This window comes from Triticum urartu, chromosome 7A, assembly GCF_056163025.1.
Source record: "Triticum urartu cultivar PI428250 chromosome 7A, HENAU_Tu73, whole genome shotgun sequence".
In the NCBI taxonomy this organism is placed as follows: domain Eukaryota; kingdom Viridiplantae; phylum Streptophyta; class Magnoliopsida; order Poales; family Poaceae; genus Triticum; species Triticum urartu.
This window is the reverse complement of record NC_141879.1, coordinates 442,166,292-442,238,380: the sequence shown is the minus strand read 5'-3', so window position 1 is coordinate 442,238,380 and position 72,089 is coordinate 442,166,292. Positions and strand designations below refer to the sequence as shown.

The 72,089-nt window shown below is 47.5% G+C and overlaps 1 pseudogene; it reads right to left on the bottom strand.

Moving 5' to 3' along the window:
* Positions 1-46,019: 46,019 nt before the first annotated feature.
* LOC147959878 (uncharacterized) lies at positions 46,020-48,671 on the bottom strand (annotated as a pseudogene).
* Positions 48,672-72,089: the final 23,418 nt, after the last annotated feature.

Here is a 72,089-nt window from a genome sequence, read left to right as displayed (position 1 = left end):
CACATCAATAACATGTATATCAAATATACCTTTGTTCACTTTGCCATCCTTCTTATCTGCCAAGTATTTGGGGCAGTTCCACTTCCAGTGACCATTTCCCTTGAAGTACAAGCACTCAGTTTCAGGCTTGGGTCCAGCTTTGGCTTCTTCACGGGAGCGGCAACTTGCTTGCCATTATTCTTAAAGTTCCCTTTCTTTCCCTTGCCCTTTTTCTTGAAACTAGTGGTCTTGTTACCATAAACACTTGATGCTCCTTCTTGATTTCTACCTCCACAGATTTTAGGATCGCGAAGATCTTGGGAATCATTTTCGTCATCCCTTGCATATTAAAGTTCATCATGAAGCCTTTACAGCTTGGTCGTAGTGACTGAAGAACTCTGCCAATAACACACAACTGGAAGATCAATTCCCAGCCGAGTCAAAGTGCTTATGATACCCAGACATTTTGAGTATGTGTTCACTAACAGAACTGATCTCCTCCATCTTATAGATAAAGAACTTGTTGGAGATTTCATATCTCTCAACCCAGGCATTTGCTTCAAATATTAACTTCAGCTCTTGGAATATCTCATATGCTCTGTGGCATTCAGAACGCTTTTGAAGTCCCGGTTCTAAGTCGTAAAGCATGGCACACTGAACTATTGAGTAGTCATTGCATCGAGTCTGCCAGACGTTCATAACATTTGCATGAGCTCCTCAAGCTACGGACCCAGTCTGGGTAGTTGCTACCATCATCTTTCAACTTAGCTTTCTCTAGGAACACATTAAAATTCAAGGGAACGGTTGCACGGGCCATTGATCTACAACATATATATGCAAAAACTATTAAGACTAAGTTCATAATAAATTTTAGTTCAAATAATCAAATTACTAATGAACTCCCATGTAAATCAACATCCCTCAAGTTGTCTAAGTGATACATGATCCAAATCAACTAACCCATGTCTGATCATCACGTGAGATGGGGTAGTCTTCAATGGTGAACAATCTCTATGTTAACATATCTACTATATGACTCACGTTCAACCGTTCGGTCTCCAATGTTCCGTGACCATGTCTGTACATGCTAGGTGTCGGTGTCAAAAGTGGCGGATCTCGGGTAGGGGGTCCCGAACTGTGCGTCTAAGGTCGATGGTAACAGGAGACAAGGGACACGATGTTTACCCAGGTTCGGGCCCTCTCTATGGAGGTAATACCCTACGTCCTGCTTGATTGATATTGATTAATATGAGTATTAAAAGAGTTGATCTACCTCGAGATCATAATGGCTAAACCCTAGAGGTCTAGCTTGTATGGATATGATAATGAATCTCCCTCTCTCCAGACTAAGTCCTCCGGTTTATATAGACACCAGGAGGATCTAGGGTTATACAAGGTTGGTTGCAAAGAAGGGAATCTACATATTCGGTCGCCAAGCTTGCCTTCCACGCCAAGGACAGTCCCATCTAGACACGGGTGCAGCCTTCGGTCTTCGTATCTTCATAGCCCATCAGTCCGGCCCATGGCCAATAGGCCGGACGCCCGAGGACCCTTTAGTCCAGGACTCCCTCAGTAGCCCCTGAACCTGGCTTCAATGACAAGGTATCCGACGCGTAGTGCTGTATTTGGCATTGCAAGGCAGGTTCCTCCTTCCGAACTCCAAAATAGTCTTCAGACGAATTGATCGTGTTCGTACCTGTAACACACACCACACACAACCGTAGAGAGAATATAATAATACACGTGTCCAATCCGCTGACAACTTTTACAACATGACATCACGTCCATCTGGTCATAATTTTGAACCGTTTTTTGCCTGCCGCTCCATGTTTCGAGCTACGGTTGTCATTGGCACGTCTTGTCAAAGCAGAGATCGTGTCCCCTTATTACGGAATTCTCATCAATACGGGCGTGGGTAACCCAACCGTGCCGTTTACACAGCCCTTGGGAGCAGGTGAATTTTGAGGCGAGTGGGGTGGCGTTCAATATTCACTGCCCTTATAAGGAGATAAGATTCCTCCTTCTTCCCCCACGCCTTCTTCCTGCCTTTCCACTCTTGAGCTCCATCGCCCAAGTTCTCATCTGTTTCCCACTCGAGAAAGCACTCAACCATGTCCGGATCCGGAGGTCAAGGCAAGTGGATGGCTTCCTCCATCAAGGAGGAGGACATCGCCGAGCTTCGGGCGGCCGGGTACCTGGCGAAGGAAATCACCCACCGTCTTCCAGCCCAAGGACAAATCATTCCCACACCGAAGACTGGCGAGAGGGTAGTGTTCCTCCCCCATTTCCTCTACGTACTAGGGTTTCCACTCCAACCCTTCGTCCGCGGGATAATATTCTACTACGGGATAGACTTCCACGATCTATCCCCGAACTCCTTCCTCAATATCTCTGTGTTCATCATCGTGTGCGAGGCCTTCCTCCGCATCCAACCCCACTTCAGTTTGTGGCTCAAAACCTTTAACGTGAAGCCCAAGGTGGTGGATGGACAACACGCAGAGTGCGAGGGCGCCATGGTGAGCAAGCTCACCAATGTCTCTTGGCCAAAAGGCACATTCATGGAGTCCGTCAAGGAATGGCAGAAACAATGGTTCTACATCACTGAACCCCGCGGTGCCACCTGGGCCACGGCTGCCGCGTTCAACTCCGGCGCTCCCATGCGACTCACCTCTTGGGTCGAGAAGAGCCCGACTGGTGTTCGTCAGACGAGCTGATTGCGCTGCAAACGCGCATTCAAAGCATGATCGATAGGGACATCAAGCTTGTCGACATAATCCAAGTGATGCTCGTGCGTCGGATCCTCCCCTGCCAGGACCGAAGCCGCCCTCTATGGGATTTCAACCCAAAAAAGCACCACACCTTGGAAAGGCTCTTCGAAACATCTCACGAAGATGCCTGGAAGTTGCTCTTCAAAGGCAACGAGATACCGCCGGCCACAGATTCAGACCGTGGTCACGACATAAATCACCTCCCCAATGAGGTATTTTATTTTCAACACATCCCCTACTTGCTTGTTTCAAGGGTGATGTCTAAGCTTTTATTATCATTGCTTTTTAGTACTGGTTGAAGAAGGCGAAGCAGATCCGGTGTCCGACTCCCCTGCTTGAAGAAAAAGTCATCCCACGTTTAGCGAAGATGCTGGAGCCGGCACCTTATAAGGCACCAGAGAAGAAGGCCACAAGAAAGGCCAAGGGAGTCCGGAGTGGCCCCCGCCGCAAGGGCACTTTGGACGTGACGTCCGAAGACAAGACTCGTTCCCCTGTCACCGAAGACGACGAGGATGAGGAGGAGGAGGAAAGCAACTCTCCCCCTGATGGGGGGAGGAAGAAGAGGGCGGCCTCCACAACTCTGGGGGAGGAGGCACCCAAGAAGGGGAAGGGCTCCCTCGCGGATAACTCCGCATGGGACGTCGACAACAGTCTGGAGAGACGCCCCCGCGCTAAGCCTTGGGCCGCATCGTAAGTACTAAGACTTGTATCCAACCATAAAGTTTCTCCTCCTCGCTGCATTGAGATGATTGGTTATGTTTATTGTAGTCCAGCCCACAATAGCTCCCCGCGATCCTCGTCAGGAGGCTCGCTGGATTCCAAGGCGATGGCCAGCGATTCATCGCCAGCCGCTCACTCCCCAAGGCCAAGGATGATGCGGAGGTGCTGTCCCGAAGGACTGTTCCAAGCGGGGAGAGGCTCAGGAGGCACCAGAAGGCGAAATCCCCGTCGCCGGGCACCAAGGGGTATCAATCCCCATGGAGACTGGTGGGGAGGACTGTACTCAGTTTGACCCTCAGCCGGACTCAATTCTGGAGACCGAGGCTGCTCCGGAATCCAGCATACGACCTCCTTCGGAAGAAGGGGGGGTGCCTGTTCCCCTGGTGACCCCTGTCCAACCAGGGGCATCGGATAATCTGCTGGAAGCGCTGCGAGGCGCTTCCATTGTGGATGAGCACCGTGTCCTTATGGGCATGGTAATTGAAAGGGTTCAGTCCGCCAAGAGCGGACTAACCGAAGCCTGCAGCAGCCTGATAACATGTTTTGAGGTAAGCAGCGCAAAAAAGGAGAAAATCCCAATATAGGCAGTAGCCCCTGAGACACTGTCCTGTGTTCGAAAAGAAAAAACCGGACAGAGGATCAATCTCCTATTGCAGGAAACTAACTGAATTTGTCTGAAATGTATGCGCAGGCGTCGCTATTGGCCGCGGCCTCGCATACTGCCGAAATCTCTAGACTGAAGCAGAAACTAGCGGAGGCCGAGGAGGAGCTGGGCCAAGTGAAGAGGCAGCTCCGAGAAAAACAAGGTAAGTAATAACCTGTTATGGATTCGAAAAAGGAGAAAGTGATATGCAATGACCGAAATACCATGATGTGAACAGAGGCGACGACCGAGGTCGAGGCCCTGAAAGCGGCCCTAGTCAAAGCCGAAGGGAAGGCTGTCAAGGAGCAGGCCGCCCGTAAGAGGCTCAAGGCCCGGGTCAACGAAGTCCAACAGGAGCTCCAGGACGCGGTGAGGAAGTGTGAGACCTTGGAGCACAATGTGTCGGCTCAAGAGGCCGAACTTGCCAAGGCTCGTAAGAGTGCGGAGGCGGCCCGGATTGAAGCCTAGGACGCCCTCCATGAGATCCAGGAGGCCAAGAAGATCGCGGCGGGTAAGGCATTCAATATGCAAAGCAGGAGTGTGAAGAGGAAATTTCTTTTACTAACCCGGATTCGGAGTTCTCCTGGGGCCTTTGCTGATCTGCCACGCAGTGTGACCGACGCTGCGGAGTTTTTCTGAGCTGAAGAAGGGGGCTCCACGGAGAAGCTATTCTGGTCGCAATATTGCGTGCCAGAACATCCGGTACCCTTTAGTGATCAGCTGAAACAGCTGGTAGAGCTGCACAGGGTGGCCGAACTGGCCATGAAGGATATGATAATCGGGCTGTGGCCAGCCGAAGCTATTCCCAGCAGCTACTTCAGCCTCGTGAAGAAGCTGGTGGATGTCTGTCCTCGGTTGGATGTCATCAAGCGGTCCGTCTGTATCAAGGGCGCGCGTCTGGCCTTCTCTTATTGCAAGGTCTGGTGGGCGAAGTTGGATGCTACCAAGCTAGCGACCGAGGGGCCGCCGGAGGGCAAGGAGCACCGCACACCTGAGAGGTACTTCGGCGATGTCTTAGAGGGGTCCCGCATTGTTGCGGGTCATTGTGCGAAGGACACCATCTTTGAATGAATGCATTCGAGCTCCCTCTGTCTTGTATGATAGAACAAAGTGTTTATGCAATATAATGCTTGTTATGTTTTTAAATTTTTACTTCATGTGCGGCCGTGTTGTATGAAATCTGAAGATTAACCAGTCGTCAGCTTTTTCCCCCACATAGGTAGTACGGGGGTGTTCAGGATGGAATCTAAACAATCTTGATCCAATTAGATGGTCCTTGAAGGAGTTGTTTAGTGCAACGAACTAGGCAACCAGACTATGTAGTTGTAACGCCCTCACTTAGCCATAGGAGTGCGACAATAAAAACATGGGCGCAGCCCCTAGTATCCGAACTAGAGTGCTATAAATGTCTGATCGGGAAGTACCAATCCTTCGCGTAATGCGGAAGAAATCTCCAACGATTTGCAGCCTCCGAACAGCTGACCAGCTCTCGCCGCATCATGACAGACAGTTTTCGGCTTTCTCTACTGAGGTGCTCCTTTGGATAAACCAAGGCACAATCGCAGTAGTTCTCCCTTTACTACCTTAGCCGATATAGTGGAACATAAGGTAGCAAGCACAGGACCCGGGCAACCCAACAATTGACCAAAGACATGATTCGGAGCCAATGCATATAATGCTAAATTCGGGGTGATGAACTATACTTATAAAAAGTGTTCGGACTTTTGTTGCCATAGTGTGGGGTGCTGTGCAGCCCCTGGCGAACATGAAATGTACCAAAGTGTACGGGTGCTACCTGATAGGGTTATCCACAGGGGAGCTGAAAAAGGAAAGAAAACAGAAAAGGTACGAAGGTAAAAAGCTGGAGTCCTACAGCTCCAGCCGTAGACTTTTCTCATTGTAATTTAATTAGTACGTCAAGGCGCATTGATACAGGTAGTGCGATAAGCAAAGGCTATTTGACATGCTGAAACCAAGGGAGAGCTGCATGCGGGTCCTGAAAAACATAGAGTTATCATTAACGGGATCACCTAAAAAGTCCCCCATATGTCTGCGTTTCTCGCCATCTTGGTGTGTTTATCCTTCAAGAGGACCGATGACCAGACCACCAAATGGTGCCTGTGGGATTGAGACCTGAAAAGGAAATAAGTAAAAGTGAAAGTATGTGTGTATCCGATGTCGGTTGAGCCGTACTACAGACCACAAGCTAGCTATGCCTCTGTCGATGCCGATGGGATTTTGAGTGCGTAGTTATGTACGCGCGGCATGAATGCCACCACTTGATCGGAACTGCGACGGAGGCCGGATTGCTAGTCGAGCTCCTAACGAGCCGAGCTCTCCTGCTGCAGAGTAGTTCGGACCCTCTTAACGGTGTTCGTGAGCTCGGTAGCCAAATTAAGGTTCTGCTTGAGAAGGCCGCTCTGTACTTCTTCTGCTAAGGCAGCTGTGTGCTCTTCTGTATAGATGGAGCGTTCCATATTTCCGTTAACTGTTATGACGTCACGTGGACCGGGCATCTTGAGCTTGAGATAAGCATAGTGTGGTACTGCGTTGAATCAAGCGAACGCAGTTCGTCCGAGCAGTGCGTGATAGCCGCTGCAGAAAGGAACAATATCGAAGATTAACTCCTCGCTTCGGAAGTTGTCTGGAGATCCGAAGACAACCTCTAGTGTGATTGAGCCCATACAGTGGGCCTCTACACCTGGTATGACTCCTTTGAAGGTAGTCCTGGTGGGCTTGATCCGAGATGGGTTAATGCCCATTTTTCACGCTGTATCCTGATAGAGCAGATTAACGCTGCTACCTCCGTCCATAAGGACACGAGTCAAGTGGAACCCATCAGATATTGGGTCTAGGACAAGTGCGGCTGAGCCACCGTGACGGATACTGGTCAGATGATCCCAGCGATCAAAGGTAATCGGGCATGAAGACCATGGATTAAATTTTGGGGCGACTGGCTCTATCGCGTAGACGTCCCTGAGCGCACGCTTGCGCTCCCTCTTGGGGATGTGGGTAGCGTATATCATGTTCACCGTTTTGACCAGAGGGAGAACTTCTTCTGTCCCCCAGTGTTCGGTTGCTGGGGCTCTTCGTCATCGTCCTCGCTTTGCGATCCCTTTTCCCTGTTCTCGGCGTTTAATTTGTCGTCCTGTTTAAAAACCTAGCAATCTCTATTTGTATGATTGGGTGGTTTGTCTGGGGTGCCATGAATCTGGCACGGACGATCAAGTATGCGGTCCAAGCTGGATGGGCCTGAATTGTTCTTTTGGAACGGCTTCTTCCGCTGACCGGACTTAGAGCCCCTGAATCCGGCATTGACTGTCGTGTCCTTGGTGTTATCACTGTTGTTTTGATGTTTGTATCTGTTGCGTCGAGACTTGTCTTTGCTAGTTTTAGCTTCAGGGGTGCCGGCATCGCTTGCATTGCTTTTTCTACAGGCCAACCAACTGTCCTCGCCTGCACAAAAGTGGGTCATGAGTGCCGTGAGGGCTGCCATGGATTTTGGCTTTTCTTGGCCGAGGTGGCGAGCGATCCATTCGTCGCGGATGATGTGTTTGAAGGCTACTAGGGCTTCGGCATCCAGACAATCGACGATTTGGTTCTTTTTAGTTACGAACCTAGTCCAGAATTTCCTGGCGGACTCTCCGGGCTATTGAACAATATGGCTTAAGTCATCAGCGTTCGGAGGTCGAACATATGTACCTTGCAAGTTATCGAGGAAGGCCTCTTCCAAGTCCTCCCAGATGCCAATAGAATTTGCAGGCAGACTCTTGAGCCAGTGCCGATCTGCCCCCTTGAGTTTTAAAGGGAGGTATTTGATGGCGTGGAGGTCATCACCGTGGGCCATATGAATGTGGAGAATGAAGTCTTCGATCCACACCGCGGGGTGCGGGGTTCCATCGTATGATTCTATATTCACGGGTTTGAACCCTTCTGAGAATTCATGATCCAGGACCTCATCGGTGAAGCAATGAGGGTGTGCGGCGCCTCTACATCGGGCTGTATCGCGACATAGCTCTGATGGAGTCCGTCTGCGGTTTTTAGCCCGCGCATGACTAAATTTGTCACGTCCGAATAGGTGGCCATCGTCGTATGTCGAGGCACGTCCTCGCGATCCGTAGTTTGATCTAGTATGTCCTGCTTTATTGTTCAGGTTTTGCCAGAGGTCATATGTGTGACCGTGGGCTAATTTACCTCTACATGTGCGCTGAGGCGGGGCTGGCTGGTGTTCGGCGTGAGTTGCCATTTTGTCTCGACCACGTGGTGGTCGGTCAGCCGTATTGTACGATGGAGGTATGTATTCCGGCGCCTCCTCGTCAAACTGAGGTAGCAATTTGCGCTTTGGGTAGCTTTTGGTTGGGCGCTTGAGGCCGCTTCGGCTGCTAGGACATCGGTCCATTTATCATTGGGCAGATCTTGGTCAGCTTGAAGCTGCTGCTTCTTGTTTTTCAGGCTCCTTGCAGTGGCAATTAGCTGGCACTTGAAGCGCTCTTGCTCAAGAGGTTCCTCGGGCATGATGAAATCCTCGGTGCCGAGGCTCACCTCATCCTCGGAGAGTGGAAGGTAATTATCATCCTTGGAATCTTCCTGCGTGGCCTATTTACCAGGGCTAACCTTCCCGCCTTCCCGTTCATCTTGTTCATTAGCTGTATCGACGGGGTCTTCGTTGTCTTCGGCACCTTCTGGAGTGTTATCTTCTCCTGTGCCGGTGTTGCTGTCTTTACTGCGGCGTGACTTAGACCGGCGCCGCTGACGCCGGCGCTTGGACTGTATTTCAGAAGGTTTATCCTCAGTTGGATCTTCCTTGTCCTCGCCGTTGTTCTCCTTTGGTGCATCCACCATGTATACATCATACGAGGAAGTGGTCATCCAACGTCCGGTGGATGGAGGGTTCTAGGCCTCTTCTTCTCCGGCATCGTCGTCCATACCGTCGATGTCTTCGGAGTCATAATCAAGTTCGTCGGTCAAATCCTTGACCGTGGATATGAAGTGGGTGGCGGGTGGGAAGCAAAATTCTCCACGGTCAGCCCCTAGTTCGAGCCGGGTCTAGTTCGGCTGTGAGTCCTCCGCCAAGGACAAGTTTTTTAATGAGTTTAGCACATCGCCCAAAGGTGAGTGCTGGAAGATGTCTGCGGCACTGAATTCGAATATCGACAAATGATCAAGCTCGGCATCCACGGGCTCACGTGGTTCGGAACTTACGATCGGAGACGAGTCCGGAGTTCCGGTGACAAAAACGTCTTGAGTGGTTAAGTCTATGTGCGGCTCCAACACCGTGGAAACTTTGGCCTCCATAGTGGGGTTGATCCTCCCGTCCTTGGATGGCGCAGGTTGCTCCGGATCTAGGGCCAGAGCGGTTACAGGAGCAATCTCCTGGATGCGGCCAGATGACAGATTTAGGTCATGATCATCGGGGTGACCAGGAGCGGCTACCGCGGTCTCGAATCCGGTGAAGATCAAGTCTCCACGGATGTCCGCAACGTAGTTCAAGCTCCCGAATCTGACCTGATGGCCAGGGGCGTAGTGCGAAGCTGCCGAACACGAAGATCTGTCCGGGGAGGAAAGTTTCTCCTTGGACAGCATCATTATTGACGATCGAAGGGGCCATCAAACCTTTTGGCGACAACACAGTGGAACTCTCAATGAAAGCACCAATGTCGGTGTCAAAACCGGCGGATCTCGGGTAGGGGGTCCCGAACTGTGTGTCTAAGGTCGATGGTAACAGGAGACAAGGGACACGATGTTTACCTAGGTTCGGGCCCTCTCTATGGAGGTAATACCCTACATCCTGCTTGATTGATATTGATGAATATGAGCATTACAAGAGTTGATCTACCTCGAGATCGTAATGGCTAAACTCTAGAGGTCTAACTTGTATGGCTATGATAATGAATCTCCCTCTCTCCGGACTAAGTCCTCCGGTTTATATAGACATCGGGAGGATCTAGGGTTATACAAGGTCGGTTACAAAGAAGGGAATCTACATATTCGGTCGCCAAGCTTGCCTTCCACACCAAGGAGAGTCCCATCCAGACACGGGTGCAGTCCTCGGTCTTCGTATCTTCACAGCCCATTAGTCCGGCCCATGGCCAATAGGTCGAACGCCCGAGGACCCCTTAGTCCAGGACTCCCTCACTAGGCTCATCAAGTTTAACCCAAGTATTCTTCAGGTGCAAAACTGGCTTACACCTTTTGTATGTGAACGTAGAGTCTATCACACCCGATCATCACGAGGTGCTTCGAAATGATGAACCTTAGCAATGGTGCATACTCAGGGCGAACACTTTTATCTTGAAATTAAGTGAAGGGATCATCTTGTAATGCTACCATCATTCTAAGCAAAATAAGATGCGTAAAGGATAAACATCACATGCAATCAAAAATATGTGACATGGTATGGCCATCATCATCTTGTGCTTTTGATCTCCATCTCCAAAGCATCGGCATGATCTCCATCGTCACCAGCACGACACCTTGATCTCCATTGTTGTGTCGGGGTTGTATCACCAACTATTGCTTCTACAACTATTTGCTAACGCATAGTGATAAAGTAAAGCAATTACATGGCGCTTAAGTGATTGACACGCAGGTCATACAATAAGTAAAGACAACCCTAAGGCTCCTGTCGGTTGTCATACTCATCGACATGCACGTCATGAACTTATTACAAAACATGATCATCTCATACATCAACATATATCACATCATATCCATATCGCATCACAACATGCCCTGCAAAAACAAGTTGGACGTCCTCTACTTTGTTGTTGCAAGTTTTATGTGGCTGCTACAGGCAACTAAGCAAGAACCGTTCTTACCTACGCAAAACCACAATGATGATTATCAAGTTGGTATTTAACCTTCTGCAAGGACCGCCGTAGTCAAATCTGATTCAACTAAAGTAGGAGAACAGACACCCTCCAGCCACCTTTATGCAAAACAAGTTGCATCTCAGTCGGTGGAACTGGTCTCATGTGTGTGGACATGCAAGGTTGGTCCGGGCGGCTTCATCCCACAATGCCGCCGAATCGAAATAAGACATTGGTGGGAAGAAATATGAACATCACCGCCCACAACTCCTTTGTGTTCTACTCGTGCATATCATCTACACATAGACCTGGCTCATGACACCACTATAGGGGAATGTTGCATGGAAAACAAAAAAATTCTATGCACACCCAAGATTAATCCATGGAGATGCATAGCTATGAGAGGGGGAGAGCATCTACATACCCTTGTAGATCGCTAAGCGGTAGCGTTTATCAACGCGGTTGATGTAGTTGTACACCTTCACGATCCATCCCCATCAAGTACCGAATGTACGGCACCTTCACATTCAGCACACGTTCAGCTCGATGATGTCCTCGCCTTCTTGATCTAGCAAGAGAGGCGAAGTAGTAGATGAGTTCCGGCAGCACGACGGTGTGGTGACGGTGGTGGTGAAACTATTCCACAGAGCTTCGCCAAGCACAATGGACGTGGCCGGAGAAGAACTCGAACTAGAGGAAGAGGGGACGCTGCACACGGCTTGGGATCATGGTGTGTGTTTCCCCCTCCTCTCCTCACATATATATAGGTGGGGGAGGGGAGGCAGCCCTAGGGGCGCCCCCAAGGGGGGCGGCGACCACCCCGGGCTCCTACCCTAGGTGCGCCTCCCTTTCCTTCCTATGGCATAGGGCAGAAGACAGGAGGGGAGGCGCCCCCCCTTCCTTTTTCTCACATGGAAGAGAAGGTAAGAGGGTGCAGGCCCTCTTCCCTTCCTTCCATAGGGCTGGCGCCATGAGGTGGGGTGCGCCAACTGTCGTGGATCTAAGACTGACAGTAGAATGGGGGTAGGTATGAGGAGGCAAGATCCTAGCTATGGAGTAGTTGTACACACGAGTTTATGAGCTCAGGCCCTTTGCGGAGGAAGTAACGGCCCTACGTCTCAGTGCCCTGAGGCGGTCGACTGGATTGTATGTGTGTGTGAGTTTACAAAAGATGCGAACCCCTGTCCCGGAGGAGGGGGTCGCTTATATAGAGTGTGCCAGGACCCCAGCTCCCCTCCGTTACGCGGGGTTCAATGTACATAAAGAAGGAGCATTACAGGTAACGTCTGTATTAAAGTGCTATAAATTATAGTTAAGTCTATGAGTAAACGCCCGACCGTTGCTGTGTAGAGTGACTTTAGATCTTCTGTTTGTCGAGTGATTTCTCTGACGGTCGAGTGACATTGATTCTTCCGAGTGGAATGTCTCTGGTCGAGAGGATGATGGTACCCTTTGAATGCTTCTAGCTTTAGGGTGATGTCCTTGGGAAGGGCGTCTAGGTCAGGCCTATGACCCTACCCTAGGTACATAGCTTCATCATTAGCCCTCGAATGGTTCGGGGCTTGAGTGGAGAAGGAGTTGAGAATTCCTCTGATTCAACTTTCGTGCTTCGGGAGTGACTTATTACGACCAAGCGAACAACCATGATGATCTCAACTCCTGTTCAGTCGCCTTGATCCATTCTTGAATCTGTCGAGTGAACTTTACTGTGATGTCTTGAGTACTGATATGGAGAAGATATTCCGTCTGACAGATTGCCTTGTTGCGCGTGGATATCGTGGGATTCGGATTTGGGGAAGCGCGCGAGACGGGGGTGACCGCAGTAATCGGAAGGGATTAGGTGAGGCCGCCTCGATCACCGCGCCACCTTTTTCGACACGTACCTCGTGCGCGACTGTTGCGGGATTTGATTGTGTCATCCGGACCCATAGGTCAGCCACTCGGAAGCGGCCCCATATAAGGCGTCGGGCCGGGGTTTTCTTTGAACAGTGCGTCTTCGTTCTTCTCTTTTCCTCTCAGTTTTCTCCGCTGCATCTGCCTTGCTCCAGCTCCGCCGCCCCATTCGAGCTCTGCTCACCGTGATGGGGAAGGAGAAGACGGTGGCATTGGAGTGCGTGAAGATGGCAACGGCGAAGGCGAAGGGGAAGAAGTCCGGTCGGGGCGGATCTTCCTCGAGGTCTGGCCTGCCGCCGGGCTGGATCTAGGGCGACTGGATTCGCTCGATGATCCGTCAGGACGACATCGATGACCTGGTCGAGGGGGGACTGACCCCCCATGAATCTACACGACTCTCGGGGAACGAGACCGAGCCGCAGCCACAGGAGGGTGAGTGCGTTCTCCTCGCTACTCACGTCGACCGTGGGTTTTCCTTGCCTCCCCACCCTTTCTTTCGAGGTTTCTTGAACTTCTTTGGGGTGCAACTCCACCACTTTACCCCGAACGCCATCGTGTATCTTGTTGCTTTCGTGTCCATGTGTGAGAACTTCCTGGGCTATCGGCCACACTAGGGCCTCTTCAAACACAAATTCACGTGTCGTTCTCAGTCGGTCAAGAAGGCCAACCCGAGTGACGAGAGGACGCATGTGATCCAGATGTGTGGGGGCCTTGGAATTCAAATGAGGGGTAAAAGCACTTTCCCAGCCATGATCCTTCCCGAGTCGGTCCGAGGGTGGCAGTCGACCTGGTTCTACTGCAAGGACCAGCCGACTCCGGGTCAGTCGACTGGACTTCCCCCCTTTTCCATGGCCCGAGTGGACAAGCCCTCTGCTTTGAAAGTGACCCCATAGGAGAAGGCGCAAGTGAAAGTGCTGGTTGAGCGAGTAGTTCAGCTTGTCCGTGATGGGGTAACCGGTATGGATCTGTTGGAGGTCTTCCTCAGGCGACGCATCCAACCACTTCAAGCTCGTGACCATCCGATGTGGATGTATTCGGGCACTGACGACACCACTCGGATCCATCCAGCAGAAGTCGACGAAGCTACGTTGGAAGGGTGGCTGAAGGGTATTACTGGCAACAAAGACAACCCCAGGGGATCCCAGAGAATTCCTCCACTCAACAACTCGTACAAACCAACAAGGTATGACTCCAAATGGTCGAGTGTCTTCTTGATTTATCAAGTAGCTGTTTGCTATCATCCGACTGACTCCTATCTTGGTTGTTGTCTTCCAGGCCCTGACTGAGATGTACTCGATGCCCAACGGGGAGCAGGAGCAGGACCCAGAGGGAGAAGCGAGTGGAGGTGAAAGCGGCGAGTGGCACTCTGACGATGAAGAGGATGAGGATAGCGACGACCCGAGTGATGAAGAAGAGGTCGACTCTCCTCCTCGTAGGGAAAGATGATCCAAGCTTTCTCATGATCCAGCAAGCGCCCATGGCAAAGCGACCGCGCAAACTAGGCGGTCATCGAAGCGCCCTCGGACGTCTTCTCCAGCGCCGACTGAAAAGGCATCGAAGCAACCGAAAGCCACGCCGTCCAAACCACCAAAAGCCTTGCCGAAGATCAAAGTGGCCATCCCCATTGCTTCTGGGTATTAGTTGGCGTTGATTTCTTGTTTTAGTATGAATTTGGATTTGAGTCGATTCATTTCGTCAGACATGACCGACTGAATTCTGAAATTTGTAGTGCTGCTACCTCTGGGACTTCCACCCGCCAGTATGAAGATGAGGACATGGAACATGCGATCACCTCCAACCCGGGTACAATTCTCGTGATCTTGTTCTTGATTGTATGGTCGATTAAATTCTGGTGACTCATCTAGGGTCGGCTGATTTCTTTGCAGCCCCTCCCAATGTCATTGAGCTTCCGGATGATGACGAGGACGTGCCGCCGAGGCCCAGGAAGAAGAAGGCAATAGCTAGCAAGACATCCCAGTCGGAGCCGACGGCGGAGCGAGTAGTTCAACAGCTTGAAGATGCGAGTAAGGTTTCTATAACCTTTGCTGACCCAGTGTCGAGTGTGCGTCTTGCATCGTCGACTGCTCCAAAGCTTGTTTCAACCATCCAACTTCATGCCTCGAATCTCCAAGCCGCTGAGTCTGGACCTTCCGTCCCCTTCTTTGCCACTCATCATGTTCCAAAAAGCCAGTCGGATGCTGCTGCGGAGGCCATTCGTCAGGCTGGCATAATGATGGAGCGGGTGAAGGCAGTGCACGAAAGCAGTCAGGCTGCTTATGATGCCAGCGCGGCTCTTGGAGCCAATGCCCAGGTAAGTTAACTTCTGACTGAACTTGTTCTTTTAGGATATGCTACCCAAATACTTTCCTTCACGCAATCTTTCATTGTCTTGCACTTCGAGATTGTACACCCACTAGGTGCTTTGTCATCCTCTTTTTTTCTGTACTCGGTCTGGGCGGACCAGCCGAGTGGGATCCGAACCAGTGGGGGCACGCCAAGTGCACCCACTGGGTGTAGTCCCCGAGACCGCAGTCGACTGCTGGCAGTCGGTTGGGGTCTGAGCACTTCTTTCTCTCCCCTTTTTTATATACTCGGTCTAGGCGGACCAGCCAAGTGGGATCCGAACCAGTGGGGGCATGCTAAGTGCACCCACTGGGTGTAGTCCCCGAGACCGCGGTCGACTGCTGGCAGTCGGTTGGGGTCTGAGTAGTCTTGAAGTTTTATTCACTCAGAAGTAAATAATCTTTGATCTTCTCGATTGATATGTCTTTTACTCACTGTATAAATCTTGTACGCTTCTCTCCAAGTTCGTCGAATTTGAGGAAAAGCAGAGGCAACTCAAGAGTTGATCTACCACGAGATCGGAGAGGCTAAACCCTAGAAGCTAGCCTATGGTATGATTGTATGTTGTCCTATGGACTAAAACCCTCCGGTTTATATAAACACCGGAGGGGGCTAGGGTTACACAAGGTCGGTTACAAAGGAGGAGATATCCATATCCGTACTGCCTAGCTTGCCTTCCACGCCAAGTAGAGTCCTATCCGGACACGGGACAAATCCTTCAATCTTGTATCTTCATAGTCCAACAGTCCGGCCAAAGGATATAGTCCGGCTGTCCGGAGACCCCCTAATCCAGGACTCCCTCAGTAACCCCTGAACCAGGCTTCAATGACGATGAGTCCGGCGCGCAGTGTTGTCTTCGGCATTGCAAGGCGGGTTCCTCCTCCGGATACACCACAGAAGAGTTCGAATAAAAGGATAGTGTCCGACCCTGCAAAATAAGTTCCACATACCACCGTAGAGAGAATAATATATCCACAAATCTAATCTGCTGACACGTTTTGGCAACATGACATCATGCCATGGCGCCGTGATCATTCAAACCATTTTTCTAGCCCCGCACATAACGCGAGGCAGTTTCTTGACACGTCTTGTCAAAGCAGAGATTGTGTCCCCCTTATTACGGGATTCTCATCAATACGGGTTTGGGTAACCCAACCGCGCCTAGGACTCCTAGATTTTAGGCAAGTCCCAAACGGCCACGAGGAGGACGCTTGATATCCACCCTCTTTATAAAGGGTCAAGGCTTTTACTTTTTTCCTCTCGTGCTCAATCGAATCCTTCCCCCACCTCGAGTTCTAACACCCAAAGCCCAGGTCAGGTGCTTCGAACCTTCAATCATGTCCGGATCCGGCCTCCAGGGCTGGTGGATGCCCTCCTCCATCACGGAAGAGGATATCAAGAAGTTGAGGGAGGCAAGATACTTGACTGCCGAAGTCTCGCATCAGTTGCCTGCCCGAGGGCAGGTCGTCCGTACTCCTGAACCCAATGAAGACGTCGTGTTTATCTCCCACTTCCTCTGAGGACTAGGCCTCACTCTCGATCCCTTCATAAGGGGTTTGATGTTCTATTACGGGCTTGATTTCCACGATCTAGCCCCGGATTCCTTTCTCCACATCTCGGCATTTATTATCATATGTGAGGCCTTCCTCCGCATTACCCATCACTTCGGCCTGTGGCTCAAGACCTTTGATGTGAAGCAGAAGACGGTTGAGGGGCAGCATGTAGCGTGTAGAGGGGCATTAATAAGCAAGATCGCTGGAGATCCGTGGCCAAAGGGTTCCTTTCTAGAGATGTCCGGATTATGGCAACGGGAGTGGTTCTACGTCCCCACTCCCAGAAGTGCCAAGTGGGTAGCTTCCCCCGTCTTTCGCTCGGGCCCTCCACCACAACTAATGTCATGGATCAGCAGGGGGCTAAGCTGGGGTCCAGCCAAGGATGTGCCCATACTGCAGAGCCGCATCCGAGATCTCTTCGAGGGAGATTTTAGTTTGGTTATGGTAGTGCAAGTCATGCTGGTTCATCGAGTCCAGCCTTGCAAACGCCGGCCCCTACACTTGTGGGAATTCAACCCAGAAGGACCGCGCGCTATTCAGAATTTCCTCGGCCTAACGCACGAGAAGATGTACAAGTCATTCTTCGGTCCCCAAATAGAGTGTCCGGACACCACCGAGGACATGGGCCTGAGCAGCAACCGCACCGCGGCCGAAGTAAGTAATCCTATAGTCGAACACATTGTCTTTCTTTTATCATGACATCATTCTGAAGAATCGCTCTTTGACCAGGACTGGATAACAAAGGAGAAGATGATCCGGTGTTCGGCTCCCCTTCCCGAAGGCTTGGACAATCCAGTGCTGGAAAAGATGCTCGAGCCAGCGCCTTTCCTGGTGCCCTCAAGGGAAGACGAAGGGGAGAATAAAGGGGGCGAAAGCGGGCCTCCACCACTACCTATTCCAACCGAGGGAACGAGCGCCTCCATGAGGGAGGATAACCAAGGGGAAGAATCTGATGTTCCATCGCCCCAGGGGAGGAAGAGGACTACCTCTGAAGATCCGGAAACCAAGGTCTCCAAACGGGACAAGAAAACTCCACCAGAGGGTCCTGCCTCGGAGGGTGCTCTTGCCGCACAAAGTCCATGCGGGGATCAGCCCTCTAACGAGCTGTAAGTAATCAAAAAGTACTTAATAGTGAAGGTATACTACCTTACTTTTGAGGAAGATAACCGAAGCATTTATCTTGCAGTTTGGATCTGAGCCCTTCTCAGCAGAGCTCGTCTTCGGGGGATCTTCTTCCAGAGATGATGGAGAGCGAAACGCCTCCCCCGGACTCCCCGGCTCAAGAAGCAGGCGACCTTGAAGTGTCATCACAGAGAGTTTCTCCGGATCCGACAAGGCCAGAAGGTAATCCCATGGTCACCCGCAGCCCTCAATATCCGGCTCTTGGAGAGAGCAATCAAAAGAGTCTGGCACCATCCGGTGTGCGGTCGGACGTACTGAAGGGTCTGCTAGAGCGAGCAACTATCTCAGAAGAGCACCATACATTAATGTGTACGGTGATTGAAAAGATTTCATCCGCCAAAAACAGGTTGCATGAAGCCTTTATGAGTCTACTGACGGGCTTTGAGGTACGCAAAATGACATACATTTGTGATGGTACCGCACATTTTAGGTGTGCCCTGTGTAGATAGTAGCCCCTGAGACTCTGGTTGTCGTCAAAAACGGCGGCGAACAGAGGATCGTAGTCCCAGGTAATAACCAAACCGCCTTTATGTGCAGGTGTCTGAAGCTCCGGTGGCTAGCCAGACTGATGGGGTTGCCGAACTAAAACGGCGAATGGATGCGGCGGATGCCGATATTGAGCTTGTTAACAAGCGGCTTGACGAGGCACGGGGTAGGTGATGTTTATAGTGAATGTCACATAGTAAGAGCAGCGTGATGCCAGTATCTTTAATATGTTGTGTCTGCAGATGGAGCTGCTACCGTGGAGGCCCTGCGGGCGGAGCTTGCCTGAGCCAAGGAGCAAGCGAGGAGTAGTAATGCGGCCGCTTTGAAGGTGGCCGAAGAGTTGAGAACCGAGAAGGCCGCGCATAGCGAGAGCAAAGAGAAAATGGCCAAAATGGCTGTGAAGTTAAAAGACACTGCCGACCGCTGCCAGTTTCTTGAAGAAGAAGGCCGGGCGAAGGCTACGGACCTTGAAAAGGCCACAATGGCGACCAAACACACCTGCTCTGCAATGAGAGCAAAGAAGGAGGAACTGCGTGAAGCCGGGGATATTGTGGCTGGGAAGCCCTTTATGCTGCGGAGGAAGTTCGGCGATCCGCGGTATGCCCCTCTGGATCGGCTGTGGAGTTCGGCCGACGCATATATGGACTTAGCGGCGAGCGTTGTCGATGTGGCCGAATACTTCTGAGATCAGACAGATCGTGAAGTGGACAAGCTGTTCTGGTCGCAATTTAACGTTCCAGAGCGTCCGCTTCCATTGACTGATCAACTTACCGAATGGGCCGAACTCAATAGATTGTCCGGACTCGCCATGAGGTCTGTCGTGGATCATCTATGGCCAGAAAGGCCAAAGCTGAACAGCTATTTTGGCTTGGTGCAGCACTTCCTTTGTGCGGTTCCACGCATTAATGCGATGAAGAGGTCAGCGTGCATAGAAGGCTCGCGGATGGCCCTTGCCCATGTCAAAACATACTGGGCGGAGATGGATGCCACCACTGTCGCGGCGCAGGGTTCGGCCATAGGCCGAGTGGCTGCCGAGCACTATTTTGAAGAAGTTCTTGAGGGCGCTCGTTCGATAGAGGCCCAGTGCTTGAAGAATGTTATGTTTGAGTGACATCTATTCCCATTGTAGAAACAACATTTTATTGAATTTATCAAGGCTGTATTTATACTTTTGCCCGAAAGTATTGTGATGCCTCATGTGCGGCCATTTATGTATACATGTATATAACCTGAAAGATTGCAGTCAACGGCTTCAGCCCCCACGCATATAATGCGGGGGTGTTTGCAGAAGACGCGTATTCACACTTAATCCAACGTCTTGGTCCTAATAAGGAGGTGATAGCGTAGCGAACTAGGCAACCGGACTATAATGCTTTAACACTTTCACTTAGCCATAGGAGTTTGACAGTGGGGCTACTATATAGCCCCTGGTGGCTCCGCACTCATCCGGATTCGGGGTGCGTACATGCCTGGCCGGGAAACGGCTCTTCGTTAATGCGGAGGAATCCCGAAGATTCCAATGAGTCATCGAGTGGTTGACCAGTCCCATGCTATATCATGACAGTCAGTTTTCGGCTTTCTCTACTGAGGTGCTCGTCCGGATGAACCAGGGCACAATCGCAGTAGTTCTCCTGGTGCCGCCTTAGCCGATAGAGCAGAACGTAAGGCAGTGAAACACAGGAGCCGGGCAAACCCAACATTTGACCAAAGACATGATTCGGAGCTGATGTATATAAGGCCAAACTCGCGACGCCGAACACTCCCTAAGGTATTCGGTCTTTATGGTGTAAACCGGGTCTAAACAGTACCCTTTGTAATAAGCCCCTAGTGTCCAGGTACGTGCATTATTCTAGCGTGGCCACATGCCAAGACGTCAGCATCCTTCTCGATTGTACTGAGAAACCGGGGGATGTAAATCAACAAGAGACAGTAAAAAAGGTTTACGCAGGGTCTTAATCTACAAAGAATCCTTGGAATGGGTCCCTGCTGCACGTCTGTGCCTGTGTCTCCGTTGTGCCGTATCCTGGACGGGTGTAGCACGATGGTCATCTAAAAAGGAGAGGAACTTAATTGAAAAGTTGCCGTGCAAAATTTAAGTTGTACTAAATAAACAATACATAGTTGAAAATGAGTAAAGGTGAGCCTTATTGCCACTTTTGCGCGTGCCTTGAGCCCCTTGTATTGTAATAGGGGTATAGCCATCAAACCTGTATTAATTACATAGAGCTGAGTCGGACTCGTCTAGCCGTGTCCGTGGTCTTAACGACCTGTAAAATGCTTGAGTTGGTGAGGCCGTTTAGTGTGCGGCGGCAAAGGCGGCCGCACCGTCTTCGGCGCGCAAGGAGCGCTCAATGTTTCCATGTACTGTAATGATGCCGTGTAGACCGGGCATCTTAAGCTTGAGGGAATCGTAATGCGGTATTGCGTTAAAGCAAGCGAAAGCTTCGCGTCCGAGTAGTGCGTGATAGCCACTTTGCAACGGAGCGACGTCAAAAGTTAAATTTTCGGTGCGGAAGTTATCGGGGAAGCCGAATATAACCTGTAGTAGCAGGGAGCCCCTACAGTGAGCCTCCGGGCCTGGCGTTACTCCTTTAAAGGTAGCATTGCTGCGGCAAATTTTTGTTGGGTCTATCCCCATTTTGCGGACTGTGTCCTGATATATCAGATTTAAACTGCTGCCGCCATCCATCAGGACTCGGGTGAAGTGTTATCCGTCAATTATTCGATCTAATACCAAGGCAGCCCATCCTGGCCGGATACTTGCCGAGTAATCCCAATGGTCGAAGGTGATCGGTTGGGACGACCAGTGGCGGAGCTCCGCGGTGATAGGCCCTGGGGCATGTTCCTCTAAAGGTGCCGCTTTGTTTCTCCCTTTTATCACATGTAATACGTTGACTGTTTTGACTTCTGGTGGGAAGTTCTTCTATTCCCCTGTGCTTTTCTTGCGAGGCTCGTCCTCGTCTTCACTTGGTGTATCCTGCCCCTTGTGTTCGGGGTTGAGCTTGCCGGACTGTTTGAAGACCCAACATTCTCTATGGGTATGATTTGCAGGTTTATCAGGGGTGCTATGGATCTGACTTATTTGGTCCAGAGTTTTGTTTAGGATGGACCGTTCGTCTCTGTTGGCTTTGGAGGGCGGCTTCTGCTGCCCTGGCCGAGAGCTTCTAAATCCGTCGTTTACCATCGTGCTCTTCGGGCTGTCTTCTTTATTCCGGCACTTATTCTTGCTGCGTCATGATTTCCCGTTTCCATCCCTGACTTCGGATGTACTTGGGTCGTTGGTGCTGCATCGGGCTAACCAGCTGTCCTCGCCCGCGCAAAAACGGGTCATGAGGCTTGTCAATGCTGCCACTGTTCTCGGCTTTTCTTGACCGAGGTGTCTGGCAAGCCATTTGTCTTGAACACTATGCTTGAAGGCTGCTAAGGCTTCGGCGTCCGGACAGTCAACTATTTGGTTCTTTTTAGTGAGGAACCTGTTCCAAAGTTTTCGGGCTGACTCACCAGGCTGTTGAGTTATATGACTTAGATCGTCTGCATCCGGTGGTCGGACATATGTCCCTTGAAAATTTTCCCGAAAGGCGTCTTCAAGCTCTTCCCAGCTTCCGATGGAGTTTTCTGGGAGGCTTTTAAGCTAGTGCCGAGCTGGCCCTTTGAGCTTGAGGGGTAAGTACTTGATGGCGTGGAGATCGTCTCCTCGAGCCATATGGATGTGGAGGATGTAGTCCTCAATCCAGACCCCAGGGTCTGTTGTTCCGTCATACGCCTCGATGTTGATGGGTTTGAATCCCTCTGGAAATTCATGGTCCAGCACCTCGTCGGTGAAACATAGAGGATGTGCATCACCCCTGTATTTGGGCGTACCGTGGTGTTCGGATGTTTGTTGTGTTGCATTGTATGTTGGAGCGCGCCTGCGTGGTCCATAGATGGATCTGGTTGCGCCGTCCTTTTGATGCGAGCCCTTACGCGGGTTGCGTACTGGTTTATGTGCGGCGTCGTTTGCCGCTGTATGTTGTCTATGAGGTCGTCTATCCGGCCGGATGGCCGTTTTATTTTTTAATTGTGGAGGATCTAAGGCCTCTTCATCAAATTCAGGTAGCAACTTTCACTTCGGATAGCTCTTGGTGTGGCGATTACTGCCGTACTTTGTTGCAGTGTTAAGTACTTCACTCCATTTGATTTTGAGTGTGTCTTGTGCAGCCTTGAGTCTTTGCTTCTATCTTTTCAGACTCCTCGCCGTGGCAACAAGCCTTTGGTGGGCATTATGTTGCTCCTGGTGCCTGTCCGGTGTGATGTTGTCCGGACTGTTATCTTCGAGGGGGTTGGGTTGTTCGGCTTGATTTTCCGTGTTGCCGTGGTTGGCAGGTTCACCCTGCTCTAACGCTGGGTCTATATGATCGTTATTTCTACCGAGGCGGGATTTGGAGCGGCGTTTGCGCCACCGCTTTGACTGCTTCTCAGGGGAACCACCCTTCGCCGCGTCCTTCCGTTCCTCGCCGTTGTTTTCTTTGGGTGTGTCCACCATGTATACGTCATGTGATGAAGTGGGCGTCCAGTGCCCTGTGGGCAGTGGTTCCTCTTCGCCTCCCGCATCGTCGCCTATACCATCGATGTCTTCGGACTCGAAGTCGAGCATGTCGGTTAAGTCATCGACAGTGGCTACTAAGTGGGTGGTGGGTGGGCGGCGAATTTCTTCGTCATCCGCATCCCAATCTTGCCGGACGTAGTTCGGCCAGGACTCTCCTGACAAGGAGAGAGACCATAATGAGTTCAGTATGTCGCCAAAGGGCGAGTGCTGAAAAATATCCGTGGAGGTAAACTCCATGATCGGCGCCCAATCGGATTCGACAGGAACGGGCGTAGGCGGTTCGGAGTCCGTGGCCGGAGAAGGATCCGGCAGTTTAGCAACACGGCTCTCGTGAAGGGTAAGGTCGATATTCGGCTTGATCTCCGCAGAGGATACGGCCTCCGTGGCGGGGTCTATCCACCCGTCCATGGATGGCGCAACTGGCTCCGAATTGAGGGTCGGAGCGTCTGCCGGTGCAATTTCCTGAATACGGTCCGATGGTAGAGCTAAATTGTACTCATCATGACCGCGTGGTGCACAAGGCAGGGGCTCGAATCTGTCGAGGATCAAGTCTCCGCGGATATCGGCCGTGTAATTTAAGCTTCCAAACCTGACCTGGTGGCCAGGGGTGTAACTTTCGATCTGCTCCAGATGGCCAAGCGAGTTGGCCCACAGTGCGAAGCCGTCGAACACAAAGATCTGTCCGGGGAGAAAAGTCTCACCCTGGACTGCATCGCTATCGATGATCGTAGGAGCCATCAAGCCTAATGGCAACGACACAGAGGAACTCTCAATGAAGGCACCAATGTCGGTGTCAAAACCGGCGGATCTCGGGTAGGGGGTCCCGAACTGTGCATCTAAGGCGGATGGTAACAGGAGGCAGGGGACACGATGTTCGGGCCCTCTTGATGGAGGTAAAACCCTACGTCCTGCTTGATTTATTCTTGATGATATGAGTATTACAAGAGTTGATCTACCACGAGATCGGAGAGGCTAAACCCTAGAAGCTAGCCTATGGTATGATTGTATGTTGTCCTACGGACTAAAACCCTCCGGTTTATATAGACACCGGAGGGGCTAGGGTTACACAAGGTCGGTTACAAAGGAGGAGATATACATATCCGTACTGCCTAGCTTGCCTTCCACGCCAAGTAGTCCTATCCGGACACGGGACAAAGTCTTCAATCTTGTATCTTCATAGTCCAACAGTCCGGCCAAAGGATATAGTCCGGCTGTCTGGAGACCCCCTAATCCAGGACTCCCTCAGTGGTCTCTCACTAAATCCAATCGAGAGGCGACTCATCTGAAAAAATATAAAGTGGCTCTGAACGACCAGCTAGAAAGCATGACTCGTAGGGGGAACAATTTGGAGGCTTATCTGAAAGCTCTCGCCAAGAAACTCTTTCTTATGCTCGAAGATACTCCCTTTTTACCCGACTATTTTACTGTTTGCAAGTTAGTCCCGACCAGTCAACTCATTAACTCCTTGACTCTGCAGAATTCTGCCAAAACTTTGAAGAAGAGACTGGACAGATCGAGACGGTCTTGGACCCTATCCTTTCTCCAGTCGGCGACGAGGCTGCCATGAATGTGCTTCGACTAGAACCCGCGTCGCCAGTGTTACAAGTTATCTTGCTCGTCTGTAGGTGGCCATTTCACGCATCGACTCATCGCTCTGGCCAAGGGCTACTCTTCAGAATGATCTTGAGTCTCTGATGACTCGGCTCAATGAGGTCCCCGGTCGAGTGCAAGAATGGAAGAAGTCCTCTGGCCGATGCGGTGCTGACGTGGCTTTTTCACTAGTCAGGGTCCATTGCAAAGAGGCTCGAGAAGAGAAGCTGGCAGCGATCAAGGTCGCCAACACAAAAAGGCACGACTTCCAGTCCTTCATGGAGACTTTCATTGCTGCTGCCGCTCGGATCGCTGACGGGATTGATTTGGACGAGTCCGTCGAGCCTGCGAGTCCTCCTCCTGTCGAGTGAACAAACTTGATACTTGAACTTGCTTTGAATTTTCCTCGAAATGTTGAGTGGTTTTTGTAACCGTTAAACTCCTTCGGGCCTAACTCCCGAGTACCTTTAACTTCGTCCTAGAACTTTTGAGATTTTATCCGATCTTGATTTATCTTCTGCATGTGCTTGCATTCGGCTTCGAGTGGAACTTATTCTTCACTTGGAATATTCTTTGACATGCAACTCTGAGGGATATATCCCAGTCGGTCTGCACCTCGTCGTCCTTGCGGATAGTGTGGCGCAGCTCTAAGGAGAGGTTTGCAATCGACCTGCACCTCGTCGTCCTTGCGGATAGGGATGGAGCGCACATTGTACTTGTGGCGCAGCTCTGAGGAGAGGTTTGCAATCGACCTGCACCTCGTCATCCTTGCGGATATGGATGGAGCGCACATTGTACGTGTGGTGCAGCTCCGCGGGGAGGATTGCAGTCGACCTGCACCTTGTTGTTCTTGTGGATAGGGATGGTTTTTCAACTTAGGCGAGTACTAGACTACAGCTAAGCCCCCGAGTGTGAGGTTTGCTCATCACTCGGTGGGATTTTTGAAACTTAGGCGAGCATTGGGCTGCAGCTAAGCCCCCGAGTGTGAGGTTTGCTCATCACTCGGTAGGATTTTTGAAACTTAGGCGAGCACTGGGCTGCAACTAAGCCTCCGAGTGTGAGGTTTGCTCATCACTCGGTAGGATTTTTGAAACTTAGGCGAGCACTGGGCTGTAGCTAAGCCTCCGAGTGTGAGGTTTGCTCATCACTCGGTAGGATTTTTGAAACTTAGGCGAGCACTGGGCTGCAGCTAAGCCCCCGAGTGTGAGGTTTGCTCATCACTCGGTAGGATTTTTGAAACTTAGGCGAGAACTGGGCTGCAGCTAAGCCCCCGAGTGTGAGGTTTGCTCATCACTCGGTAGGATTTTTTTCAACTTAGGCGAGTACTGGACTGCAGTTAAGCCCCCGAGTGAGAGACTTGCTCATCACTCGGTAGGATTTTTTCAACTTAGGCGAGTAATGGACTGCAGCTAAGCCCCCGAGTGAGAGACTTGCTCATCACTCGGTAGGATTTTTTCAACTTAGGCGAGTACTGGACTACAGCTAAGCCCTCGAGTGAGTGGCTTGCTCATCACTCGGTAGGATATTTTCAACTTAGGCGAGTACTGGACTGCAGCTAAGCCCCCGAGTGAGAGGCTTGCTCATCACTCGGTAGGATTTTTTCAACTTAGGCGAGTACTGGACTGCAGCTAAGCCCCCGAGTGAGAGACTTGCTCATCACTCGATAGGATTTTTTTTCAACTTAGGCGAGTACTAGACTGCAGCTAAGCCCCCGAGTGAGAGACTTGCTCATCACTCGGTAGGATTTTCTCAACTTAGGCGAGTACTGGACTGTAGCAAATCCCCCGAGTGAGAGACTTGCTCATCACTCGGTAGGATTTTTTCAACTTAGGCGAGTACTGGACTGCAGCTAAGCCCCAGAGTGAGGGGCTTGCTCATCACTCGGTAGGATTTTTTCAACTTAGGCGAGTACTGGACAACAGCTAAGCCCCCGAGTGAGAGGCTTGCTCATCAGTCGGTAGGATTTTTTCAACTTAGGCGAAACGGATTCACAGCTAAGCCACCCACTGGGGGGATTTCAGAAACAAACGTAAGCAATCGACAATCATTTTAGAAGACTGTAAAAACTCTTGTCTTTGATAAACAAACTACAAAGGTGCTTTTTATTACATCCCAATAGACTGAGAGCTTAAGTATAAAAGGGGCGGAGAAGCTCCGCATTCCAAGCTCACGGCTCATCTTTCTTGTGCTTGATGTTGTAGAGGTGGTACGCTCCATTGTGGAGCACTCTGGTGACAACGAAGGGGCCTTCCCAGGCAGGAGCAAGCTTGTGAGGTTTCTGCTGATCCACTCGGAGAACCAAGTATCCCTCTTGAAATGCTCGACCCCTCACATTTCTGGCATGGAATCGACGCAGGTCTTGCTGATAGATGGTTGATCAAATCAAGGACATCTCTCTTTCTTCTTCCAGGATATCGAATGCATCTTGCCGTGCCTGTTCTACTTCTTCTTCTGAGAAAAGCTCGACTCAGGGCGCATTGTGGAGCAAGTCACTCGGAAGTACAGCTTCGGCTCCATAAACCAAGAAAAAAGGGGTTCTGCCAATCGACCGATTGGGAGTTGTCCTCAATCCCCATAATACTGATGGAAGTTCATCGACCCAGGCTCTTGCTGTGTCTTTGAGGTCACGCATCAGTCGGGGTTTCAGTCCTTTGAGAATCAATCCATTTGCTCTTTCAGCTTGCCCATTCGACTGGGGGTGGGCGACTGAGGCATAGTCAACTCGAGTACCTTGGGAAGCACAGAAAGTTATGAACTCATCAGAATCGAAGTTTGACCCGTTGTCAGTGATGATGCTGTGTGGAACACCATATATGAATGTTAACTCTCAGATGAAGCTGACAGCAGTACTGGCTTCAAGGTTCTTGATAGGCTTGGCTTCAATCCACTTGGTGAACTTGCCAACTGCTACAAGCACATGAGTGAATCCACTTCTGCCAGTCCTCAGAGGTCCAACCATGTCCAATCCCCAAACAGCAAAGGGCCAGACGAGTGGAATGGTCTTCAGGGCCGACGCAGGCTTGTGAGACATGTTGGAGTAAAACTGGCAACCTTCACATTTGTCGACTATTTCTTTTGCCATGTCATTTGCCTGTGGCCAGTAAAATCCTGCTCGGTATGCTTTGGCCACAATGGTCCGAGAGGACGCATGGTGACCACAGGTCCCCGAGTGGATGTCATTGAGGATCACTCGACCTTCTTCAGGTGTTATGCATTTCTGGCAAACTCCATTCACACTTTCTCTCAACAACTGTCCTCTTATCACAATAAAGGCTTTAGATCGACGAACGATCTGTCGAGCCTCTTCTTCATCCTCTGGGAGTTCCTTTCTAAGAATGTACGCAATATATGGTACTGTCCAATCGGGGGTGATGACCAAAACCTCCATAATCAAATCTACCACGGCTGGAACCTCGATTTCAGCCGGATCGGTGGCACTCTTCGGCTGCGGGGGCTCTTCAGTGAAGGGATCTTCTTGAACTGAACGTGTATGGATATGCTCCAGGAACACATTGCTGGGAATGGCTTCCCTTTTGGAGCCTATCTTTGCCAGATCATCGGCTGCTTGATTTTTCAGTCGAGGGATGTGATGGAGCTCTAACCCCTCAAACCTCTTTTCTAACTTTCTCACTGCATTGCAATAACCAGTCATAGCTGGGCTTCTGACGTCCCACTCCTTCATCACCTGATTGACCACTAAATTCGAGTCACCATAGACCATGAGGCGATGGACGCTGAGTGAAATGGCCATACGCAACCCGTACAGAAGTGCTTCATATTCAGCTTCATTGTTGGAGGAGTCAAAGTGAATCTGGAGAACATAGCTGAGTTTATCACCACGGGGGGGTACCAACACCACCCCAGCACCGGAACCATTTAGCATCTTGGACCCATCGAAGAACATGGTCGAATGCTTCGAGTGAATTTGGGCCGGAAGTTGCTGTTCGATCCACTCGGCGAGGAAATCAGCTATTGCTTGGGACTTGATAGCTTTCTTTGCCTCAAATTTGATGTCCAAGGGAAGGAGTTCAATCGCCCACTTTGCCACTCGACCAGTTGCATCTTTGTTGTTCAGAATCTCCGATAATGGAGCGTCGCTGACAACTGTAATGGAATGATCAGAGAAATAGTGTGCAACTTTCTTCGTGGTCATGTAAATCCCATAAACAAGCTTCTGATAATGTGGATATCTCCGGAGTCAGAACTTCAGAAACATAATATACTGGGCGTTGAACTTTATAGGCTTTTCCTTCTTCCTCCCGCTCGACCATGAGTACTGTACTGACAACTTGTCCAGTGGCTGCAATATAAAGCAGTAAAGGCTCTTTGCTGATTGTTGCAGCAAGCACCGGCTGGGTGGAAAGCAGGGCTTTGAGCTCTGCAAACGCTGCATCAGCTTCAGGAGTCCACTCGAACTTATCAGACTTCTTCATCAGTCGGTAAAGAGGCAATGCCTTTTCACCAAGGCAAGAAATGAATCGACTCAAGGCGGCCAAACAACCAGTAAGCTTCTGGACATCGTGCACACGCACAGGGCGTTTCATCCGAAGTATAGCACCAACTTTCTCTGGGTTAGCATCGATCCCTCGTTCGGAAATGAGGAAACTGAGTAACTTTCCGCCAAGAACTCCGAATGTGCACTTTGATGGATTAAGCTTGATATCATATCTTCTGAGATTGGCAAAGGTTTCAGCAAGGTCAGCCAGCAGGTCGGAACCTTTACGTGACTTGACCACAATGTCATCCATGTATGCTTCCACATTTCGACTGATTTGAGTGAGCAAACACTTCTGGATCATCCTCATGAATGTGGCTTCGGCGTTCTTCAAGCCGAATGGCATGGTGACATAACAGAAGCATCCGAATGGAGTGATGAAAGCCGTTTTTATCTCATCAGGCCCATACAGTCGGATCTGATGGTACCCGGAATAGGCGTCCAAAAAAGACAAACGCTCACACCCCGTAGCTGAGTCGACGATTCGGTCGATGCGGGGGAGAGGAAAATGATCTTTCGGGTAGGCCCGATTGGTATGCTTGAAGTCAATGCACATGCGAAGTGAATCGTCCTTCTTGGGGACCATGACAACATTAGTGAGCCACTCGGAGTAGTAGATTTCTCGGATGAACTCAGCTGCCAGGAGCCGAGCCACTTCCTCACCAATTGCTTTTCTCTTCTGGACGGCGAACCATCAGAGATGTTCCTTGACTGGTTTTACTTTTGGGTCGACTCACAAACGATGCTCAGCCAGTCCCCTGGGTACACCCGGCATGTCAGAAGGTTTCCATGCAAATATGTTCCAGTTCTCACGGAGGAATTGGATGAGAGCTTCTTCCTATTTGCTGTCGAGTGTTGTTGAGATATGGGTCGGAGCAGCATTGGGATCGGTCGGGTGAATATGAATCGACTTCGTTTCACCGGATGACTGAAATGCAGAATCTATGGCAGCTTCTTGGCTCGCAGCAAATCACTCGGATCTGCATTTTTCTGATATTCTTGCAGTTCTACTACTGCCATTTGTGCATCGGCAATTTTTGAGCCCTTTTGAAAGCACTCTTCTGCCTTCTGCCGATTGCCAGTGATAGTGATCACTCCTCTAGGACCAGGCATCTTCAATTTGAGATACAAGTAACATGGTCGAGCCATAAAACGTGCATAAGCGAGCCTACCCAGAATAGCATGGTAAGCACTCTTGAAATCCACTACTTCAAATGTCAACTTTTCCTTGCGGTAATTCTTGGAATCACCGAAAACCACATCAAGGGCGATCTGGCCGAGTGACTGAGCCTTCTTGCCAAGTATAACGCCATGGAAACTCATGTTGCTTTCACTAAGCTTGGACATCGGGATGCACATTCCCTTCAAAGTTTCAGCATAAAGGATATTCAGGCCACTGCCACCATCCATCAACACTTCAGTCAGTCGAGTGCCTTCAACTACTGGGTCGACCACCAGTGCTTGCCTCCCAGGGGTGGCTATATGTGCTGGATGGTCCGACTGGTCGAATGTGATGGCAGTCTGGGACCACTTTAGATAACTGGGTGTTGCAGGAGCAACCATGTTTACTTCTCTGTTAATAACTTTCAACCGACTTTTGCTTTCAACATCAGCAAAAATCATCAGCGTGGAATTGACATTGGGAAAACCATCATCATAGTCTTCCCTATCCTCACCTCCGTCCGACTCATTTTCCTTCTCCTTGGGTTGTTTCTCTCGGAACTGCTGGATAAGGGAACGACACTGTCGAGTGCTGTGTTTAGGGTAAATGATGTTCCCCTCTTCATCTTTTTTGGTATGAATATGGCACGGTAAATCCAACACATCATTCCCATCTTTATCCTTAACTTTTTTGGGAGTCGAGGGCCCTTTGGGATTTACTTTGAACTTTCCTTGGGCAACAACTAAAGCTTCACCAGGAGCAGCTGGTTCGGCCTTTCGCTTCTGTTTCCGACTAGAATTCCTTCCTCCTATTTCTTGGGCGACTGTTTTGTGCTTGCCACTCCGGAGTCGGTCTTCCTCTTCGCCGTTAGCGTATTTGGTGGCAATCTCCATCATCTGAGTCAGATTCATATCTCCTATCCGACCGAATTTCAGATTCAACTCTCGATACTTAACGCCTTCCTTGAAGGCACAGATTGCTTTGTGATCTGACACATTCTCCACTGCATGGTGTAACGTGATCCATCTCTGAATATAGTCTCTCAAGGTTTCATTCGGTTTCTGAACACAACACTGCAATTCTGTCAACCCTACCGGCCTTTTGCATGTACCTTCAAAGGTTCTAACAAACACTCGAGCAAGTTCCTCCCAACTATATATGCTGCCAGGAGCCAACTGATTCAACCATGCTCTGGCTGAGCCCTCCAACATCAAGGGAAGGTGCTTGGATCATTGCCACCACCAATCTGCACAGCCACTCGGTAGTCCTCAAGCCAAGTGTCTGGCTTGGACTCGCCGGTGAATTTGCTGACTCCAGTCGCCAACCTGAAGTTGGGAGGAATCACTGCTGCCCTGATGGCTCTGCTGAAACACTCAGGTCCTGAAACGTGCACCCTGCTTCCAGTCAGATGATCTCTATCGTGGCCTTCTCTGTGAGCCCTGTTCCTATCAACCAGATCTTGAACGAGGATAGATCTTGCATCAAAGCCTGGCTCTCTGGGGTCGACCAGAATTCTTCATTCGCCATTGTGGGGGCGCCTGTCATCTTGCCGCCGAGGCACGTATGACCCACTCCTCGGAGGAGGCGTGGGCACTCGGCGACGGTCATCGTGGTCGAGTCAATGATCATACTACTCACGGTTCATGTATTGATCTTGCCGGTGCCCACGTTCCTCATGCCGCGGAGGCGGTCTTGGGCTGTGAGCAGATTGGGCAGTGTCTGCCACCACAGATCTGCTATGAAACCTATTCCGTGACTGAGATACTACTGTATTCTGCTCTCCTGCTGCCCAGAGTAAAGCCCAGATCTGCATCAAACCTCGGCTAGCTTCTGACTGGGAAGGTTGAATTGACTCTGCTATTCAAGCCGCAGCTATGAGATTCTGGATCAGAGTTCGGTATACCTGAGTCGGAGGCGGAAAAAGTTGTCATTGACTGGACTTAGGAATCCGCTGCCGAGCACGCTCGTCGAGTGCGCGTTGGAGGTTCTCCAGTCGAGTGCGCTCAGCCAAGTTGGCCAGGCGCGCCTCCTCCAAGGCCTGGGCCTCAGGGGTTTCTCCAACAATAGGAGTGTGGAGTGCATCCATATTACAGCGGCGAAGATCTTCCCTTCACTACGAAGAGAGGGGTTCGGGGCGGTACTCCTCGTGGACATGTGATGGGTCGCCGACGCCATCGCCTCCGTCTTCCCGGGGGAAGCCAGGAGGACTGTGTGGTCCATTGACCATCAGGACTTTCACCGCGGGGTTGTTGCTGTCGCACTCGGATGCAGTCTCGACAGAGCCAGTCGACAGATCGAACAGGTCGTAGAGAGTTTCATCGGGCTCGATCGCCGCAATTTGTGGGGTGGCCGATTGGCGGGCCACCGCATGCCTCACCCACCACTGAAGCTGCGACCGACCGGATCACTGGCGCCGGCAAACAACGGGAAGTGAAGATGTCGTAGGAGCCGACTGATACTGAGTCGACGGCTGTCAAAGAAGGACGCCACGGACGCATGCGCGGAAGTGCGTCGCCCCGCGGATAGGGAGCGCCTCGACGTCGAGTGGAGCCTCGTGGAGCCAAGCGGAGTCGTCGGCGATGAAGACAAGCCCACCGAGACGGATCTCGCGGCCTTCAGCCAATCCTCCGCCGGAAACCATGATGATGGGAATCGGAAGAATCGCAACTTATCCAACAAACTGCTAAGACACCTGCCCCATGGTGGGCGCCAACTGTCGTGGATCTAAGACTGACAGTAGAATGGGGGTAGGTATGAGGAGGCAAGATCCTAGCTATGGAGTAGTTGTACACATGAGTTTACGAGTTCAGTCCCTTCGCGGAGGAAGTAACAACCCTAAGTCTCGGTGCCCTGAGGCGGTCGACTGGATTGTATGTGTGTGTGAGTTTACAAAAGATGCGAACCCCTGTCCCGGAGGAGGGGGTGGCTTATATAGAGTGCGCCAGGACCCTAGCGCCCCTCCGTTATGCGGGGTTCAATGTACATAAAGAAGGAGCGTTACAGGTAACGTCTATATTAAAGTGTTATAAATGATAGTTAAGTCTATGAGTAAACGCCCGACCGTTGCTGTGTAGGGTGACTTTAGATCTTCTGTTTGTCGAGTGATTTCTGTGACGGTCGAGTGACATTAATTCTTCCAAGTGGAATGTCTCTGGTCGAGTGGATGATGGTACCCTTTGAATGCTTCTGGCTTTAGGGTGATGTCCTTGCGGAGGGCGTCTAGGTCAGGCTTATGACCCTACCCTAGGTACATAGCTTCATCACCAACCCCTTGTGGGCTGGTGTGCTCCTTCCCCTTGGCCCGTTAAGGCCCAGTAACTTCCGTGGCCTTCTCGGAACCCCTTCTAATGATCCGATAAATACCCATTGCATTCTGAAACCTTTCCGGAGACCAAATACTATCATCCTATATATCAACCTTTACCTCCGTACCATTCCGGAGCTCCTCGTTATGTCTATGATCTCATCCGAGACTCCGAACAACATTCGGTGACAAACTCACATAACTCATATAATACTATATCGTCAATGAACGTTAAGTGTGTAGACCCTATGGGTTCGAGAATGATGTAGACATGACCGAGACCATTCTCCAGTCAATAACCAATAGCAGGACCAGATGCCCATATTGGTTCCTACATATTCTACGAAGATCTATATCGGTCGAACCTTTATGACAACATAAGTAGTTCCCTTTATCTGTCGGTATGTTACTTTTCTGAGATTTGATCATCGGTATCTCCATACCTAGTTCAATCTCGTTACCGGCAAGTCTATTTACTCGTTCCATAACACATCATCTTGTAACTAACTCCTTAGTCACTTTGCTTGCAAGCTTCTTGTGATGTTGTATTACCTAGAGGGCCCAGAGATACCTCTCCGTCACACGGAGTGACAAATCCTAATCTCGATCCATGCTAACTCAACAGACACTTCCGGAGATACATGTAGAACACCTTTATGATCACCCAATTATGTTGTGATGTTTGATAGCACGCAAGGTATTCCTCTGGTATCCGGGAGTTGCATGATCTCACGATCGAAGGAATATGTATTTGACATAAGAAAGCAATAGCAAAAAACCGAACGATCATATGCTATGCTAACGGATGGGTCTTATCCATCATATCATTCTCCTAATGGTGTGTTCCCGTTATCATGTGACAACGCATGTCTATGGTTAGGAAACTTTAAGCAACTTTTGATCAACGAACTAGTCTAGTAGAGGCTCACTAGGGACATAGTATTTGTTTATGTATCCACACATGAATTTAAGTTTCTGGTCAATACAATTATAGCATGAATAATAAACCTTTATCATGATTAAGGAAATATAATAATAAACATTTTATTATTGCCTCTAGGGCATATTTCCAACAACGAGCTACCCCAGGCACGCCCTGGTGGGTAGTGGGCTCCACGTGCCCCCCGCTCTCACTTATCCCTTTAGCCCATGTCATCTCCTACCTCTATAAAAAATCACTCCAGCTCTCTCTCCTTGTGTTCTTTCTCTCAAACCCGTGGATTTTGATATCTTTGCTTGAAGCTCCGTTTCCGAAACTGTTTTGGGGGATTGCTAGTTTGTATGTGACTCCTCCATTGCTCAAATTAGTTTTTGTTCTAGTGGTTTATATTTTGAGTATTTAGCTACACTTGGTGCTACTGTAGATGAGCTTGCATGTTGAATTCTAAGTAGTTTGAATGCTTGATATAGTCTCTAGACATCCATATGAGTAGTTGCTATCAATCTTGTTAAGTTTTGTGACCCAAAAAATTGCAGAAAATTGTTCACGATTAAAATGCACCTCTTTAGGAGTTCTTCGAGGAGGAGGTCCTCAGAGGCATCATTGAGCGGGAGCTCGATACGACAGTCCTATGTTGAGCCGAGTGCAAGCTTGATGCGGGACGCCGACACCAAATTGTGCCTATGGTCATCTAACGAGTCCATGGTCGGTGCAGATATCAAGGAAGAGTTTGAGAAGTATGTTCACAACATTGAGCTCGCTCCCTTCATCGCAGAAAAGTGCATTCAACATCTCAACCTCACAGAGATGTTCACTAAGAAATTTAAATATCATCCTCGTGAGTCTAGAGTTTCATTTAGCCTTTATGAATATACCTTTACCATGCCTCTAGAAGCATTTTGTGTTGCCTGTAAGATTCCATCTTGGGGTTCACTGGACGAACCACCAAAATCTGAGTATGAGTCATTTTTGACTAGTCTCTATTACGGTGAGGATAGAGTGACACAAGCTAGAATAAAACGTATGCATTTTCCATCAATCCATTACTTTGCACTCTTTAATGGCAAATGCATCGTGGGAAAACAGGATAGCAACACATTGTGTGCCCCTGACTTGAGCCTCATACACTGCACTGATAGGAATTAAACGTTATAATCTTGGGGTGATTGTTGCGCGAAGGTTGAAACGCAACGCTGATAGTGGTCACTTTTATGGTGGGATTTATGCCTCCCATTTAGCGAAGGAGCTGGGTGTGTCACCTTGGCCTAATGATCCCATTCTACCTACCCAGTACTTCGACTTTGAGGCTATGAAGTGTCATAAGTTCCTTAAGGCCACAACCACTAACTATAACTACAACTTGATGTCCAATAAAAAAACCATTGTGCATGTTATTCTGCCTGCACCTGCTCTCTTTGATTATTGGAGCAAAGGAAGATATTACATTCTTGAGACCGAGGCCCACGAGTACAATGCAGCAATCGAGGCTGCTCGATGGGCTGAGGAGGTGATGACCCACAAGTATAGGGGATCTATTGTAGTCCTTTCGATAAGTAAGAGTGTCGAACCCAATGAGGAGCAGAAGGAAATGATAAGCGGTTTTCAGCAAGGTATTCTCTGCAAGCACTGAAATTATAGGTAATAGATAGTTTTGTGATAAGATAATTTGTAACAAGCAACAAGTAACAAAAGTAAATAAAGTGCAGCAAGGTGGCCCAATCCTTTTTGTAGCAAAGGACAAGCCTGAACAAACTCTTATATAGAGAAAAGCGCTCCCGAGGACACATGGGAATTATCGTCAAGCTAGTTTTCATCATGTTCATATGATTCGCGTTCGGTACTTTGATAATTTCGTATGTGGGTGGACCGGTGCTTGGGTACTGTCCTTACTTGGACAAGCATCCCACTTATGATTAACCTCTATTGCAAGCATCCGCAACTACAACAAAAGTATTAAGGTAAACCTAACCATAGCATGAAACATATGGATCCAAATCAGTCCCTTACGAAGCAACGCATAAACTAGGGTTTAAGCTTCTATCACTCTAGAAACCCATCATCTACTTATTACTTCCCAATGCCTTCCTCTAGGCCCAAATAATGGTGAAGTGTCATGTAGTCGACGTTCACATAACACCACTAGAGGAGAGACAACATACATCTCATCAAAATATCAAACGAATACCAAATTCACATGACTACTAATAGCAAGACTTCTCCCATGTCCTCAAGAACAAACTTAACTACTCACAAAGCATATTCATGTTCATAATCAGAGGGGTATTAATATGCATATAGGATCTGAACATATGATCTTCCCCCAAATAAACCAACTAGCATCAACTACAAGGAGTAATCAACACTACTAGCAACCTACAGGTACCAATCCCAAACTTAGAGACAAGAATTGGATACAAGAGATGAACTAGGGTTTGAGAGGAGATGGTGCTGGTGAAGATATTGATGGAGATTGGGCCCCTCCCAATGAGAGGAGCGTTGGTGATGACGATGGTGATGATTTCCCCCTCCCGAAGGGAAGTTTCCCTGACAGAACAGCTCCGCCAGAGCCCTAGATTGGTTCCGCCAAGGTTCCGCCTCGTGGCGGCGGAGTCTCATCCCGAAAGCTTGCTTATGATTTTTTTTCTCAACAAAAGACTCCATATAGTAGAAGATGGGCATGGGAGGGCCACCAGGGGGCCCATGAGGCAGGGGCACGCCCAGGGGGTAGGGCGCACCCCCCACCCTCGTGGCTAGTGAGTGGCCCCCCTCTGGTACTTCTTGCGCTCAGTATTTTTTATATATTCTGAAAATAACTTCCATGAAGTTTCAGGACTTTTGGAGCTGTGCAGAATAGGTCTCTAATATTTGCTCCTTTTCCAGCCCAGAATCCCAGCTGCCGGCATTCTCCCTCTTTATGTAAACCTTGTAAAATAAGAGAGAATAGGCATAAGTATTGTGACATAATGTGTAATAACAGCCCATAATGCAATAAATATCGATATAAAAGCATGATGCAAAATGGACGTATCAGGAGGCCACACCAAGAGCCTTCGTGAGTAATCACTCTGACTAGTATCCAGGCTGCAAATGGTGATTACCAAGCTAGGCCAAAAGCCTAAGCTTGGGGGAGTACGTATTTCCACCGACATTATATTCATGCTCACACATTTCATTCCAGTTGTTGTTGTTCATACTTTTTCATTGTATTATCCATGCTAGATTTATTTTCTCGCTTTCTTCTTTGGTGTTTGAAAAACTTTGAGAAAATCCAAAAATATTTCTTGCTTCTTTTTGGTTTTTCTTTCTAGTTTGATTTAGTAGTAGTATTAAAAGAAAACCCAAAAAGTTTCTCATTTCTTATTTCGCTTGTTGGGAGTTTTCCCGTGTAAATAGTTTTTCTTGTTTTCATTTTTCTTTCTTTAATTTTCTTTCTTTAAGAAAAAACTAAAAATCTCCAAAAATATTTCGGCGTGTTTCCCCTAATTTCTTTTGTTTTGTTTTATTGAGTCGTACTAAGGAGAAGACCATATGAAAATGTTGAGTGGCTCTTATATGCATTATTGTTGATCTAACAAAGAGCCCACATTATTTTGTCTCCTCCTCTGAATAAAATGTTGCAGATTCCATCTTAGTCCACGGAACTCTTGCACTATTATTATTTTCATATCATTCGGTCGTGCAAGTGAAAGGCAATAATGATGATATTTGATGAAGTGACTATGGCAGGGAAAAGCGGGTATGAACTCAACTCGTTTTTGTTTTTGTAAATATGTTTAACTCGGTACCCATGATTCAACATATTATGGTTAAACATATTTGCAATGACAATTAGAGATTATAGTTGCTCATGCCATGCTTAAGTAGCTAGGAGTGGATAATGATTTATCTTGGGTGTCAAAATGCATTAAAATGATTGTGATGTAGTATGATGATATGGTATCCTCCTCTGAATGTTTCAAGTGGCTTGAGTTGGCACATGTTCACGCATGTAGCTGAATCAAAACCAACATAGCCTCCGCAATATTATGTTCATGGTGTTTATATCCTACTCATGCTAGTATTCAATATTGATTGTCCATAATGCATGTTCATGGCCGTTTTCGCTCTCTAGCTGGTCGCTTTCCAACCTATTTGCTAGCCTTCTCCTGTACTAAGCGGGAATACTGCTTGTGCATCAAAATAGTTAAACCAAAGTTATTCCAGATGATTCCATTATATCTACCTATATGCGGTATTATCCTGCCATTCCAAGTAAATTTGCATGTCCACCTCTAAAATTTCGAATGAACATTTGTTTTGTGTACCTGGACCGCTCATGGAGCGACAGAGGGTGGTCAGTATCTTCCATGCTAAGCGGTTTATTCCCATGATGAGTGTTTACTCACTCATCCTTGCACGAGAGGGGCTGGTAATAGGGATGCCCAGTCCTGAAATAAAAAATGCAAATAATTAAAAAAAACTCCGCCAGGACTGTTGTTGGTATGGAAGTCACCCATGGATTCGGTTAGCCATGGCTTGTGTTTCTTAGTGGAGGGGGGTAAGCTTTACTTTTATCGATTGGGAACCGCCGCTAATTTGTTTAGCATGGAAGATATTAAAAACTCTTGGTCGTAACGTTAACCGGAAGGGTATACCTCCCAAAATTATATTTATCTCTGATTTAGGCTTTGAGCTCTGGCACCTCTACAAATCCCTGCTTCCCTCTACGAAGGGCCTATCTATTTACTTTCATGTTATTTTACTTGTATGTTGAGTCATCGCCTTCTCAAACAAGCACCAGACCTGAGAGCACTATTGTCATGCTCATGCATTTTGTATAGTCAATGTTGAATGCATCACGACTGGGTCTCTTCTACCATGAATTACAATGTTTAGTTGCTGCTTGAACTTTGGAGGTGCTCTGCATTTATGTTTTGCGGTCTCGGAAAGGGCTAGCGAGATACCATTATTGTCATAGTATATCATGATTGTTTTGACGAAGTGTTTACATTTGAGATATCTTATTATTGCTCGCTAGTTGATTATGCCATTAGTATGAGTTAATATAATTTCTAAGAGTTATTGTTTGCACGGTTAGTTGATCTTTGTTGAAAACCTGGATGCTATTTAAGCATATATATGTAAACAAGAACAAAAGATTCGTAAAAGTTCTTCGTTATCACTTTCAGTTTGCCATCTGAAATGCTTGATGACAAGCAATGGGTTAAGCTTGGGGGAGTTGATACGTCTCCATCGTATCTACTTTTCCTAACGCTTTTGCTCTTGTTTTGGAATCTAATTTGCATGATTTGAATGAAACTAACCCGGACTGACGTTGTTTTTAGCAGAACTACCATGGTGTTGTTTTGTGCAGAAATAAAAGTTCTCAGATTGGGACGAAACATTTTGGAGAATTATTTTGGAATATATAATAATTTTTGGAACCAAGACCCATTGGAGGAGGGGGCCTAGCTGCCCACAAGGCACCAGGGCGTGCCAACTCCCTCTGGCGCGCCCTGGTGGGCAATGGGGCCCACGCGGCTCCACTGACCCTAATTTCAACTCTATAAATTCCTATTTTTGGAGAAAAAAAATAAGAGAGGAAGTTCCATCGCGTTTTACGATACAGAGCCACCGCCACCTCCTGTTCTTCATCGGGAGGCCAGATTTGGAGCCCGTTCGGGGCTCTGGAGAGGGGGATCATCGGTCTTCGTCATCACCAACCACCCACCATCACCAACTTCATGATGCTCACCACCGAGAGTGAGTAATTCCATCGTAGGCTTTGTGGACAGTTGTAGGATCGAAAGTATGTCTAGAGGGGGTGATTAGACTACTTGACCAAATAAAAATCTAGCCTTTTCTCAATTTTAGTTCTTGGCAGATTTTAGCAACTTAGCATAAACAAGTAATCAACCTACACATGCAATTCTAAGAGTATAGCAGCGGAATGTAAAACAATTGCACATGAAGGTAAAGGGAGGAGTTTGGAGGGAGCAAACGCAATGTAGACACGGAGATTTTTTGCGTGGTTCTGATAGGTGGTGTTATCGTACATCCACGTTGATGGAGACTTCAACCCACGAAGGGTAATGGTTGCGCGAGTCCACGAAGGGCTCCACCCACGAAGAAGCAACCTTGTCTATCCCACCATGGCCGCCGCCCATGAAGGACTTGCCTCACTAGGGTAGATCTTCACGAAGTAGGCGATCTCCTTGCCGTTACAAACTCCTTGGCTCAACTCCACAATCTTGTAGGAGGCTCCCAAGTGACACCTAGCCAGTCTAGGAGACACCAATCTCCAAGAAGTAACAAATGGTGTGTTGATGATGAACTCCTTGCTCTTGTGCTTCAAATGATAGTCTCCCCAACACTCAACTCTCTCTCATAGGATTGGATTTGGTAGAAAGAAGATTTGAATGGAAAGCAACTTGGGGAAGGCTAGAGATCAAGATTTATGTGGTTGGAATGGAATATCTTGACCTCAACACAAGTGTAGGTGGTTCTCTCTCAAAAAAATATGTATTGGAAGTGTAGGCATGTTCTGATGGCTCTCTCCATGAATGAAGAGTGGGTGGAGGGGTATTTATAGCCTCCACACAAAATCTAACCGTTACACACAAATCACCAAACTCGGTGGGACCGAATCATGAAACTCGGTCAGACCGATTTAGTTCAAAATGTGAACGTTAGGATTCTCGGTGGGACTGACATGTCAACTCGGTGGGACCGATTTCGTTAGGGTTAGGGCATAACGTAATCTCGGTGAGACCGATAACACAAACTCGGTGAGACCGATTTTGGTAATGGACTAATAGAGAGTTGGTCAGGCAAACTCGGTGGGACCGATTCGCTCATCTCGGTTGGACCGAAGTGTTACGAAAGGGAAACGGGGAGTTTACATTGCAATCTCGGTGGGACCGATCGCTCATCTCGGTTTGACCGAAATGTTACGAAGGGAAACAGAGAGATTACAATCCCATCTCGGTGAGACCGAGATCCCTATCGGTGAGACCGAAAAGACTAGGGTTTCTGGCAGTGGCTATGTCAACTAAACTCGGTGGCGCCGGATAGAAAGAATCGGTGGGGCCGAGTTGGATATTTGGTGTGGGACATATGTGGATATGAGAAAGTAATGGAGGGTTTTGGAGCATATCACTAAGCACTTTGAGCAAGCACCTCATTAAGCACCACCTCATCCCTTCTTAATAGTATTGGCTTTTCCTATAGACTCAATGTGATCTTGGATCACTAAAATAGAAAATGTAGAGTCTTGTGCTTTGAGCTTGAGCCAATCTTTTATCCTTACCATTTTGAAGGGTCCACTTTCTAATCCATGCCATGCCAACCATTGAGCTTTCCTGAAATATTCATCTTGGAATAGCATTAGCTCAATGAACTATATGTTGTTAGGAATTACAAAAACCACCCAGGGATAGTTGCACTTCCAATCTCCCCCTTTTTGGTAATTGATGACAACATATAGATCAAAGCTTCGACAAATGATAAATAAGATTGAAAAGACATCGTCGCTTTGAGAAGTATGTGTTAAGCAAGAGCTCCCCCTAAATTTGTGCATTATTTAAAATTTTCTTTTGAATGCAAATGCACAATTGATTAGGATCATGGGTTACTCTTCCATGTCACAAACATCTTGGTGGAGCGCTCAAAATGATAGAGATTAAAAGCATGCACTCATCACCAAGCAAGTGAATGATCATATAAGAGATATAAAAGATAGCATCATTCAACCAAACATTAAGGGTAGCATATGATCAAACACATGATCAACAAGTATCTCACAAGTAGCTCACACAAGCACACAATAAAGTAGTTCAACCAAAATAGCAAGAGAGATAAAAACCAACACTCTCTCTCTCAAAGCCTATGATCTATGCATTTTTCTCCCCCTTTGGCAACAAGTTACCAAAAAGTTCAAAAATGCATAGTGCTAAACGACTCTCGGGCTTGATCTTCGGGAGGTGGTGTAGAGAGAACTCCAAGGATGAAGGCTTCCGATGAAGTAGTTGGAGCAGATGGAGTGGGTGCTGGAGGTGGCACTGGAGTTGTGGCTGCTGGTGCTGACACTGAAGCTCGAGTATCTGTCACAGGCACTGCAGCAGACCTTGGACCTCGTGGCACTTGCTTGAAAGCATCAGTAGTAGACTTGCCCTTCCTCTTCTCTACTTCCTCCTGTAGCTTCTCAACTGTAGTTTGGATCTCGGTTACCTTGACATCCAGATCATAGAACTTCTGCTCAACGATCCTCTCCAAACTCTCCTGGTTCTTAGTCAGGGTGGCCAAGGCCTTCTCAATCCTCAGGGTGGATTGGATCAGATATCCAAGTTGTTCTTGTTTGGATTTCAAGAACACTTGAGATGCCTCTTCAACATTTGGCATCTTTGCAGCTTTCTCTGCCTTTGCCTTCTCTCTCTTCTCATGTGCTTGAGCTGAAGATGGTTCATTTTCATCCATCACCACAGTGTTATCTTCAAATTCAGGATAGATGGGGAGGTGCTCCTTGTCCAAAAGATATGTGCCTATGCCCATCTTTGAGTTAATGAGCTCCTGAATTTGTGGGGCATACCCACAACTTCTCTTCTGGTCAGCGGCAGTACTCTTGATTGTCTCAACAATCAAACTCATGACCTTGAACTTCTGTGGGACATCAAATATGTGCAGCAAGTTTATAGCATGTCCTCTGATCATCTTGTGATCACCTGACTTGGGTAGCAGTGTGTACCTCAGAATCCAGTTTATGGTAGGCAGACCAGACAACAGGTAATGGACAGATATAAACTTATGTGTATCCAAGGCAGCATCTGGGATCTCCTTGTACATGTTGGCCATTGTGTTGTGGTCTTTCTTCTTCTCAACATATACATCCAAGTCATCCTCACTTTCTTTTGGGGCATTGATCAACTGAGCACATTCATCAACAGACGACTGGTACCTGGTACCCTCAGACATCCAAACGATCTTCCCATCTGGATAGAAATGGGCAGTGGAGTAGAACTACATGATCAGCTCATCATTCCACTTGGTGAGCTTTTGTGCAATGAATTCATCAACTCCACATGCCTTAAAACTGTCATACACTCCAGGATAGTGATCTTCATTCTTCTGGATGTACTCCCAGTCTACCCATCTCATATCACACACAATGAGCTTCTTGTCAAGCAACACTGTCTCATAGAAGTCCTGTTGTTCCTTAGTGTGAAACTTGTAGTCCACAGCAGTTCTTCTCCTGATAGCATATGGATCAGACTCTCTCCATAGTCTCAATCCTGCATCCTTCCTAATTTTCATGTTTTCTGCAACTGGATGTGCATCATTGTGGTCAGGGATCTTGGGTTTCAGCTTCCTTAGCACTTGAGTTTCATCTTCTTTAGCAGCTTCAGGCACTGGGGCCTTATTCTTTTCCTCAGTAGAAATGTTTCTAGTGCTTCTCTTGGGCTTCTGAGCTGGAGCAGCTGCCTTGGGAGCAGCTTTGGGCTTAGATGGAGTAGCCCCTGATTTGATTGCATCTCCCATGAGCTTTTGAGCTTTGGGTGCTGGTGCAGCATCCTCTTCCTCTTCATCATCATCTCTCATAATTGATGATCTGCCAAGCACTCTGGCAGTGGTCTTCTTGACCCTTTCCTTCCTTTTCTTGCCTTCTCTAACTACCTCTTCAGATGGCTTGGAGGTTTCAGCAGTGGATGCTCTGGCCTTAGACATGGGGACTCTCTTTGCTAGTGCCTTCTTATGCATCCCTGGCTTGACTTTAGCAGCTGAGCCATACTCCTTTTTAGCACCTTTTTCTTGGAGATAACTTCTTCCTCAACAGCCACATAATCCTCATCCTCTAAATCTGAGGTCTTCTTCTTTCTTGTTCTGGTGGATGCCTTAGGCAAGTTACTTGGTGTGCTCCTGTTCCCATCATTAGATGAACTGGAGGGACTAGTGCCCTCACTTAGTTGAACCTGCTCCTCAGACTTGTTCTGGCTATCACTTTGGTCAGACATCATGCAGGAAAACTGTCAGCAGACCCTGTGAATAGATTATAGATGAGGTAGAGTAGATGAGCACCACAAAGTACAAGAGTTTTACAAAACAATTGACTCAAAATCTTAGTTTTAGTTCTTCACAGAAAGCATTTCAGATCTACCGATTTGTAAACTCAGTGATACCGAAGCAGTTTTTGGGAACCTAAACTAGTGAACTCAGTCAGACCGAGTCACGGTTCGGTGGCACCGAGACTGCTAGGGTTTCACAGAGAATTGAACTCAGTCACACCGATTTGCAATTTTCGCTCAGACCGAAAACGTGTGTGCTCTGGCCTAAGCCAAAATCGGTGAGACCGATTTCTATAACTCGGTCGGTCCGAGATGAATTCGGCGGAGACCTAACCCTAAATTTTCAAATCAAAACTAATCTACGGGATGTTTTCGCTGGACAAGATGATTTCAATCGTGGCAAAGCAATGTGCTAAGAATCGGAGTTATGGATTAGCACAAAGATCAAGTTCGTACCCTAGTTCGGCGACGAACTTGCTACGGCGGCAACGGCGGTGAAGATTTCCATTGACGGCGGCGGAGACCAGCGGCGGGAGGTCGCTGGCGACAAGAAGACGATCCGGAGAACCGAGGAGGCAGAGTAGGTTATGCGTGGGCGAGGAGGTTCGGAAAAATTTCCAAATTTTGGCCCATCGGTATATATAACCTGACCCTGTCGGTGTGACCGAGTGGAGCGACTCGGTGGCACCGAGATGAAAAACTGCAGGCAGTTACTGCAACTCGGTGTGACCGAAAGGTTCTAATCGGTTGCACCGAGATTGAAAACCTAGATCAACTTAGTGACTCGGTAGGACCGAAAAGGATGAATCGGTCAGACCGAGATACACAAAGAGGTTTTGGATGTTTAAGTCTATGACAAATCGAGAACTCCGAGTACTCCTCACACAGAGTGGTTCAAATCTGACTTGTTCAAACTTTGTGATGTAGCATGAATAGAGTTTGAGATGAGAAAAGCATAGATAGCTAGAGGGAGTTCTTAGGCATTCTTGTCCATCATTTGGCAAAAGAGAAAAAAGCCAAACAATCAAAGCAACAAATGGATGTCCTCGAATGGTAAAGTATGCAACCAACATGCTCACACAATAAGATGGCAAATGAAATATGTGACAAAGCATGCACAAACACTCTAGCATCTATAAAGCAATTTGGCGATGACTAGGTCATCTATATACGAGTATATTGACTTAAGAGTCAAATGAGAACATTTGATCATAGGTCATACTCATCGTTTAAGCACAAGTGGGGTTACCACTTTTACATAAAGCATTGTTGTGTTCACACCATTAGAGTTGCTTTAGCTCAATTGGTTAGAGTAAAGCTCCCCCTAGATGTGATATCCCCCTGAGAGGGATGAACTAGCCTTGGGTTTTGTCGATGATGACTTTATGTAGGTGTTGAAGATGTAGCTGCTCAATGTTGATGTAGATCATTTGGAGCAATCCCTTGGAGTGAGTTGCACTTTCAATACCTACACGGGTTAGTCCCACAAGGAACAAACAAGGATATCCATAGACATAGGCCCTGTTTGGTTCAGCTTTTATCGACGGATTCCGCTACCGTGCAGCAGAATCTGAACCAAAGGGCGAACCCAGCAGAATCCGATTTCAGAAATCTGCTGCCAAAATCTGAACCAAAAGCGGAAGCAGCCCAGGACATGCTTTCCAAAATCTGATTCCGTTGCGGGCCAAAATCTAAAAAAGCTGTATCAGTTGGTTTGCCAAATGACCTACATCTTTTTCACATAAGATTTTCCACATCTGTTTTTCCACAGCAGATTTTTCACAGCTGCTTTTAGAAATCCACAACCAAACCAAACAGGGCCATAGAGTGATGCATACACAAGATGATGTCCATGAAAGTATTAGGTTACCTTGTCCCTTGTCTTACCACAAGAGGGTTTGTGACTCCTTGAACTAGTGCAAGATATGGAAGTTGTTTGCACTTGTCCTCGCCAAAATGATAAGAGTGAAGTATGTTGGCGGAGTCACCCTCAAGAACTCTCTAGTTCTTCTTCTTCTGGATCCACACCACCTTGATGGGAACCCTTGGAGTTGTAGTTGTACTTGATGAACTAGAACTTGATGTGATCTTGGGAACCCACTTGACCAAGGCCTTGGGTGCTTCTTCAAATGCATCAATCTCCTCTCGAAGCTTGTCCTTGCCTTTTTGCTTGTGGTCTTGTGGTGGAAGATCATCTTAAGCTTGTGTACCTTTGAAAGAAGTAGGATCATACTTCTCTTGTTGAGGAACAAACTTCGTCTTGGGGTATTGATCTTCTTCCCACTCAACTCCATTGGCATTGAACTTTCGTTCAAAACCAACACCTTGATTCTTCCGGTGTCTTCCTTGCTTGCGTACAATTTCCTCAAATTGCTTAGTCCCGGCAAGGCTCTTGTAAACACCTTTCTCTATAATTCCCTTCAATAAGCTATTTTCTTGCTCAAGTGTAACTTGGCTAAGAGAACCATTAGTGGAATCAAGAGAACTACTAGAAGCAACAATATTGGATTTAGCATGATTGTTGTTACTACTAGATGAAGAATCTTTCTTGCTCTTGTTGCTAGATTTAACTTGTGGCATGTAAGTAGACAAGAGTAAGTGCTTGGCAATGTAAGAACGTTTCTTGCGAAGATCATCATTGATTGCCTTTAAAAACTCATGCTCTTTCTCAAGGTTGAGCTTTTCAAAGAGTAGCTCATCATGGGTCTTTAAAAGTTCTCGATGATTTTCCAAGGTAGTTTCATGAGATAACTTAAAAGTGTTTAGTTCTTTAGTTAGATGCTCAATCTCCTTCTTATCATCATCATTCGTTTTATCTTGATTAGCATGATTAATTGATGTTTCATCATAGTTTTCATCACTAGAGTTGTCAACAAGTAAATCATCATCACCTAGCAAATCATCTTCATCACTATTGAAATCAACATACTCGGGATGTGTTACCTTTGGACCTTTGGCCATGAAGCACCTTCCAATTCCTTCATTTGGTGAGTCAAATATGTCGTAGGAGTTGGTTGACACAAGTGCTAGACCGGCAACACCTTCATCTTGAGTATATTCGGAGTCAGAGTGATAACTTCTTTCAGAGTGATTGTTGGAATCGGAGCCGGATGCCCATTCACCAAGATGAGCTTGATGTCTTCTTTTTGTGTAGCTCCTTGATGACTTTTCTTTCCTTTCCGAATGCTTGCTTCTCCGAGAGGGTTTTCGTTCATAACGATCATCTCTACTCCTTCTTTCTCTTGGTGGTCATTCTTCTCTTCTACTTCTTCTTTTGGGAGAATCTTCTCTTCTTTTCTAGGGAGTCGTACACTCATTGGAGTAGTGTCCGGGTCTTCCACAATTGTAGCAATTACGCTAACGACTAGAAGATCTTTTGTCATTGTAGGACCTTGACTTGGAACTTCTTTCTTTGCTTCTACTCTTGTAGAACTTGTTGAAGTTCTTTACCATTAGGCTCAATTCTTCATTGAAGGTTTGTTTCTCGCTTGATGATGTGGGAGCATCACATGAGGCTTTGTAAGCACCACTTGACTTGTTGTGAAGCTCTTCCTTATCCTTGAGTGACATCTCATGAGCAACAATTCTTCCAATGACTTCCGTTGGCTTGAGATCTTTGTAATTGGGCATCATTTGGATCAATGTGCACACGGTATCATATTTTCCGTCCAAGGCTCTTAGGATCTTCTTGATGATGAATTCGTCGGTCATCTCTTCACTTCCTAAGCCGGCAATCTCATTTGTGATGAGAGCAAGCCTAGAATACATTTCAGCGACACCTTCACCATCCTTCATTTTGAACTTGTCAAGTTGACTTTGAAGCACATCCAATTTGGATTCCTTGACGGAGTCGGTACCTTCGTGCATATCAATCAAAGTATCCCAAATTTCCTTTGCATTCTCAAGACGGCTGATTTTGTTGAATTCTTTGGGGCACAATCCATTGAAGAGAATATCACAAGCTTGAGCATTGTATTATAGCATCTTCAACTCTTCCGCGGTAGCTTCATGGTTTGGTTCTCTCCCATCAAAGAATTCACCTTGCAAGCTAATACACACAACATCCCAAACGGCGGGGTTATGTCCAAGAATATGCATTTTCATCTTATGCTTCCAACTAGCAAAATTTGTACCATCAAAGTAAGGACCTCTACGATGGTAATTTCCATCGCTAGACGCCATACTCTCCTAGGTTGTGAAACCAAGGCTATGACCACCAAAAGCTATGGAAATCAAAGCAAATGGAGACCAAAGCTCTGATACCACTTGTAGGATCGAAAGTATGTCTAGAGGGGGTGATTAGACTACTTGACCAAATAAAAATCTAGCCTTTTCCCAATTTTAGTTCTTAGCAGATTTTAGCAACTTAGCACAAACAAGTAATCAACCTACACATGCAATTCTAAGAGTATAGCAGTGGAATGTAAAACAATTGCACATGAAGGTAAAGGGAGGAATTTGGAGGGAGCAAACGCAATGTAGACACGGAGATTTTTGGCGTGGTTCTGATAGGTGGTACTATCGTACATCCACGTTGATGGAGACTTCAACCCATGAAGGGTAACGGTTGCGCGAGTCCATGGAGGGCTCCACCCACGAAGGGTCCACGAAGAAGAAACCTTGTCTATCCCACCATGGTCGCCGCCCATGAAGGACTTGCCTCACTAGGGTAGATCTTCACGAAGTAGGCGATCTCCTTGCCGTTACAAACTCCTTGGTTCAACTCCACAATCTTGTCAGAGGCTCCCAAGTGACACCTAGCCAATCTAGGAGACACCACTCTCCAAGAAGTAACAAATGGTGTGTTGATGATGAACTCTTTACTCTTGTGCTTCAAATGATAGTCTCCCCAACACTAAACTCTCTCTCATAGGATTGGATTTGGTAGAAAGAAGATTTGAGTGAAAAGCAACTTGGGGAAGGCCAGAGATCAAGATTTATGTGGTTGGAATGGAATATCCTGATCTCAACACAAGTGTAGGTGGTTCTCTCTCAGAAAATATGTATTGGAAGTGTAGGCATGTTTTGATGGCTCTCTCCATGAATGAAGAGTGGGTGGAGGGGTATTTATAGCCTCCACACAAAATCTAACCGTTACACACAAATCACCAAACTCGGTGGGACCGAATCATGAAACTCGGTCAGACCGATTTAGTTCAAAATGTGAACGTTAGGATTCTTGGTGGGACTGACATGTCAACTCGGTGGGACCGATTTCGTTAGGGTTAGTGCATAACGTAATCTCGGCGAGACCGATCACACAAACTCGGTGAGACCGATTTTGGTAATGGACTAACAGAGAGGTGGTCAGGCAAACTCGGTGGGACCGATTCGCTCATCTCGGTTGAACCGAAGTGTTACGAAAGGGAAATGGGGAGTTTACATTGCAATCTCGGTGGGACCGATCGCTCATCTCGGTTTGACCGAAACGTTACGAAGGGAAACAGAGAGATTACAATCCCATCTCGGTGAGACCAAGATCCCTATTGGTGAGACCGAAAAGACTAGGGTTTCTGGCAGTGGCTATGTCAACTAAACTCGGTGGCGCCGGATAGAAAGAATCGGTGGGGCCGAGTTGGATATTTGGTGTGGGACATATGTGGATATGAGAAAGTAGTGGAGGGTTTTGGAGCATATCACTAAGCACTTTGAGCAAGCACCTCATTAAGCAACACCTCATCCCTTCTTAATAGTATTGGCTTTTCCTATAGACTCAATGTGATCTTGGATCACTAAAATAGAAAATGTAGAGTCTTGTGCTTTGAGCTTGAGCCAATCTTTTATCCTTAGCATTTTGAAGGGTCCACTTTCTAATCCATGCCATGCCAACCATTGAACTTTCCTGAAATATTCATCTTGGAATAGCATTAGCTCAATGAGCTATATGTTGTTAGGAATTACCAAAACCACCCAGGGATACTTGCACTTTCAACAGTGGTGGGTTGGATGAGATTCATCATGTAATCAAGTTAGTTTTGTCAGGGCTTGATCCCTAGTATCCACTATGTTCTGAGATTGATGTTGATATGACTTTGCTATGCTTAATGCTTGTCACTAGGGCCCGAGTTCCATGATTTCAGATCTGAATCGTTTATGTTTTCACCATTATATCTATGTCCTTGATCCGATCTTGCAAGTCATATGCACCTCTTATGTGTTATGATCCGTAAAACCCAAGGTGACAACAATTGGGATACTTTTCGGTGATGACCGTAGTTTGAGGAGTTCATGTATTCACTATGTGTTAATGCCTTGTTCCGGTTCTCTATTAAAAGGAGGCCTTAATATCCCTTAGTTTCCTTATGGACCCTGCTGCCACGGGAGGGTAGGACAAAAGATGTCATGCAAGTTCTTTTCCATAAGCACGTATGACTATTTATGAAATACATGCCTACATTATATTTATGAATTGGAGCTAGTGTTGTATCGCCCTAGGTTATGACTATTATATGATGAATATCATCCAATGAAATCGCCGATCCAATGCCTACGAGCTTTTCACATATTGTTCTTGCTAAGTTACAATTGTTGTAACTGTTGTTACAACTGCTACCAAATTATCACTACTGTTGTTACCGTTGTTGTTACTATCATTACTATCACTATCAAACTATCATATTACTGTGCTACTAATCACTTTGCTGCAGATTTTAAATCTCCAGGTGTGGTTGCATTGACAGCTCAACTGCTAATACTTACAAATATTCTTTGGCTCCCCATGTGTCAAATCTATAAATTTGAGTCGAATACTCTACCCTCGAAAACTATTGTGATCCCTTATACTTGTGGGTTATCACTTACCACGAGTGATTGGGCGAGTCTAAGTGACCTTGGCTCAAGAGAAATACAGTGAGGACTAAGTGTCCTCTGAGTTCATCTCAGCTGCCTCAACCAGACATACAATTGATACAACAACTGGAACTGGCCTACCAAATTGATGTGTCTTCATTGAGCCTATGTGGTTTCAAATTCCTCACTCTTACCTTTTGTATTTCCGCTGCTGACGAATTTTTGATATATCCTCTAAAGAATTTGAACTGAAGGCTTTCATCATGCTGTTTTTCCTTTCTTTAGTCCATCTTCTCATGCTTGTATGCTTGTATGATTACATGTTCACCTGTATGTATCTTGTATGCATGCTTTTTGTTACTGTGTTGAATTAGTTTCCTTGCCTTTCTATTTCTTCACTCTAATCTTCGTCAAATTCATCAGAGTTTATCGAATTTCTAAAAGTCTCCCATTCACCCCACATGTGGGAGTAAACATGCACTTTCACCTTGTCGTCTCCTCATATGTCCTCTAGTCTCCTCCTGAAGCTTTCAGGATCTCTTATGTCCAAAAAAACGCTAAAAAGTTCCGTAGCGTTTAAACTCCGTTTGGTACTGATTTTCTAGAAAACCAAAACAGGCAAAACAACAACTGACACTGGGCACTAGGTTAACAGGTTAATCCTAAAAAATGATATAAAATAGCATATAATTGCATATAAAACATCCAACATTGATACTATAATAGCATGGAAGAATCAAAAATTATAGATACGATGGAGACGTATCAGCACCCAACGCGGGCAAGAGGGTTGTCAATCCCCTTACACTCGTCAATTGCAAGGATTAATTCTGAAGGGGAGATATATAAATTTCAAAAGTAAATAAAAGTAAATAAATTTCAGCAAGGAAGTTAGGGTTTTAGCAACATGATTTAGATGGACATGGGGGCATAGCTTTCACTAGAGGCATCTCTCTCAAGAACATAGCAAATGGTGGGTACACGAATTACTGTTGGGCAATTGATAGAAAAGCGCATGGTTATGATGTTATTCATGGCATGATCACTACATAGGCATTACATCTATGACAAGTAGACCGTTAAACTTACTGACGCCTACTACTATTACTCCACTTCGAGAGCCCGTATATGCTTGCCTCTCTACGTATTAAGTTCATGACAAACAGAGTAATGCATGTTGTATGATGACATAATGTAGACAGAATAAGACCAACCAATATGATCAAACCCCGTCGTTTTACCCTTAGTAGAAACAATACAAATACGTGTCTCGCTACTCCTCCTGTCACAGAGTAAGGACACCGCAAGATTGAACCTACCACAAAGCACCTCTCCCGCTGAAGATAAATCAATCTAGTTGGCCAAACTAAACGGATAGATCGGAGAGAAATACAAAGCTATAATAATCACACATAATAAAGTTCAGAAATAACTCAATTATTTTCAATGAATAACCTGATCATAAACCCAGAATTCATCGGATCCCAACAAACGCACCGCAAAAGATTACATCGAATCTATCTCCGAAGAAAACATTGGATTGAAGATCAGAGAGAGAGAGAGAGAGAGATCTAGGTACTACTATGGACCCTTAGGTCCTGTGTGGAACTACTGACACATCATCATGGAGGCAATAAGGTTGATGAAGAAGGCCTCCGTGATCGATTCTCCCTCCAGTAGATTATCACTAAAGGCCTCCAGATGGGATCGCGGGTGAACAAAAACTTGCGGCAGCGGAAGAATTGTTTTGTAGCTTCCTCTGTTGGTTTCAAATATTTGGGAATTTATAGCACTGGAATTAGGTCAAAAAGGGCGACGAGGGACCCACAAGACATCAGGGCGCGCCCTATTGTCTTGTTGCCTCCTCGTCTGGCTTTTGGTCCTTCCCTGAAGCTTCTAGGGTCCCTCCTGGTCTAGAAAAAATCATCAAAAAGTTTCGCACCGTTTAGACTCTGTTTGGTAGGGATTTTCTGTAAAACCAGAAAAACATGCAGAAAACAGCAATTCGCACTAGGCGCTAGGCACAAGGTTAATAGGTTAGTTTCAAAAATGATATAAAATGATATATAAAATATATATAATTGATAATATAATAACATGAAACAATAAAAAATATAGATACGTCGGAGACGTATCAATCGTGTGGAGGAAGAAGATAAATAGTGGTGGCACGTGTCTAACAGATGGATATTGATCTGATGGCCTAAATCGTAAGTGACTGACGCAAATTGTTTTTTTAGGTGCCTGATTTTTTTAAAATGAATCAGGTGCCTGATTAATAGACTGTTCCGGGTAGTTCAGAGCATCTCCAGCTGTTCGGCCCCCTAGGGGCTTGAAATAGCGCTGCCTGGGGGCGAACCGACGATAATTTCAGCGTAGGGCTGATCGGGTTCCCAGCAACCGCCACCAGGTCGCCCCCAGACGCCGTTTTTCGAAAAATAAAATTGGCCAAACACGACACAAATTCGTCCAAACTAAGCGATTTCATTGATATTTGTACCAAAACTTAAAAAGACAAAGTAAAGTAACTAAAAACGACGACTACGCCTAGCACTACTATGCCGCCGCCGCCTCCCACCTTCTACATGTCGAGGAGCCTGTAGAACCGGGTGTAGTCACCACCGCCGTCGTCGCCATCATCGTTGCCGCCGTGTTGCGTGCCGCCGTCGTCCCTGCTACACCTCTGAACAGCGTTGCCGATGCGTGGGGGGTTGGACGGCCCGGGCGCCTCCTCCTCATCGCTGTTGAGGATGACGATGTCGCCATCCTCGCGTCCGCGGCGCCGAGCAACGATCTCCTCGAAGGCGCGACGCTGGCGCTCCATCTGCTCACGGACGTAGTCCACCCTCGCCCACTTGAGGGCGGTCTCGTCGGCGGCGGCCATGGCCTCGTGCTCCTTCTTTACGGGGAGCAACCCCGGCTCGGTCTTCAACCTGATGAGGCAGGAAGAAAGGGGAGAGAGGCGGCCGCCCTCGTTGATGATGAGGGCGGGCGCCCTCGTTGATGATGAGGGCACCGTCGCGGTGCGGCGCCCAAGCGGCGTCTCCTGTGGCTCCGGCTTGACGGGGCGAAGCGCCGGTAAGCCGGAGGAAAGGGAGCCAAAGCCTGACGAGGAGGAGGTCGCCGTCTCCATTCGCCGCGGCGTCTAGGAGCTACCACAGCAGCGGGAGGAGGGGGCGCCGGGTACTCCAGGAACGGCGTGTTGCCGGCCTCGATGTGCTTGAGGATGGCTTTGAGGGTGCAGCGGGGACGCCCCACCATTGGCGCCGCCACTCGAAGTTGAGGTGGCCGCGGGACTCGACGCCGTTGGTGGAGGCGACCTGCTCCTCGTGGCGCCGCTCGAAGTACACCGTCCACAGCGCGTTGTTGTCGGGGGCGTACCTCGGCTGGTTCCGCGCCGGCTCCGGAAGCGAGGACCGGGTGCGCGCGATTTCGACGCGTCGAGCAGCTCTGGTGGGCGCGGGCGGCACCGGGACGCCGCCGGCGCTGAGCCTCCAGGTGCCCGGCACCCGCATGTCCGGGGGCGCCGGGTAGTCGGCCTCATAGAGGAGGCGCGCCTCGTCCTCGTGCAGATGGCCGCGGCCGAAGCCGTTCGCCGCCACACCGTCGCCTGAGAAGCGCTCGGCCATTGCCGTCGGCGGGGGAGATAGTGGGAGAGAGGGGCGTCAGCGGCGAGAGCGGGAGAGAGGGGCGTCGGTGGCAAGGGTGTGTGCGTTCACCGGCGAGGGAGGACGTCTTTTATAGCCGCGATGGGTGGTGGGAGGGCTGCCGCCGTGTGCCGCGTGGCGGGAGCGGGCGGGACGCGCGTCGGCCGCGTCTTCACTGCGTCGCTCGTGGGGCATCAATGGAAGCCTGATCGGCGCGGCAGCGCGACAGCCTTGGCATTGATTCCCGCGGGAACCGAGGCGATGAGGACAACAAAGGCGGCGAGTCACTGACTCAGCGGGCCCACTTCTTTTCGCGTCGAAAACGACCCTAACCGGTGAAAATTGGACTTCTGGGGGCATCAAATTCGGCCCTAACTGACAAAATTGGGCTTCTGAGGGCGCGACTAGGCCGAATTTTCGACGCCAGCGACGAAAAAAGGCCTTGGGGGGCTTGTTGGGGGCACGGCTGGAGATGCTCTGAGCTAGCTCCAGAGTGTATCAAGATCATTTCATCACCCGCAAGAAAAAAGATCATTTCATATTTTTATTGAAAAAACCAGAGCAAACTTGTTTTGCTTTCTTTGTAGTTATGCTTTACAAAACAATCACACACACAGGAAATCTAGCTAAGTTAACTTGTTTCTTCCTAAAGAAACTTATTAAGCTAGGTTTTTTGTGCCATCAACAATGAAAGAGAGATAGAGAGAGAGAGAGAGTCCAGTCCGTGTTGACACAAATCGCTGTCATGCAGCAGTGTACTCCGCAATTCAGCATGAAAGTTGAAGTTCACCCCAGTGACATGGGCCTCACATGTCATAGACGTCGCCGGGCGGCCCCAGCAGCAGCTGCCGGGACAAGGGCTTGTCGCCGGAGATGGACGTCCATGATGGTATGGACAGCGCACAGGGCCAACTGTAGGAGACGTCCCCTTCAAATCTCCTTGCAACCATAGATCTCACATCAACTGTACGATCTCGACCGATCGATCGATCGGTTTATTTCTTGAGCAGTTCCCATCAATCCACCGGTTGCAGCCAAAAAGCAAGATTCTCCCTGGACGATGATCTCATTGATTGTCACAGTGATCCATCAGTATTGCTGGCTAATTTTCTTTCCTGCTTGATTATGCTCCATCGAACTTGGGTTATTAATCCCTTGATGAGGGGAGATACTAATATCAGCAGCAGTAGGTGGCACTGTTCAGAAATTATTGATCAAACCAGCAATGCTTAAGTGCAGTGCTAGCTGCTAATAAATACCAGGCTGAATTATCAATCAATGCGATCTTGTACTGGCAGAGCATGTACTTTTGTGATGGACTAGATGATCTGGTGAGACAATGCTGGTTGTGCTTGTGTGCAGTGCAACAGAATAATTTTAGGCATCCTGTCAGTCTTGATTTGTTCTGGTTATGTATGAGATTAGAAATTTTTATAAAAAGAAAAGATTAATTGCAACAGGGCTAGCTTCAGCCAGAGATTAGGTGAAAACAGCTTTGTTCAAATCGGAGATCTCTCCTGGAACTAACTGAGAGAAAAGGAAAATGCACCCAGTCCTAAGCAACTCCCAAGAGCTTAAGCCATCTCTTTCTGACAGGAAACACAAGACATCTCCTAATTGCCATTGTCTAAAGCAAAACCCATTTCTAAAAAAATTGTCTAAAGCAAAACAGCCATGAGCCCTTTTTGTTTGCCTGGTTAGCTAGATCATCATAATTAATTACGTTCTTAATTATATCTCACTTCCAGTTTGAAAACCATTTATACACATAACCAATTACAAAACAGTAGCAATGTATGTTAGTAAATTCTAAGAAAAAGACAGTAATACTGAGGCAGTATACCAAGTAGTATTCACTCATCTGATTTTCAGTCGGGTTTCCGCCTTCGAATAATCAAACCCCATTCTTTGTATTGCCTGTCTCTCAAGAGAAATCTGCATGGAAAGTCTTGATCCTTTTATGAAAAATCTTGATCTTAACAGTTAGCAGGAAGCAGAAAGATGATCTGCAGGGGGGCCGGGTCCCAAAAAAAGCAACCTTTGGTCCCCTTCAGCTCGTCCTTTGCTCCCCGGCCCTCCCTCTCTCTCAATCATGTACCTCCGACGTCGCCGGTCCTGGCCCATCTCCGACGCCGGTCGCCCTCGCCGCGGCCGCGGCGCTTTCGGCGATCGCGCACGCGCGACGCTTCAACACGGTTCCTTGCTCCTCACCGTGCAGCGCGCATTAATTCGGTGTAACTTGTCTCTGAATCATTCTCTGCAGGATCCTTGTCTGCGACCTCACCTGCAGCGCCACTGAATTTTCAGGAAACGATGTACATCCACTGAATTGTACTATACATCATTTCATTGAGTAATAATAATCCCCTGCAGGTTCATGCAACGTAGATTGATGTGGATGACATCCATAACGAATCGCCAAGAATCAATGAGCAACTAATTGAGCTGAGGAGAAAATTACACGCGTAGATACATCATACCCCGTCTACGTCTACATCTGTTGGTAACTAACTGAAAGGCAACTAGTTCAAGGAAGCCTTACACGGTCATGTAAGGTGTTACACATCAGTGGTGTGTCTCTGAATCCATTTAAGTTTGTAAAACAGATTTTACTCTTATATCTATGTGCTCGGCGAAGATTAAGAGATCGATCCTGCCTTGGTAAAAAAGATCAAGAAATCAAAGGGGAAAATGTTTTCGAAATCAATTGATTCAGTGAAGGGTCTGTTTCTATCGCATGAATCGAAGGGGAAAATCTAAATGGGGCCAAGATTGAGATATTGTTAGTTAGATCGAGGCGGTGGCCTGAATTTGGCCTCTTGCTACTCCATGATGATGAATACATGTGGTGAGCAAGAGTGTTGTTTTGTTAACAGAGGGAAGCAAGATTGTTGTTTTCTCGATCGTTATTTCAGCGATTAGTTAACTACTCTCGGATGGACACATTTTTTTCCTTTTCACTGATCGTTATTTCAGCAATAGGTTAACCACTCTTGAATGGATTTGGGCCTCTCAATATTAGGAAAAAATGAAAACATATTTCCAATATATATATATATGACAAAAAAGGACATGATCAGTTGGGTGAAGCATCAGTTCCAAGAATTGTTCTAGCTCGGCCAGGTTGTTCGATAACAAATCAAAGAATGAGAGAGGGAGGGAGATGAAGTAGAATCAACGCAAATTTTGTTGTCCGCATTACAGACATCTGCAGACAATCAGATCAAAAGGCGGAGAACTTGATGAGAAGGGCCCTTCACCAGAAAGACACGCAGTGGAAGCAAGCAATAGCATGCATGTGGTCAATAACCTTTTGAATATTGGGATGCTCTCTCGTTTTTCCTTGTTTGAATGAATCTCTGGTTTGGACACGTCACAGATAAGCTAGCTACGCCAAGGGCTATGATGAATAGGTGCATGGATTTTCAGAGGAAGCTAAGAGCAACTGGCCAACATGTCCGATTGTTGCTTTCAATTATTTTTGGAGTCATCTTGCGTCCGCGACTTAATATTATTGTTCTTCTGTTGCAAGCTAGCTCCAATTATTATGACTTTCAGTTTCTTGTGCACCCCATGTGTATTTCAGGTGTCTCTCAGAACTAAGAAATGAAAAAAATCCCCACCTTAGTATGTATGACCCCTAAGCTACTTCATCTCTGTTATGCTTTAGATGTCGCTAATTTCAGGATGCCCGCAGTCAACCTTTCGAAACCTTCTCGCTTGATATACAGATTGGTTTTCTCAATGGCAGTGATATTACTCGATCAAATTTGATTTCATTTGCATTTTTGCACAAAATGCAGGGTGTGGAATTGGTCTGCCTAGTGGCTACTGGTTCAATGCTTCTACAAAGACAATGAAATATCAGTGCCAGTGGCATAGAAATACATAGTTCATGGATATGTGTGTTAACAGGTCAGTGTCACAAAGTACTAGTAGCCAGTAATTATTATTGCTTATGTTAGTTATCTTTGTGCCAATAACGTTTTTCTACGGCACAGGACTAGAACTAGGCATGGATGCTGTGCGATTGATTTGACCGGTGAGGCTAATTACTCACCATCTCTGATGTGAGTTAGCTCAAGCTGTAGCCTCTCTTTCTCCTTCTATTTTTGCTTAGATGGATAGCAATCCATCTAGGTGAACTGACTAAACAAACAAGAGGGAGGACGATCTTTATTACCTTTGTACTAGTTCTTAGTCCTACTTCATGGAGTAGAGTCTAATGGAAACCTCATTCTCACACACTGATTACAAATTTGATGTGGATCGCATTGAACAGATTTGTTTTTTTTTTTGCGGGTCACATTTAACAGATTAGTTAATCATGCAATTTGCAGAGTGCTGGAAAATGTAGAAATCAGTGTCTTCTTTTTGGTAACTTGAATGGCACCTCATGAAATGAAATTTAGGTTGTGGGAAGACTGGAACCAAGGATTTCAATAAATGTAAGACTTTTGCATCGGTTTTATGATTTTCACATGACATAGTTCGATTTCTGCCATAGTCTTGGAATGCTAAAATGCTCGAAGCGTGGAAGCACCGACGCCCGATCGCGGAACTTTGATACTAGTGCATAGCACAAGCCTCCTTGGTCTTAAAACATTGCCACTAATTTCTAATACTAACCTCTAGGGGCACCATTAGTGGACAAAACTAAAGGTGATTATGGTTAATGAGGCCCATCAGAGGTGCTTGATTTAGGGGACCACTGTAGCAACCGGGGACCTTTTTGTCAAAGCAGATTACGAAATGATTAGCACATAGCTTGAGTAAGGAGCAACACCAGGGCCAACACTGTTGAGGTTGAGGGCCTACACTGATAGCCACTGTCTCCATAATGTAAAATAAAGATTGCGAGAAATCGATTCGATTTCAGCTGCTAGAGGGAGGAGGGAGCCTTTGAACATACACTGTGCGCTTAGTGCTCTGTATCAATGGTTGGTTAGGCTAAGCTAGTCTGGGAAGGTTAAGATGTCACCCTTTCTTGCAATGCAGTCCACTATCCTTCCTTCTTCTTTGCTTGGCCCCATTTGCCACCATTGGGGCTCTCTTTGCAGCTTCCCCTTAGGGCAAATGTGGCCCTCTACTGCTACTGCTACTGCTAGCTAGCAAGGACACTCTAGTGCCAATCAATCACTCTCTCCTATTCACAGAACTTACTTTTTGTCAAGTGGTTTACTTTGTTTCGTTTCATTCGAAACAAGTTCAGAGTTCCTCATTTCATTCACACGGACAGATGAGAGAGTAGCCGAAATAAATAAATAGAGTCGGAACCTCATGGTCGTTTACGTGGATCAAATGCAACGGCTGAATCGCTTACCTTGTCCTTGTTATGTTTTGCTTCTAGATGAACTGGTTGGTGTAGGACTAGATATGGACAATCTCGGCCATCTCATTGTGTTTGAAAAAGAAAAAACTCAACATCTTGCTGCCTGCATGCCTTGATTAATCATTTAATCGCCTCACACTGTTGATTTCCACTATCTAAAAGGTATGTATATACTGCTCATAGATGCTACACTGATCAGTACCAACTGTGGAAGTGGCACATGGAGCTCTGTAGCAGAGATGAACAGCTCGCTGATCCCCTGAGCTGCAACTGCAAGCAATGACACTCTCTTTTTGTCTGTTAAGTGGGGGCTGCACACCATGTACAAGTCCACACTGACTATCACAGATCAAGGTTGCTACATGCCAATACCATCCACGTCAATGGCTGTCATGGCACGAGCATGTATGCGGCTTCTTCTGTAAGCGAGCTGTAAAAGCTCGGTTAAATAGATTACAACTTTTCATACCTTTTTTGCGAGAAAGTTGGGAGTTGGGAGGCACACATTGTACCACGAAAAGGCAGGGTTTTCGAAAGGTCGAAAGCTATTCTTCAGTGGGACGAGCGGCGTCCGTACCGATATAGGCATGCATGTATACGACGGTAGAGACAGCTGCCGTCCCCAAACGGTTTTCACATCGCAGTATTGCATGGAGACAGCTCAAGCAACTACATGTACGATGCCTTGCCTTTGCCTCTAAACTTGTCTTCGACTCCAACCCTTTGCTCCATTGAGAATTTGAGATGATTCACGCCAGCAATTATTTGATCAAAATGTATGTCAATTGTCAAAGACAACTTTAGCCGTGGTCGAAATGCTAATGAAACCATCTCACGCCTTCATTTTTTATTTTATTTTTGAAAAGGAGGTCATCCCCCGGCCTCTGCATCGAAGAGATGCATGCGGTCACTTTATTAAAAACGACGAAGCAAACAAAGTCTGGTCTGCAAAGTACAGCTCACAAAAGGAGCAAAGAAACAAAGAGTACAAAGCTCAAAGCCGCATCCGGCTGGACGGAAATACACTAAGGATCTATCCTATGTAGCGACCGCCATCCAAACCGGTTGAAAAAAAAAAAAAACCATGCTGCCATCTTCCATCGGTTGCACCCAGTAGCCAGCTGCTCCCTGGATGCCGTAGGGGTGAGTAATGACCACATACGGATCCATGCCGTAGCCCTGAATATAACCTGCAAGAAATTAAACATAGGTCTTTTGTTAAAAATCATATCATTCCTGCAGTTCCATATAGCCCAAAGAAGTGTTTATAATCCAATCCGAATATTAGACGCGATATGAGTAGTCACCATATTTAGCCACATTCCAAATAACGTTTCAATGCTATCTGGAGGAATAATATTAAAGGCTACATGAACAGACCGCCAAAGTAACTCCGCGAGAGGGCAATAAAGAAATAAATGTTGTATTGTTTCATCATGAACACAAAAACAACAAGGCGAGCTACCTACCCATCTCCGCCTTAATAAGTTATCTTTGGTAAGATCACTTGTTTGTGAACAAACCACATAAATATCTTAATTTGTAAGGGAATCTTAACTCGCCAAATGTGAAGCGATCGTGGGATTGGGCCAGAATTTATGAGATCTAAGTACATCGACTTAACCATGAACATTCCGTTACTCGTTAGCTTCCAGATGAAAGAGTATCCCTGATCTGATAGGTGAACTTCCATTAACCTCCTGACTAAGTGTAGCCAAGAGGTCCAACGTTCTCCTACTAGAGACCTCCTGAACTGGATATTCAAAGGTACCGTCTGCATCATCGTTGCTGCGTAATCTTCCTTACGTTGAGCAATATGATACAGGGAAGGATATTGGAGAGCTAGCGGTGTGTCACCTAACCATGTATCCTCCCAAAACCTTGTTGTTGTTCTGTCCCCAACAATAAACTTCACCCTATGGAAAAAGGTTTCTTTCACTCTCATGAGTCCCTTCCAAAATGGTGAGTCATTGGGTCTTACAGTAACCTGGGCTAGAGTTTTGGAGTGCAAATATTTATTGCGTAGGATTTGTGCCCACATTCCTTCGGAATGCAGCGATAAACTATAGAGCCATTTGCTCAACAAGCACTTATTTTTCACCTCGAGGTTCTCGATCCCAAGACCCCCCTGGTCTTTTGGTCGACAAATAATATCCCATCTTGCCAGGCGATATTTTGTCTTAACCTCGTTAGGCTGCCAAAATAATTGAGATCGATAGAAGTCTAATCTCTTGCGTACCCCTTTGGGCACCTCGAAAAAAGACAGGAGAAACATCGGCATACTCGTTAGTACCGAATTTATCAATACGAGCCTTCCTCCATAAGACATAAGCTTATCCTTCCAGCAGCTTAGTTTCTTCTCGAATCGATCTTCGATACATTTCCATTCTTTATTAGTCAATTTCCTATGGTGAATTGGAATACCTAGATAACTGAAGGGTAAAGATCCCAGTTCACAACCGAACAGGTTCTTGTAATTGTCTTGGTCTTCTTTGGCACTGCCAAAGCAGAATAATTCACTCTTGTTAAAGTTGATCTTCAACCTCGACAATTGTTCAAATAGGCATAATACGAGTTTCATATTTCTGGCTTTTGCGAGGTCGTGCTCCATGAATTGTGTCATCCGCATATTGTAGGATGGAGACTCCCCCATCCACCAAATGGGGAACCAGTCCACCTACCAAGCCCTTCTCCTTGGCCCGACCTATGAGAACTGTCAACATGTCTGCCACAATATTGAACAGTATCGGAGACATCGGGCCTCCTTGTCTCAAGCCTTTATGCGTTTGAAAGTAATGACCAATATCATCATTCACCTTTATCCCAACACTACCTCTCTGGACAAAGGAATCCACCTGATTCCTCCATTGTTCATTAAAACCTTTCATGCGCATGGCTTGCTACAGAAAGGGCCATTTGACCTTATCGTAGGCCTTTTCAAAGTCCACTTTGAATATAACTCCATCGAGTTTCTTTGAGTGGATTTCATGTAAAGTTTCGTGTAAGACAACTACCCCCTCTAGGATGTGTCTTCCAGGCATGAAGGCGGTCTGACTTGGTTGCACCACCGAATGGGCAACCTTTGTCAGCCTTTTGGTGGCCACTTTCGTAAAGATCTTGAAACTCACATTCAATAGACAAATGGGCCTGAATTGCTCTATGCGGATGGCTTCCTCCTTCTTAGGCAGAAGAGTAATTGTGCTGAAATTTAAGTGAAACAGTTGTAGATGCCCATTAAATAAATCATGAAACATAAGCATAAGATCATCTTTCACAATATGCCAACACTTCTTATAGAATTCTGCCGGGAACCCATCTGGTCCCGGTGCCTTATTCGGTTTCATTTGAGCGATCACCTCAAACACCTCCTTCTTAGTAAAAGGTGCAGAAAGGGTCTCATTATCCCCTGACTGTAACTGAGGGGTATCCTCCACCACACTCTCATCTAGAGTCACCGCGTTATCTACCGGTGGTCCAAACAACTGCTTGTAGTAGTTGGATATGTAAATCTTCAGATTCTCATGGCCCACAAATGTTCCCTCATCTTGCTCAAGCTGAATAATCTTCTTTCTCCTATGCTTGTCGTTAGCAATCATATGGAAAAATTGGGTGTTGTCATCCCCTTGGGCGACCTTAAGAACTTTAGCATGCAAGGCCCATTTCATTTCCTCTTCTCTAAGCAACCACGCAATTTGGCCTCGGCCTATGACTTGCATGCTTGCTCGGACTCGTCTAGCAGATTCGTTTCTGCCCACAAATCTAGCATCTGAATTAGTTGGAGAAGTCTCTCCTTCTCTTTTTTATAAATCCCACTCGATCTCATTTCTGGTCCAACCCCTCAAGAATTGTCTCAAGTGTATAATCTTATTCTGCTAGCATTCCATGTTGGATGTGCCCACAACTGGCCTAGCCCACTCTCTTGCCACCATCTCAATAAAATTTTCTTTTTCGAACCAACTGAGTTCAAACGAGAAAATGTTTTTATTGCCAATATGAGTTGCGTCACCCGAGTCAACTAACAAGGGTGTGTGGTCGGAAATCGCCCTTTGCATCGCGTGCACCGATACCAGGGGTATTTCTGTTCTCATTCCACACTCGCAAGTACCCTATCAAGCTTCTCGTAAGTAGGAGTAGGAAGAGAGTTTGCCCAGGTAAACTTTCTACCTGGGAGTTCTATCTCCCTGAGATTAAGACTCTTAATGATCATATTGAACATAAACGACCATCGTCCATCAAAATGATCATTGTTCTTTTCTTCCTTCCTCCTAATAATGTTAAAATCGCCACCCACCAAAAGTGGCAGCCTTTCACCCCACATATCCAAACCAGATCCGCCAAGAACTCGGGTTTAAATTCTGGTTGGGCAGCGCCATATACTGCCACTAAGGACCATCGGAAACCATCCAATTTCGACCTAACCCAGAACTTCACCGTATAATCTCCTCGTACTACATTTACAACCTCAAGACTCTCGCACTTCACTCCCAAGAGAATCCCACTGGATCGCCCTCTCCGCAGGAGGCAGTGCCAATCAAAATCAACGCCAGCTGTAAGAGAGCCGAGGAACTGGGACGTGAAGTTGTCTCTACCGGTCTCAAGAAGTGCGATGAAGTCTAATTTATCTTCGATGGTTGTTTCAGCGAGGAATCTTTTCTTAGCCAAGTCTGCCAGACCTTTGCTATTCCAAAAGATCCCTTTCATATTTCATCATGGAATTTTTTTCTTGAGTTTCACTCTTTCACTCCTACAGACTGCCGACGTTGGATAAATCTTCCTCTTCCAGGATCGTTTAGGTTTATCTAACAACAACACGTCCTATCCATGAGTTATATTCTGTTGTACCCCCTCAGAGAAAGACGGGGGATCACTCGACAGTTCATTCTCTACCCCTTCTGCCTCTTCTTCGGCATCCGAAGACAGCATCATTTCGTCACAAAAAGTCTCAAGTGAAGGGACACCCAAGTTATTAATGTCAGGATCTGACATAGGCTTAACCGCCGCTAATGCTCGAATCAATTCTGAAACTCTCTCAGCCTCTAAGTCTAAAATATCCTTAACTGATTTAACATTTTTTTCTCCATTAGATCCAAGAGAGACTCCTATGTCATAAGCTCTACTAATGATCTCATGCTCAGAAAAATGCAGAATATAACATTGCTTATTAACCGACATACTTGTCTGAGACTCGACGTCCCTAAGCTTGGCGACCCTCATAGCACGACCAAGATGAAAGTCGTCAGCGTCTGGCTGGTCCTGAACCCAGCTAATGACACGCCTGCCCAAGAGCACCGGGTCCGGATGGCCGTCAAACGCGATCACCTCCTCCGTAGTCCGTGCCTACGGTGAGAAGACCTCCTCCTCGAGTCTGTCTATCCTGACAAGACCAGGCGAAGGGGAGGAAGGCGACCTGGCGCCTCCAGGGCCTCCTCCCGTATCTCCCACCACCTACCGATGTGGTCCATCTGTTGTCGGTGAAGATCGTGTCAGGGAAGCCCTCGCGAATGAGTCGGGGGCCACCTGCCCGTGACCCACCGCACCGTAGATCCCTCCAGCGGCCCCATCGAGGCCTGAAGCGCGAGCACATGCGAAAGCGCGGGACTCCCCTAGGCCTCCTGCCCGGTAGCGTCCGACGGCCCCTCGCCAGCTCGTGTCGGCCCCGGGCTGCGAGCGTCGTCCACCGGCCCACTACAGACCTTCGCCGGGGTCTGAAGCTCGGGTCCCGACGTCGGCGCCAGCCTCATCTGGGCCTCCTACCCAGCCGTGTCCGTCGGCCCCTCGCCATCCCTCCTCGGACTCGGGATGCGGGCCAAGCACTACGGGCTCGAAACACCCCTCAACTCCACAGTCGGGGACTCCTCAACGAGAAGGGAGGCAATCGGGACGGGCGGCAACACATGCTCATCTGCATCGCCACTCTCAACTCGATCAACCCACAGTCGAGGAGGCGCAGAAGACGGCATCCCAAAGGACCCAAACCTCAGAGTGTGCACAGGTGTGGACGAAGTCGGTGCTGCACCATTGTCCGGTGCTGCGGAGTGGGTTTACTACCTGCCAAATTAGAACCCTCTCGCGATCCACCATCATCGTGCTTCTCCCTATTACCCGTATCGTCATCCTTATCAGACATGTCAACATCACCCCCTCCCAGGAGTGCCTCCTAAAACATCTCAGCATCCTCTAACTCAATATCCAATTTGTACACCATGCCGGCATGCGTCCACCTGACCACATCCGGTATATGCTCAATAGCCAGAACGCTGACAAGTAACCTGGCCACCCCGTGAGTCCGGGTAAACTGCATATCAACACGCTCAGTCTTCCCAATCAGTGACCCCAGACTGCAGACCACCCTGGCATCATTGATAGTCTTTGAAGGTGCCCCTGAAAATCGAACCCAGACCAGAGATAAAGGTGTGCCTTTTGGTTTTGTTTGCTTCCAAGCATCAAACTCAAGAAAACACTCTATACTAGGCACACGTGTTATACCAAACTTAAGGAGTTTCTTCAGATCTTCCGCTGACGGAAAATCAACCTTATACAGATTATCATCCAGCCGGATAAGCTCCCAATGAGAGTTCCTGGGAGCCAGCTCATTCGGCCTCTGCATGATCCTCACCTCAGATAGGTATCCCTTTGTAACTTTGACCACTCCTGTAGTCAAGTTCTGCGGTGTGTCTGGGGTAACATAAGGAGTAGGTGACTCAAAAAACATCAAGTCCGCACAGCAAACCCCATACATGGTCACCGTCGGTAATGGGTACAGCAACACCGGGCACTCACCCGATTCATGTGCAGGTTTGAGACAAGTATCACAAAGCTCCGTATTGCATTCTGCAATAAAATTCCCTTGCTCACCGCAACGATAGCACAACATCTTCTCTTTCTTGCGCGCCCACTTAGCGGCCCTCTCACTATCAGACTTGTCGGAAAGTTTGTTAGAAACATGCTCACGACCTTTAGCCCCATCTTGCAAGGTCACTGGAACCATGGTAGAAGCCAGAGCGGTGACCATCGCCATGGCCTCGCCCGATAAATCCGATGGCTGCACCAACTCCACCGTCTCCGACGACTGGCCCGCAACAGTAAGGGCCTCAGTCTTGGCCGTGTTGGCAGTGGCCTGTGGCAGCGGAGGAGGGGGGCACTGCCAATACTAGGACGGCCTCCTAGCCCCACCCCTACCACCACGAAAACCCCAGTATCCTCCACGGGACCTATAATCTGGGCTAGAAGCCCCCTCCACAAAATTTCCCGGTGGCGCATAGAACGAACGCTCCTCTGATCCGTCACTTTGCCAGGCGTAACCGCGGCTGCCGCCAGTCGACGATGAACCACAATGTTGTCCATCCCCGTACACATTGACCCCATCATCGCCCCAACGGCCACAAGGAGGGTCGCGATCTCCATGTGCCACGACGGCAAATCCTCTGCCCGTCGCTGTCCCATCTACAGCTGGGTACGGGCCGTCCGATCCACGGCCATCCCGTGCAGCCTGCCCTCCCGCTGGAGCTTGCGCCGTCGGGCGTGGCGGCGGCACCGCGAGTGGCAGCGGCGCAGGCCTATGCGGCTGCGCCCCGACCCATTGCTACGACGGCGCCGGCTTGGGCTGCAACGCCGCCTTAGGCTGTGGGGGCGCGGTCCGGGCGGGTGGGGGTGCGTCCTTCGGCAGCGGTGGAGCGGGTTTGTGTGGCGGCAGCAAGCCCCTCCCACATCCGGCCATGGCCTCGGAGGACAATCGAACAAAGGGCAGAATTCTCGCTGCACGACCGGGGGGCAGCTTAGGAAACCCTGGCCGGGCAATTCTGCGCTGCGTGATCTCCGTATGTGCATGCGACACGCGATCCAACGCGTCCCCATGCAACCCGCCCGGAGAAGGAAGGTCCGCTGCCGGTTCCTGGGCCACGCACTAGGCCACATACCCAGCACGCATCGGGCCTAGGCCGGAAGTTTCCTCCACTGGCCCACCAATTCCTAGCAGCAGATTCAAACGAACCAGCCGCGCCGCCCGGATCGCTCCTGGACCGACGGCCGCTGGCAGTGGATGAACTGCTGCCGGAGGAACCTTTTTCTTCTTCTTGCGAGTGATTTTCGTCCAACCATCCAATGGAAAAATCTGATAAAGTGGGTTGCGGCAAATTTACCTTGGGGAGGGGTCCCTTCCAAGGTTTGATCTTCATCGATGAGGGTTTGCCGAGAGCCGCCGGTCTTGGCTCCGCAACCCTCCTGTCTTTGCACCCCTCGCCAGGCGCGAGCTTCATGAAAGATTCAGCAAGTGGTGCCGTGAACCTAGATAGCATCTCGGGCGACTTTGGCTTCATGACTCTAGGAGAATCAAGCTATGCATCATCGTCTTCTTCATCTTCATCGTCGGCTAGGACCCAAAACCTGCCTCCGATCTTTGGCTTAGGTATTGGGGCATCTGGTTTCGATGTTAGATCGACGACCTTGATCTGATCCTCCCTGCCCAAAGTTTCCTGCAAGCATTCATCAACAAAAATTACCTCGATTGATGTGATCTTTGGGCCGGGGACTTCATGGCTTGTTTGAGGAACCTCGTCAACTTTTTAACATAATTTGTGTTATCTTTTATTTCGAAAAAGGAGGAGTACCCCGGGCTTTGAAGGGATGCACACAACCATTTTTATTATATCATTCGACAGGACTGGACAAAATAAGTGCATGGATCAACCCAAAGCTACCTGCATGGCAACTAGGATCGCCACTCCTACAAACTTGATGATGTGCTCCGGCCTCGCATCAACACACATCATTTTATCCGGCAACCTGAAGCACAAACCGATCTAGCAGACCCTCTACGCGCATCGAATGAGCACGCTCTAAAATCGGCCGGTGCCGGCCGCCATCTTCCGCCATCATATACATGAGTAGAAGTGCTTTCCACACCCAAAAAAATAAATGAAAGTAAGAATACATGAATAGTATTTGAGAGCAGCGATTCGGTGCCCAGACTCATCTGCACTCCCAATTAAGAAAAAATTCAGAACAAATACTAGAAAATTCAAAAATAACATTTTCATGGTAGATAATTTGGTGCGTGAGGTGTGCTTCAAATTTTAGATCATTTGAACATCTGAGTAGCTCTCGGCAAAAAAAGACAAATTTAGGGTCTGTAAAAAATATTGTTCATATATTGTTCTGACCCAAATAGTCTTTTTTCTGAGAGCTACTCGTATGTCCAAATTATCTGAATTTTGGAGTGCACCTCATGCACCAAATTATCTGCCATGCAAAAAAATTAGATTTTTGTGTTTGATTTTTTTGTGAATTTTTTCTTGACCGGGTGTAGATGAGCTTAGGCTCAGAAATGGATATTCGAGTAGTAGTTTCCCTTTTTATTATGAAAAAACAACTATTATTTTCTAACGATTTGTTATGACTACGGTCACGGCAATTTCTGGTCTACATCAACAACTTTCTGGCCGCTGCTTCTACAAGCTTCTAGAGGCAGAGCTGGAGGCACATACATAAGGTAGGGGTGCAGAGCGGCACCCGATCCGCCCCTCTTCACAGTCAAACTTAACCATGTTAGTAGCCCTCAAAAAAAACTTAACCATGTTAGTTATAACTTTCCAGATCGGAGAAATACTTGAACTAATTCCCTGCTTATACGGGACTATGCGGAATGCCCACTTGCATCCCTTCCCATAGGTGAAATCGAGTTTTTCTCATGGCGAGAAAGAAGACTACGACATCCCAAGGATTTGAATGCATTTTTCAATTTATGTAAGAGTTTTTGTTAGGGTGTGTGCTATTTAATATACGGCCTTTGGCCTTTTTGCAAAAAAAAATCCTTTCTTGAAGATTTATGTGATATATATATTACTAGACTTTTCATTTTGACAGCATAGTACCAAAGTTTTTTTGTATAAGTGGAAATTTTAAAACTTATAGGTTGTGTTTGATGGTGAAGTATTAAAAGACCACAGTATTGAAAAACTACAATGTTTTTGCATGTAGGTATAAAATACCATAGTTTTGATATATCACAGTATTTTGAAGTATTAATAATACTTTGAGCTGTTTGGCTGGTGCTGCATATATCCATGTAAATTGGCTAGCTAGCTAGCCGTTTTCTCCTTAGCTACCCAGTTGTTACAAACTCAACAGCCATGCACAAAAGCCACCCACATGCACAAACTTTGAATGGCCATGCACAAAGGCCACTGCCAAACTGCAACGACTATGCCAATAGTTGGGCATGTAGCTTACCAAAGAGGAGGCAGTCGAACTACCACAACACGACTTGTGTCACCTCACGAACTCATTGGCACTCTTCCACGCTGATGTCAAGTGCATCCGGAGCTGCACATGGAGCTAGGACTTCACAGCCCGCAACACGGCATAGCCGGCGGTGCACCACGTAGAGCTGCGCGTAAACTGGAACCGTGCGGTCAAGCTCGACGCCTTGTAGTGGATTTGATTGGTGGCTCCTCCCAAGCATTACTTCAAACATATGACCAGCATGACACGTGATACATCAAGCAATAAAGGAGATGGCTTGGAAGCGAACGAAGGAGCAACAGCGAGACTATCTCTAGCGACGAGAGAGCAGCAGTGGCGGCTTGGAAGCGAACGAGACGGGCATGTTTTCTCACCTGTTCAGTTTTAAAAAAAGAGGTTCGGGGTTATTTTCCCATTTCCCAACCATAAATCTGCATGAGGAGAGGAAATGATCTTGATGTTTAATCAGTTCAGACCAAAACAGAGGATCCCCTTGCTTATGACTTATCTAAGAAAGGCGTATATTTGTTTTGGACAACGCTAACGCCCACGCACGTGTGATGGGAGCTAAACCCGCCCACATGCTCTATAGCACATAGACTACGCCACATCACCGCATGCATGCATGTGGAAATCTTTTTGGTTTTTCAGTTTTTAAAATGTTTTCTCTTAAATGAAAAATCAGATTGAAGATCCGTTTTCACCATTAAATCACTCGCGACGAAATCTTCGAAACTAGATCTCATATCAATATATTTGGACGAAATTTTTTGGTTAAAAGTTTCCATGTCTATTGTACATGAATTGCCATGATATGTTTCAGCTATTTTTTTCTGGATTTAAAAGTAAATTTTGGCATATTATAAAACGGGGAATTACGAAACTAGACTTGTCATAAACAATAAATAAAATAAGTTTTAAAAACAATGACGACAACGAGTGCTGATGCTCCCACCCCTCCTCTCCCCCCTCCCACCTGCTCCCACCATGCCGATGGATCTCTCCATGGATCATCTTAGATTGTTAGGATGGATGCCCTCATCGATTGGGACTTCTCGTACGGCCATAAGGTGGCGGCTCAGGTGTGTCGTCGATTCAATTCTCCGGTCCATTTTAATGGATCTATCTCTTCTTTCGAGTTCTTTCTGGTGGTTCTTTTCCATTCGAGTTCTTTTCGTTTGGATGTGGATTCGGTCTCCATGGCGCTCTGATCCTGCTTGGAGGGCAATCTCAAGAGGTTCAACGTGTTTAAACTCTCGGATAATCTTTTCCGTTTCTCGGTAGCCTCCAACAGAGTGGGTCATTTTATTTGTGCTCTGAAGGGTTGTCGCATGCTAGCATTTCATTGTTCGTTCAATCTTTTTCATGGCAAGCCCTTTCATTTGGATAGCCGGGAATCCGAGGTTGGTTCTGACTGGTTGATTCATTCCAATCGGAAGCGCACTCATCAATGTTACCTTCATAATATCCTGACAGATCTCTTAAATGCAGCGCATGGCCATCAAGGTAAACCTCTGGTAATTAAGGCTCATCTTAAAAAGAGTGGTGCCTCTAGTGCACATGCTTCAAAATGGATTGTGCTACCTCTTGAGC